This window comes from Mycena indigotica, assembly GCF_014461135.1.
Source record: "Mycena indigotica strain 171206Taipei chromosome Unknown Mind.scaff0003, whole genome shotgun sequence".
Lineage (NCBI taxonomy): Eukaryota > Fungi > Basidiomycota > Agaricomycetes > Agaricales > Mycenaceae > Mycena > Mycena indigotica.
The window spans coordinates 216,477-285,291 of NW_023503002.1; the positions used below are offsets into that span (position 1 = coordinate 216,477).

The window sequence follows — 68,815 nt, forward strand, 5'->3', positions numbered from 1 at the left end:
TGCGCAGCGATGGTGTGCCGGTCTTCATTAGCACCGCAAGTATGAGTTGGGGATGAGCAGCAGTCAGTACTGTTTCACAATAAATTTTATGAAGATTCTTGGAAACTACGCGTCACCGCCGATCTCACATCACAGTAAGTACAGTCTGCGATCAGATCAGCGCCAAACGAGATTTATCAACTGCATAAACAAACTCGAATACGCAAAGGAACATTATATCTTCCCGAGCGCTTGCTGATAGACACTGACACGGGTCCGAGGCCCGCCGGACCGTCCCGGTGGGCCAGTCAGTTGACGAATGATGCATCGTTGTGATCGAGGGAACCGCCGGCTACCGACGATAAGGATTAGCCGCCGACCCGCCGAGCCGCGCATCGGCGCATCAAAGAAACCTGTCACCGATCGACTCGGGATTGTCGCTTTCACCGACTCGGCTGTCAAGCATAATCATGAGCCTCAGGCAAGGCACCTCTTTAACGCCGCCATGTACAGATAGTCAGATTCGGTCCGCTTTGCTTAATCTTTGATGTACCTCGCAGTGGTCGATGATCATTGATAAGTACATTGGAGCGCGTCGCCTTGTTTTCTCTAGGTACGCATAGTAAACAAACAGTGCTAGATAGCAAGTACAAGTACACTGGACTACGGCACCATGCGCACTGGGCGTCAAGGCTCGTTCCAAGTTTTCGAAAAATGTCCCAGTTCTATCGTGGCTTTAAATACCGCTCTACCCGGGCCCCGTCCCAACCAAAGTAAGATCGCACACACTAAGCATTACCGAGTGTGCTTCGTGCGTGGCTTGATTTTATTTCTCCTCAGGCTCAATGGACGCTCCTTGCCCCGCAGCCGTTGGTAGACCCCGCATGCATTGCAGACCTGCTGGCCGGCCTTATTCCTCCGCCAAACACTTGTCTGCCGCGTTAAGCAGTGGCTGCATTTGGGCCCAGTATACTCGCTGTCGGGGATCCGATTGATCTCGTCGTCCGAATCGTCCCGGTCAGCGTCGATGAGCTCTTGGGGACGGAGTTTGTTGCGTTGTTGGAGGTAAAGCCCACATGCGTTGCATAGTGGGCGCTGCGTTTGAGGCTCCCGTCGCCACAGCGGAGTGGTGGTAACATGGCAGTGGAAACACTCCTTCTTGGCGGGAGTGCCGTCAGGGTTTAGTGCTGGCCCACGCGAGCGAGAAGGAGCAACGGGAGGAAGGGTTGGGGCGGTGTTTGTTGATGGGGAGAGGAAGTAACTGGAGGGGGATGTTGAGCCAGACGAAGTCGTGGCGTCAGAGGCGCTGTACGGCGAAGATGGGGTTGTGTATGGGTTGTAACCGCCGAAGTCCGCCCAGTGGAGCGGTGGAAGGGTACGATGGTCATGACTCTGAAAGCCGTAAGATGTCCAGTCATCGGACACGCCGCCAAACGATGTCAACGGCTCCGCAACGCCGAACGAGTCCAGCGGAATCAAACTGCTGAGGTCTATCGAAGGCCCACTAGCATTCGATGAGGGATAGCTCAGGCCTGGTAGTGTCGAGGATGATGTATGGGGCGAGAGGGATAAGACCAATGGTGAAGCACTAGCGCTGCTGGTCGGGCTATGGTGGTATACCGAAGGGGCATACGACGACGGAGAAGAATCTCGGGTGCTTGTAGTGGTGCTCGATTCTGCGTGGGAGGAAGAAAGAAAGAAGTGGGCGTCAGTCTTCTGTGGTGGCGTCCGTCAGCTAATAGCACTCACCATGATCGTAGAAGCGCATTGAGAGAGGAAGGGGTGCGGGTGGTAGGGCGTGGAGTTGCAAGCTAAGATTGCTGGGCGCTGTCGATGTTGGCCGTGCGTCGTCACGGTCGACGAGCGCCGGCAACGGAGCAAAGAGTGGGGATTGGAGGGACATCGTTTTTCTGGGCCAATAGGTCGACACTGGCAGCGAAGAATGGGTTGAGAGCAGCACCAGACGAGAATGCGAATGGGAACTCCGCCCATTTATACCTGGCCCTACTTTTATAGCATGAAACTGGTGTAGCGCAAGCCTTCAAAATGGTGACTACATGGTCGTGGAAAAAATAGAGGACGTAAGGGGACGTGAGTGACAGTTCGTGATGCTGCCATGAGGCCCCGATCTAAGATTTTATCGGGCCAACACCGAGCCGCTTAGCCGCGGATATGGTTAACCCCAAAAGGAGACAATGCTACTTGTGGTACCGAAGGTGTCGGGAGTCTTGGCGGATTTCGAGTTTCGCCGTGTTTCTTCAGTTTGACCACTCAGGTAACCTGGAGCAAGTTGAAGGGCACACTTTATTCTCGACAACTTGTCCAATTTGAGGAAACACCAATTTGAAGCACGATCTCACTTGTCCTGATAAGCTTTACTTTTGCTTGTCCTTACGGAGAAATTCCAGCGCTCAATAGTTGAAACCTGACAGCGAAGGACTCCACCGAGAATGAGGAAATAGGAACAGAAATAAAAAAGATTGACGCTCGGCGTCGTGAAACAGAAGTAATCTCATGCTTGATTGTTGCGATGCGCTGGACGTTGCGCTGAGGTGCGCTCCCGACCAGCGACGGTCGTCGGAGGAATTCGGAGTCTTGATCACAAAAAAGGCAACCGAAAGGATCGTCGCATCGGAGGCAACGGCGTCGTTCGTTGTCCGGTGTCGCTGGGTATTTTCACTGATGCGCTGACGCCGGCGACATAGCCGAAGCAGCAAAATTAAAAGAAATTCCAATTCGCATGATTTGAATGGCTGGCTCGAAGTACCTTGGCCGCCGACCGACCGACCAACGACATCTCGCGTCCCGACTCCGTGACACCGCTTAGACATCGAGTATTGATGGCCACGGCCGTCCAAGTTCGTCTCTCCTTTGGCGCGGGAGTTAATCTTGCAGGTGACTCGCTATTGTTGATAGTTCCTGCCCAGTGCGCACTCATCCTTGTGGATCGTTGCTCCTACAGGTGGAGTTCTCCTGGACCAGTGAATCGGAAAACTTAGCTTCCATTGTTATTGTTCGACAGATTGCAGTGTGCAGCCGCGCGACAACCTGTGTAAATATTTTTCCCTTTTGAACTTCATGACTTCGTCCAAGAGTTGAGCAACTCGGTCACACTGGCAGACAGTCAAAAACTGACCAACACTGACGATGCGGTATACGTATAGCGACGATGAATGGCCGATGGAGAACGTCAACGAATGGACGAGGTAAAGCAAAACTGTCGATCTATCGATCTCTATCCGTCCACTTGTTTTTCGAATCTCGAAAAGAGACATTGACATTACGTGGGTGTGTGCATATATCCCGGGGCGGGAACTGCCTTCTGTTGTCAGTCGTGTGTCGCTGCGCACTGCCAGCTCAAGTGGTTCTCTGTCTCATCCAGCGGTCTGTGAAATGTGGAGGTGGGACACCACAGAGCGTCCGGTCGTTCGCAAATCAGTCCATTTCGTATGGTTTGCCTGAAACGCGTTGAACGGAGAAACATTCAAGTCGAGTGAATGCCATGATCCACGAGAACCATTGACGATGTGGAGTCTAGATCGAAAAGGCAGCGCAATAATAATACCACAACGTGAGCGAGTAGCGGAGCGATGGCGACGGATTCGGGTGCACTTGACGCATGAAATGGGCATTCAAAATAAGAAGGACCACAGAGATATATCGGTAGCGCAACGTGTGTGGACGTCGCGCAGGCTGCCCAATCGCTCTTCGGGTCCGGAGTTGTAGTTCGGCATAACAGCAGAAGGAAAGCACGATCGTAAGAAATAGCAACTTCAAGCAACGACAGTGCAATGTTTCTCACGTTTCTCGAACGCCTCTTCTTTGATACCTTCAATGTATGTCCAATGTCGAATGCCGTTCTCTGTACGATGAGCCGGCAAGATAGCTAGAGGCCGAAGACATTGATTAGTTCCGAGGAATAGTGCAAGGGCCATGACCGAATCAGCTTACCTCATCGAGGGTCGTAAGGCCCGCCATAGTCCCCGATATCGAGTAGATAGGGCAAGATAGGCGGCAACCGAGGGCGGCAGCAGATACGTCCCAGAGACGCTAGCAGGGGCTCGCTTATTGAATTACTGCAGTTTTTGTTCTCTCGTTTCCCAAGGCCCACACTCGGACTCGGTCTTGAAGAGGCCATGACTCCAAATCTTCAGAATTGTCCGCTCGCCGCAATTGAGTTATATGAGCTGATATCACCGCCGTCCAGCCAGCGACCCATTCGCGCCAGTCATCAACGAGAAGAGCTGTTGCGCCGTGTCTGGGAAAAAGGTTGACTGTATAGAAACGACGGCCTGAGATCAGCGTGATTCATCGCAGCGTTCGACGGTTTTCCGTGGTCAAGTTCCAGTTCAAGTTGCGGTTGAAAGTTGTTGCCCGCAACGATGTCGAAGTTCATATCCCGTCGGGCGAGGTGAACGGGTGTCAATGGGCCACAGCTTCGCTGTCGAGTGTCGCGGGATTCGGGAGACAAGGGCGGAGCACCATGAGAAAGTCGCGCCGTGATTGTTGAGGCTACAATCATGAACCTCAACTCTCACTTTCACGGTTGAACAGTTCTCCCCTCTGCCGAAGACGCGCGTTTCCGAGACCGCCGACTCCCTCGAGTTGGGGCTAGACTTTCGAGTCTACTTGGGTGTTGCGTTATTTCGTGAAGGGGATAGTATGGATTCATGGGGTGGAGGAACCCGACGCAGATGCGGCAACGCGACCACATTGCTCCAGAGCTGCCTGATCACCTCAAGCTAACGCGGATGGAGCCAGTCTTCCGGAGGAGATGATAGCTGAAGAGGCTCAGAGGAGACCCTTCGCACATCTGGAACGCAAACATATCTGATCGGTCCGTTACTCGCCGGACTAGTCGCAACACCGCTTTGAATGGCCATTACGACTGGACGAGTCGCGCAATCGGAGACTGTCCCCGCCCTCAGCCTGAGAATCATCATCCAGCGTTCCCTTGGCGGAAGCGCGAGGCTGACCGGAATTGACTGAGAAATATCCTATCTGGGGCAAGGCGTACCATATCAACGTTCGTAGAAGTATCAACCGGCAGATTTGTGATTGCCTCCGTTGAAACTTGACCAGGGGTGCGTGTAAGCAGGCATATGTCAATTGCATGCATGCACAAGAAGATAAGAAGCCCGAAAGGCACAGACTCCACCCGCGTCGTTTGACCTTTGTTCCAAGAATGGCAATTGTCTTTGGTGTGGGTGGTGTGCGTACTACGCTGGTATCAATCAAGCTGTCTGTTATGCTTGGCGTTTGCGTTGAGTACAGTCGGCGTTGGGATAATGGCAGAGGCACTGGCAGGGGCTTTGTGAGGCGGCGCGTACGCTGGTCCGTCCTGCACCCGTGAATGTCGGTGAGTTCGGTGCCTGCCCATGAGGCGAACCAGTCGGGGTAGGAGAAGTTGCAAGAGATAGAAGGCCGACAGAGTAGGTGATGATGGGTGTTTTTCGGGGAGAACATACAATCAGAGTAGGGAAAGGCCTTCCAGAGGCAAATCGGGGAGGGGACAGTTCAGAATTGAAGACCCAAGATAGAAAGGGTTGCTTGTGTCTTTCTAGTAGGTGTCCGATTCGGAGCGAAATGGAAAGCTGCGGCGTAGCCCGGTTCGCCGCCGATAAGGAAAAGCTTAAGACCGAGCGTGTGTTTGTTTCTGGTTGTTGCGTTGGCTTGTTGCGTTGCTCGTTTTCTGAAGAGAGAGGCGGCGCCGGGAGTTGTCAGGCGGGTGAGCGGCAACAAAACGCCGATCCATCGCGACCTGCGCGGGAAATTATGACCAAGCAACGAATCCGGGGTTGATTTCCTGTGAAGGGGCACAGCGGCGATCAATTGCGCAATTGATTGTTGGATGACCTCACAGCCCGACCTCCATGGACCAAGCATAAAATACTTGCGTGCACCGCCTTGATCCAAAAATTAGCGAATAAAACTTCAGGCATTGATGTAGCCAAGATGTAGCACCATGTTTTTCGCGGAACACCCGCTGTGGTGGCAAATACTAGGCTGTCCAATAATCGATATGAAGTTGAAATGAACGTCGGTAAGGATGGTCACAGACATAGCTAGGCAGTGCACAATGATTTGTGGGCACAATGTGGGCATTTAGCTCCATAGCAGCAAGTAGTGCTAGCAGTACCAGTTCGTTTTTTGTCGATGGCGTTTTCTTCCTTCAAGTCTTTGTCAGTGAACGATGTGAACAATGCAATTCACATACAAAGCCCGGTGCTAAAAGCTGTCGAGCTCCTCCTTTGCATATCGTCGGAGTAGCGCTCCCCGCAAGTCAGCGTTGTGCGCCGACATACGACCGCCCCAATTGAAGCGGGTCAACTGGAATATGGGCGCCCATCCGCAAGGACAATAATCAGAAAGTCAAGATCGGCACGATAGAGTATGGAGACTCAATGTCCGCTTGACTGGGTAAGCATCTCATGGCGTGGTGTGAGAGTGTGCGATCGACGTCGAAGGAGGAAGGGGCAAGGAAGGAAGAGCACGTGCGATTTCCCATGTGACTGATTGACAGATGTCACGCCTGACACACCTCCTTCTCCTCCACTCACTCCGCCGAAAATGGCCGAAAAAGGGTGCGTCAGAAACGGTGGACAGACTTTCGGTGTTTTGACATGAACAAAATAGCTATCTGGGCGTCACTCCTCCTATTTCCGTGGCGCAGTCGACCGACCGTGAGCGCGAAATTACTGGGTCCCTTATGGAGGAACTCCGTCGGCAGAATTCGTTTGAGAGTGAGGAAGAGTCGCGCAGAAGGTACGGAGGCTTTACCAGTCCTTTGCTTGACCCATCTGACATGTCACTATCGCTTACAGGGAGCTCGTGTTGGGTCGTGTCGCCGCTCTAGTCAAGAAGTTCGTGCGCGACATTTCTATCGCTAAAGGTCTTTCGGAAACCGCTGCTAATGCTGCAGGGGGGAAAATATTCACTTTTGGGTCCTACCGACTCGGCGTCCATAGTCCTGGCTCCGACATTGACACGTGTTGCGTCGTCCCCAAGCATGTTACGCGGGAGGACTTTTTCAACGTTTTCGAACCAATGGTGAAGGCATTAGAAGGTGCCACAGAGGTTTCGGCGCGTCCTGTTTTCTCCATCTCCTCTACTTTCTGAACTGCTTCCAGGGTGTACCAGACGCCTTTGTACCAGTCATTGGCGCCAACATCTCAGGAATTTCGATGGATTTGCTTATTGCACCACTAGGCATGTCATCCATACCGGAGGACCTGTCGCTCAAGGACAATAATCTTCTGAGGAACTTAGACGAGAGCGTAGTTCGAAGCGTCAATGGTGCGTTTCCAAGTACCCTTGGCTGGAACATATGCTCACTGAATATAGGCACACGTCTCACCGATGAACTTCTCCGTCTAGTCCCCAATGTTCAAGTTTTCCGCGATGCTCTACGCTGTATCAAGCTCTGGGCTCAACGTGTGTTACTCAAATTACCTTTCACATCCGGAATCTAAGACCCTCTCTAGGAAAGGCCATCTATTCCAACAAGATAGGTTACCTTGGTGGTGTTGCGTGGGCCATGCTTGTTGCCCGTATATGCCAGCTTTACCCAAATGCTGTCGCTGGTGCCATTGTTTCACGGTTTTTCACTGTCATGTCCAAATGGTATTTTCCTCCTCTTAACATCTCTGGCATCTCAATTACAACTCAGGCAATGGCCGCAGCCTGTGCTCTTAAAGCAGATCGAAGAAGGTCCATTACAAGTGAGGGTCTGGAACCCCAAAGTATGTCATCATACTTCTCTCCCTGCGAGTCGTTGACTAAGACCAGGCTTCGAGCTCTATCCCAGCGACCGAGCCCATCTCATGCCTATCATAACCCCAAACTATCCCTCTATGTGTGCGACACACAATGTCTCCCGTTCGACACACGCTATCATGGTCGAAGCCATTGAGCAAGGTGAGTGTCGCGCCGTTTCTATTACTGTCGATGCCATCCGGCGCTCATGCCGTCAACACAAACGCCTCGGTGCCTTCATTTTCCCCCACTTCATAACAACATTGGACACCTGTCTTTCTCCCAGTTTCTATTCCCATCTTCTGCTCCTGCTAACGCACGTTTTACGCACAGGCGCCCAATTACTTGACAAAGTTCTTGCCGGTGATGCGAACTGGGCCGAACTCTTCACAAAGCACGACTTTTTCCACCGATATAAGCACTACATTCAAATTGTCGCAATGACGCGAGATAAGCAAGCGCAAGTAAAGTGGTATGTCGCTCGCTTCTGATGACCGAAGACTACCCCCCATTCAAATCTACGCGCTGTCTTCCTCTGTCTTCGGCCCTCCCATATTGACTCCTGTCTTGTCCATATGCTGACTCGCTCTCTGTTTAGGTCCGGTACTGTCGAATCAAAAATGCGGCACCTCGTCGGCCGACTGGAGTTTGTGGATAATCTCCGCCTCCCGCACCCATTCGCCAAGGGCTTCGACCGAGTTGTTCGGTGTGTCGACGAAGCACAAGTCAACGCGGTCCTTCGTGGTGAAGAAGCTGCTGGCCCTGATGCAGAAGGAGATGTCAACGATGAGGCATACTCTGGTGCAGACCATAAGGTGTTCTTGAGCTCATTCTTTATCGGGTTACGCATAAGACCATTAGAAGGTATTCTCTTTCTTGTTCTAGATTATTGGCTAACCTTGTTGTCCAGAGAAAGAAACCATTGCTCGCCGACTTGACATGGGCGTTCCGATTGCTGACTTTACCAAGATGGTCAAGGGCGACGCTTTCGACGAAGCCAACATGGGTATAACCTTGCGGCATCTCAGACGGTGTGTTGCTTCGATACCGCAACCTTCCTCCTAACGCTTGGCTTGCCTTCAGTACGGCTTTGCCGGGGTACGTGTTCGATGCCGGTGAAAAGGAAGCGCAACAGGCGCTCAAGGTTCTCGGCAAGCGCACCAGGGTAGGCTTGCTATGTCTCGCGGTGGAGTTGCTGCTGATCACCTTTACAGCTTTCGTCAGCGGGTGAGACACCAGTAGTGAAAAGATCACGGTAAGCACATTTATTGATCTGTGCATATAGCATTACTTATATATTCCAGCCTTGTCGCTGCGACTGCATGAACAACACAACTCCGATTATAATGTACTCAGACATCGTTGTCAGACTACATAGAGTGATGCATTTTTTGTCTCGTTCAACCCAAGCTTTCGATGATCTTATGTCAGTTACTCCAAAGGAGCGCGGGAGTGTTAAAGCAACCACTGCTTTTCCTATATCGTGCTGGGGCCTCGAGATCAAATTTACTCGGCTCTTGCGCGTTGCATTCAGGAAGCATTTGTCGGTGTTACAGCGCAAATCCGCTAGTACATGCACACTTTCCGAGTCCTCGGCGGTGTCTTGCCATGGCGAGGTACCGAATCGGTACCATTGCTCCTTCTTTGCCTTTGCACCAGTCTGTGGTATCGGTGCTAGGTTGTCGGGCTCATATGTCCGACTCAATCGCAAGCGTCTACTCGGCCCTGGTCGGCGACCCTCGTATTTCAAGCTATCTATCTTGCCCATGGCTTTCATTTTTATCGAGGATATTTGAGAGCAAACGCTCGGAGCCCGCTGCGGTATGAGTGCTGTGGGTCTAGGCTCATCCGAGCCATTACGAAATCGGGTCAGACTCGGCCTCCGACAAACGCCGGTCACCCAAAGCTCTCAGGCGAAGATTGACGCCTGCGGGACGCCAATAACTGCAGATAGCTTAATGCGACCTCTATCGTCCACAACAGCCTCAGCATTTTCCGTCCTTCCGTCCCTGCAGATCTCCAATGTTAATAGTGCTTCGAGAAACGGAAATTGCCTTCCTGGGGATAGACTTGCGGGAGAAGCCGACTCTTTTTTGTGTCTGCCCGCGAAATCGGCCATCAGATGGGAGTACGACTATCTTATCGGCGTTTCCCCGGATTTTGAACGGACCCGGGTTGAGACTTTCCGCGCTCTTTCCAGCCATGAATGTCGGTGCACTGGCACGAGCCATGTTACCACGACAGGAACGCCACTACTCGACGTAACTCAACGCTCACGGATGTCCCCGAGACCGGGTGCCAAGAAAGGCACGGAAATTCTCGACTCCTCAGATGCCATGCTACCTATCTTCCAAATCTGGCTGCGGTTGATCCCGGCGGAAGCTTTTTGTCGTGCGGTCATCTATGTTTCATTATCCACCCTGACATTAGTGCCCCGACCCGACGACGGAGTGTTGGAATCCATTAAATCCGTTTCCCCGCTAGGCTATATCGGGAGTAGCTCGTGGACCTCAAGGGTTATCTACCCACCTGGACACCGAATAACTCGAAATTGGCGTCTTCACGATGGAACTTATGCTCCCAACCACTTGGGGCCAAGTGTTCCGTCGGTCGGGGACACGGGTTTATGCGGCGATTAACTTGGATCCGTCACCATCTTTTTTAAATTTGAGCCATCGGAACAAAAAAAAAAAGTGCTATTGAAGGCAAGTGGAGATGTCGCTGGAAACTTGCTGTGACCCTGCTACTAATAGGATTGGTGGAGAAATTCAGAGAGGAGCATTTACGCGGTAATAGTACTTATGTATGCCAGTGCCAATGTAAAATCTATCACTGGCAGCGCGTTCAAGTTGACTGACAAGTGCGACGAGCTACAAGACTCAAGCACCACTAGTAGGATTGGCTCCAAGTTGCTCAATGCGCATCGTACTACCTCATCAATAAAGCAATTGATTCATGCTAGTGCCTCCCGGGCAGCGTTAAAACCGGTTCTGAGACTCCGTCTGGCAGCCCAACCCAAGTGGATAATACACTGGATATTATACCTTGCCAGTGAGCCCGCGGCGGGCCCGGCCGACAACCATTCAAGACTCCGCTTGGGGTCCGGGGTCCTAGTCCAAAGCTGCGAAGGCGTAGTCAAGATCTTCCCTATACGATGAGGTTATTCCTCAGACGTATGTTCAACTGAGCTCATGAGGCGACGGATCGTGGGCTCAACAGTAGACCGTCTGTCTCCGACTGAGATAGAAGATGGAAACTTGATTGATGCAAAGTGTATGCACTTATTTCCAATGGTAACACGGGTACAGCCATCAGGAAACGCGGAGCAGAAGTAGTCGCCAGGGCGTAGACGGCGCCAGTAATAGTTGACCTGATAGGGTTTGAAAACAGCGTACTAGTAACCAGAGACTCGGAGAGAAATCAAGGCGCCAGTGCCAATAGACCATGACAGACTCGGACTCAGACCACCGAAGCTTCATAAATGACGGGAGCTAGATTTACCACTCCACTGATAGCTCAGTCACGGTAGCATACCGCTTTTGAATGCCTATAACATTGTTAATAGTTAACACACATTTATTAATGTGCGTGTGATCCGGCTGATAGCGTACCTGTTGGCCGTTGCGGGTCCTAGGAGGGTTCAAGGCGGACGAGCAAAGGTTTTTGCGGTGTAAGCTCACCCCGTGGGTGGTTCGTTGAAGCTCGACCAGCCCTTTATACGTCGTGGAACTGTTGACATGCACCTCGGGCATCGATGGCTGCCCTCCGAGCCCGAATCAACGCCGAGATGCGCATACTTGGTATTGTTCGTACCCATTCCGCTCGCCTTTATGGATCCTATCCAACTCGTATATAACATCGAATAATTGACGCTGCCGGTTCAAATTTTTGGCAATTAGACTTAACACCATCCTCGCAATCATTGATCGGCGATCAGCACCGGCGATCATATCGGACCTTGAAATCAAATTTGAATCAGATAATCATGCATCATTGCTGCAGGGCGAAAATGACATCATGACGGCTCCCACGATCCTTTGGGCAAATCGGTCTTCCAGGTTGTGCCTTGTTGTGCCAAGATTCGGAGGCTTGTAGCCATTGAAGTTCGAGCTCAGACTCAGGGCAGCATCACGTCGACTCAGAAAAAAATAACAGTCTTCGACGCCATGCGCTCCAGATGAGAAATGTGATTCCACGGGTGAAATACACTGCCGATCGCAACTGTTTGAGATGAAGTCGGCTAGGCGGCAAAATCCGCACGGCGAACACATTCAGCGCCATCGCCAAGGCCACTGCGTCAGATAATTCCGAGCCCCGTAGACATCGGTGACAGCGACAAGTGACAGACTCCCCTCTTTCAAAATGCTGGGAAAAATCTGGGGAAACCGACGATCTATCATGGCGGTCTAGCAAATGAGGGACTTGGAGCTTCGACTGAGCTTCGGTGTCGCCCCTGTTCCTGATACTCCCCTTTCGATCTCGGAATCAAAATAAATCTCAGGCTCCGAAATGTTTGCAGGGTCACGGTAGAAACAAAAGGGTCACGGTGACGGGGACAATCTCATAACCGAGGGCAAATCTTTGTTGTGCAGTCAACATGCAGCTGATCCTCGCGACTTTTTGTCGTCTGTCTACGGCGGAGCAGAATATTTTTAATCCCGGTTGGATGGGCCTCTCCAAGTTGTATCGATATCTGACTCCCAGCCCCGCAAGGCTGTGGCCTCTGCGCTGCCCATCTCTGGACCAGCCAGAGGCTTAACGACAGCATTCGGCACAAAAGTGATGCCATCATGATCTTCGATGATAACTCGGAGCCTCACGACTGCCGGTGAATGATCATTGATCACCATGTTCGTCAAGCTGAGGGACTTCGACGATGGTTGTCTCCCGCCCCAATATCTGTGCAGAGTATCCAAAGGGGATCCGCTCGTGTGGGCGCCGCCATACAATCGGCGGAGGAAACCGAGGTACATATGATGAGAATAGTGGGCCGGCGTCGGATGACATCGGACGTGATCCTACTTTTACACCCTTTTGAATATTGGAGTTCTAAGTTGATGGCAAAAAGTTCAATATGGTACACTCTGTAGCTATTTAACTCATCAGTAGTACACTAGGAGGTAAGTATAGTACTAATAACCGTGCAGTAGGTAGCATAAATAACACTGACGAGTCCACGATCCCCGATACGATGAATGGTAACTGTAAGGGCACTGAAACGAACAATGAGGCTAGCTGTATTGCATCGTCGGCAAACTTGAATAAGACGGCTTCAAAGCAGACTGCGTACCTTCTCAAGCCACATTCAAGCATCGCTAGAAACAAGCTGGTTGGTGTCCGAGCCTTCTTCTTCCTCCTCATCTGCTTCAGACTCGTCCGAGGGTGGTGGTGCAGCACTCTTGGGTTTCTTGACGGACGACGACATGGGTTTGGTCTTCGAATCGGATTTCGTAGACTTTGGCTTGTCCTTAGCTAGTGTCTGCTCCTTCTTGGCTTGTCGCTTCTTCGGCGATTTACCGCGGTTGGGGTTTTCCGGCGCGTCGCGCCACATACCAGCAACCTAGAAAAAAGCACGATCAGCGGAGGGGTACAGACTGAGAGAGAGGGGGGAGGATCTGCGTACCGCTGCCATCGCGTCCTTTGCCGTCTTATCGGGATTCGCCTCGCGCCATGGCTTCATGTTCTCCTTCACGAACTTGTTGTACGCCGAGGGCTCGCGCTTGGGCTTCTCTGCTGCATCAGGCGCCTTCTTGTCGCTCTTCGTGGTCTTCTTCGTCTTGTTCGTCGCGTCTTTGGTAGCTGTCTTCGTCGACTTCGTCGCTAGAATGCGGTATGGTAAGTGGCACCGTTGGAGATGACATGGTAGACGTATAAGACCACTTACTGGACGTGTCTTTAGCCATGGATATGAGACTTGGATGCTCCTCGAAAGGCTAATACGAAGGGTGGTGGAGGAAAAGAAACAAGACGCGAGTGTCACGGACTGTTACTACGATCGCCCATGTCGGAGCACGTGATATGCAATCCTTTCAAGTACTAGTACTTGGCCTGCCCGGGAACGCTGTGTGGAGGAAATGCCCTGCTCTGAGTGGTGAGGGCCATCGGCATTCCACGCAGACCTCTTCTTGTCTTGATCTGCACCAGTGCGGTACCCGTGACCTTCATCACCTCACCTTAACGCGTCACGTAGATGAGTCATCAACAACCATCTTCGTCTTTCCGATATGAGTCCAGAGGACGCTTTCCAGGAAATACCCATCATGTATGTTTTCCTTTTCCTCGCTTCCGCACCGATGCCGCTAACATCTTCCCGCATTCACAGCGACCTGACAGATCTCGGCAGCCCCGACCCTGGCGCACGCCAGGAGCTGGTAGAGAGGGTCAAAGACGCCTGCACACGTGTCGGGTTCTTCTACGGTGCCTCCTTTCCGTGTCATCCTGCCGTCCATTAACTCTACACGCGCAATTTAGTTAAGAAACATGGTATACCGCCCGCCGTATTCGCCCGCACCATCGCTGCCATGCGGGCCTTTTTCGACCTCCCGCTGGATGAAAAGCTCGAGGTACGTTTGCACTGCATGCCACCAAATGCTATTAACACAGCTGTCTAGATAGAGAACAAGAAATCGCCTAACTTCAAGGGCTATAGCCCCGTCCTCTCGGGGAACAACGACCCGAACGGTGGGGGTGATCTGCAGGAGGGATTCGAGTTTGGGTACGAACTGCCAGATGTCGTCGACGATGGAGGGGCATCATCGCAAGCCTCGCGACCTCTACAACCCACGCCTCAGGACGTGATGTCCGCACCGAATGTCTGGCCCGCTTCCCTTCCCGAATTTCGTCTTGCTGCATTGGAGTACTAGTGGGCCGCTCCTTGCTCCTTATTCCTAGGAGAAACTAAATAATTCACCCTAGCCACCATGCATTACAGCTCGGCCGCCAACTCTTTCCGCTCTTCGCATTGGCTTTGAATTTACCCGCAGATTTTTTCGCTGATAAGGTCAGGCTCCGTCGTATCGCCGAAGAGACAAAAAATGAACAGCGTTAGACAAAGCACTCTGCGGCGCTCATGAGGCTGCTTCATTACCCCCCTCAGATCGGTGAGGTCGACGGCAGGGTCATTGGCATCGGCGCACATACTGAGTACGTGGCTTGACTAATGTCCTCCCCGATCCCTCCTCCCCCAAATGAGCACCGACGGCCTGTCAGCTGGGAGGTAAGTACGCTTTTCACCCGCCGCGGCCAACTATAACAAGCGCAATAGTGTTTCACCATCCTCTATCAACAACCGGGCATCCAAGCGCTCCAAGTCCTCAACTCGCGCAAGCAGTGGATCGACGCGCCGCCGATCGAGGGTACTCTCGTTATCAAGTGCGTCCCTCGCCGTGCTACTGTCTGACCCTTTAAACTAATCAGTTTATCCGCAGCCTCGGAGATGAGCTCGCCAGATGGACCAGTGAGCATTTTCCCACTTCTGGTCCCCTTGCGCGACTCGAATGCGGTTTATAGACGACGTGTTCACCTCCACGGTCCACCGCGCCATCAACCGCAGTGGCGTCGAGCGCTTCTCGATCCCGCTGTTCTTCGGTACGGACTACGATGTCCGGCTAGAGGTGCTTCCCCGGCCCTCGTCACCTTTAATCTCAGTTCATTAACGCCTTCTCTATCAGCCGATCCCCAGCTGCGTCAGTCCAGATCGCCCGGCAAAGTACGAAACGATTACCGCGGGAGAGTACATCCAAGGCCGATTGAAGGCGACGTATGGTCACTGAGATGATGTCGGCGAGCGTGGTGGAGCGATGTGGAGAGATGCGGAAAAAGGCTTTCACAACTGCCCGCTTAGGGTTCGATTCGGACACTTTTGATACCTGCGTTCGCTATGAGAGCTTAGTGTTCCTACTATTCTGGTGTAGACGAGTTAGCTATAGCTTCAATACTGGCCTTCGGTATCATCAGCATATGTAGTATTATAGTAGAGCTAGTACATGTGGTCTACGAGCCATTATCGCAAGATATAAGTAACACAAAAAACAAGCAGGAAGCCCAAATTAGTCAACAGTCCAAATCCAGTCAATGCATGTATTGTGACTGCTGGTGATATGGAAGCGCTATCTCTCAGTCCTGAGCGCTTGCGTCGTAGATAGGGCAAAGCTGGTCCCAGGCGTCTAGAAACATAGAATCAGTCTTGCGCGACAACCTAGCAACAATTGGACACACAAGGTGGGTTCTCTTTCTGGATTCCCGGAATATTTTCCGCGAAGACGACAGCCAAACCACTGACATTGTAAATTTATGTTAGTATCGATCATGGTTAAGTTGACTAAAGAACGCACACGTCCAAGTGCCAGTCGATATGACAGTGCAAGAACCCTGCGTTGGTGGTGTCCCCGATCAGCGCGACGAATTGAAAAGGAGGAGAAAGGTCGCACAAGGCCCGCTGTTGTCGGTGACGAACCGGAAGGTGGTCAGGTCCGAGATCGATGCGCCGGTCGAGACAACGTCCCGGATCGGTGGGTCGATGTAGTTGTACGACGAATTCCCGGCGCTGCGGACCACAAAGAAGTTGTGCTGGACCGACAATTTTGAGTGTCATGTCCCAAAACCAGCGTAATCGCAGACTTACCCCGTGAAGATGAAAGGGATGCTGTGTCAGGATATATGAATGAAAGGGACAGGAAGATATACAGAGAAACGCACTGGAGCGCCGATGGAGCCTCCAGGAATGCTGACTTCGACGACCTGGTTGGGCTTCAACTCGATGATGCTGTCCTTCGGCATAAGTTCCTGCGCTTTCTTTGCTCCTGAGAGTATCTGCAGCAAAACAGGAATCTTCGGCGGTACGAAGCTCTGCAGCGCTCAATTACAATTGCGCCATACAAGGACAGGACTGTCTTACTGCGTTGTTAATCTGGAATGTCCCATTCGGTCCGAGCGAGATCACCAAATTGAGATTTCTGTCCGCCTTCCCCGGAGCATGGACACCCGGCACGGGCGTCTTCACGAGAGGCTTCAGGTTGTTTTCAATCAACGGGAGCTTGGACGTGGTGTTCTGTGTCGTAGGGTCCCGAATTGGCGCACCGACGTAGCGCAGAATGGCCGAATTTGTGCCGTTGGCGAATCCGTGGTTGACCCCAGGGAGGGCAAGTGTAGGCTCTGCACGAATCCAATAGTTGTCAACGGGCTTGTTGGCATTGAGGACAAAGGAGTAGCGCTGGCCCGCGACTGGATTAAAACACTCAATGACACAAAATTAAAAAACGAGAGAGGAAGACTTGCATATTTGGATCGAATCTACTTCGAGAGGTTTGTGGTTAACGCCATCGACCTCGATGATGGTCATTGTATGCCCATCGATACTGAAAATCCAGTTGGGATCACATGAAATTGAAACCAAACGGAACCTGAGGAGGACGTTGAGCTTAGGCTGAAAGGCACCACCGTGGTAAGTAAGACCACTAACCGATATCGCTTATGGGGAGAGACACTGATGACAGCAAGCTTCGAAAGAGGGCCACCTAGATAGCGTCCAAGACCGTTGATCAGGGTCGAATTAAGTGCGGGGATAGCCGGATGGGATGGCGCTGGGTAGTGGTACCAATCAGCAAGAGTGATAATCGTGGTTTCTGTGAATTTCTTGAGCATTCTGCGTGGCCATATAAGGCATTGACTGACCATCGTCGATATCTAATCGAAAGGTTATACTAAGGGTATATAAGACTTGAATGTACATACCGTATAAGTGTTTTTGCGGGTCATTGGGGTCATAAATCACAAGTGGACCACGGAGACCATCGCAATATCTGGTAAGGACACGATTAAATGTGTGCCAATGCGAATGTGATGGACCTACTGGGTCGACAAATGGCTATGATACCAGAAGGTTCCTAGTTTGGTATGTCAATGAACGGGTATTGAAAGTGAATCAAGATCGGGACCTGCTTGTCCACTATTGACATTTGGCGCGTCAGAGAAAGTTCAGTGTGATGTGAACGTAGCACTTACGGGGCCTTGAAATTATACAAAAAGGAATGTTTTGGTGTGATCGGGCATTCTGTCGTAGACTCGTCGTCAACACCCAAAGTGTGTCCGGACAATATGTACTCACGAGTAACAAAGGCTGGCCCATCTTCCCAAGGAGTTCCCGACTGGAAAATGCCATGCCTACAGGGGTATCTTAGCGATTAAAGTGATAGCCAGTAAATATGTCATACCAGTGAATACTTGTGCTCTTGAGCATGGTGCTATCTGTCAGATCGTCGACGACATTGAGCTCGAAGTTGCTGCCTTTATTGCCACGAATGAGAGGGCCAGGAAAAGTCCCCCCAGCCAATACTGCCCTGATTACATGTCAGTCAATAAACGATTTCAAAACATAAGGGAATAACAACTCACGAACGGCTGAAGCCATCTGGCGCAATAATTTTGTTGACGATTTCAAGCTCAGCAACAGGCCCAATTGCAGCGTAAGCCACAGAGACGGAGAAGAGAAAGCTCCAAGCAGCGTTGGCGAAGCAGACCATCGCACTGCAAAGAAAAAAAAAAGGCGGTAAATGACTGGCAATGGGTGGACCTGGAGAAAGTGCTCACTAGGAACGCATTTTATGTACCAGTCCGTGCATTCAATGGAGCATAAATAGCGCTATGTCGGACGCAAATTTGTCCGCGAGCACTGAAAAGAGCACATGGGGTGAACTTCATTCTGGTGGGCGTCTGTTTCAACATTTGCCACAAGGAAAGCGGGGTTGACCGGTCATGGTACACATCTACCGTGAATGGACAGTAACAAATGAGTTCACAATGAAACAAAACAACGACGCGCGGATAGATGCTTACTCACGAGACAAATCCTTTGGATGTACCAACGACGCAGCCTTTGTTGATGAGGATGGGTATGTGGTGAAGGGATATTGACAGAGTTGACCTGCGTTTTTTGAGAAAGATTTCAGCTGCGGTGGCGATCTAAATTGGACAGACAGACCGTGGCAAGGATGGGTTTGCACTCAAAGGATTTGACAGCATTGAGCGTATAAATAGCTGCGGCCGTGTGCTATGTTTGAGCGTGAAACTGAAAAGGCACCATCAGCTTTACAATCGGGATGGCAAAGAAAATATTCAAGTTGAAAGCTCACCGGACACCTACAGACTTCAATGGCGCTACCCGTGGTAGCACTAGTGCGACAGCGGCGTCGTTTCCAATCTTGGGTTGAGACATCTGAGTCGGTAAAGCCAGCTTTAAGTTGAATGCGCTGTCCACTGCGATATGATGTCCTACGATTCTAAGTTGTATCGGAATGGTATGCTAGGAGATAGTTCTAAAGCGGTGTTGGTGAGCTGTTCCTAGCGGTATGGAGAAATAAATACCTACATGGCCACGAGCGGCGACGGGAACGAGAGAATGAATGTCGAGAGCAGAGTGAAGGTATGGTTGAGGAGGATGACTCAGCCGGCGTTGATCGGTCGGTGCCATTGATCGGCCATCCAGGCCCATCCTTCATTATTTTCTGCGCCAGATTATGTTCTGCGGTAGCAAAGACGGAGTTATATGGTATGGATAAAGGAACTCGCTCTTTTCGTTTCACGATACTCTCGATGGGCGAAATCTCAGGCTGTATTAGAGTATTGTAAAAGTACCGTTACTTAGTACTACTAGTAACTACAGTACTAGTAGTACAGTTCACTGACAGCAAATAAGTAATCGGAATGGTTTGTCTATCGTCCTGTTTGAGTGTCTACCAGAAACGTGTATTTTGAGGGTCCAGCTTTCTATTATGCATTCTGAGTAGGACGATATTCGAGGTTAGACTCGAAAACTAGTCGATTCGTCAGTGGAAAAGTCACTCTTTGAGGCAAAAAACGTACTCCGTTCCCGACGAAGACCTCCGCTCTCTGACCAACAGACATATCCACCGCCTGAGCGACGTGCCTGCCGTCCCACGAGAGGGAGAGTTCGCGGCTCGTCCCAACACCATCTTTCCAAATCCCGATTGTGAGTAGGGCCTCAACGAGTGACGCGAGCCAGTCAGCATGGGCGTTAGTCATGACATATACCCGCGTCAGTGGTGACAGTTCGGAGACCCTGCGAGCGTCAACAATACTGCGCACTTTGTCCACGATATCTTGCACAGATGGTAAGCAGTGTCGAACTCCGTTTTCGTCTTTGGGGGAGGGTGTTTTATCGGGGAGCTCTGGAAAGCGGTTGAAGCCCGTGAATACGTGACCGTTACCGACAGCCTCGGGACACCATGTCTCATAGTCACCGCGGCTGACGTGGAGAGCCAGGAGGCCCGGTATTGGAGCTTGCGTGTCGAGCATGACTCCCGGTCCAGAAAACTGGAACGCCGCCGGCATAAAGTGGGCCAAATTCGCGAGCAATTCTCCGAGAACCAGTGAAGACCAGCCAAAGTTGGCCAGGATGGGAGAGGCGGACATGGAGGGGAAAACATCCAGCACGCGTTCCGTGTTGGTCAGCCTGTGCCGTTGGATGGGTCAGTATTGTAGATCAGGAAAGCATAAATGCACTCGCTCGTAGGTAAAGAGCCCCGGACTGTCCCTCCTAAGCTCGACACAGCGCGCATCGATCTGGTGCAACTCCGCAACCCAGCGGTCGACAATCTGCATTGCAGTCGGGGGTTGGGTAAACGTGTCTTGTATCTTTCGAGTATCAATCACGACGCGTTCGGACTCTGGGCAGACTTGGAGGTACCACTCCCGTGAAATAGAGAGCGGGATGTTTTTCGACGATGCGGGCATTGGGCTGCCTATCATGGGGCCTGAAACAGCTTAGTATGGAGCATCAAGCAACTTGAAAAGGCAATGCAGACCAAATATCAGGGCGGACAAAGGGATTCGTGACGGAATAAGATGGCCATTCCAGGTAGTAATTTCTGGTCCTTCGCGATGCCAGGTGTAGTTGTCGAAGACGTATCTGTCGACGTCGCGGGCAGCGTTAACCCCGTGAGAAAGAAGAAAGTGGCTGGACATACGCTCTGTTTGCCGCGTAAGCCAAGTATGCGTTGAGGACCATCTCCTGCATATAGTTGCCCCAGCCAAACCCTAAATTACAGTGATGTAAGGCGCATGAGAAAGCTTATCGTCGACCACATACCCGACCCATGGTTTGCGAACCAAAGATATTTTGCGCTCTTCCCATCTGGGGAGGGGGCGGCGAGGTCGTGCTGGGGAAGTAGCCTCTCGTGTGCATGGTAGAGTTCGTAGAGGGGAGGTTGTCTGGGAGGCGGAGGCGAAGGAGGTGCAGGGCAATCGTCCGACTCGGGTTCAGCGGGAGACGGCGATGGCCGCGCTGGCGGTAGGGATGGGGAACTCGAGGTTTCTGAGATTATAGGAGGAGAGTGCCGGGGGAAGAAAAGTAAGAGTACGACGATAAGCCAAGGGAGGCTCAAGACAAAAATTCCGCGCCAGCGCAGGCTCCATCCTGCTATTTCACGGCCCTCCGTACGACCTCTCACTCCGACGGGGCCAATAGCTGACTGAGAGGGCGTGTTGGTGCCGAGAAGGAGCTCGTAGTCATGGGGGGATGGCCGACGAAATCGTTTCGAGCGGAGAAGTTTCTGAACGAATTCCATTCAGAGTGGAATTTCTGGGGAGGTGGAAGAGTCGGATTGTCATCCATCTCTGTGATGATGGCACAACTGGTATGCAAACAATATTTTTAGGCCGAACGGGCGGCTCGATAAGCTTCTCCGCCAGAAGTACCCACACTCTCGACTGCCAATGCTTCCCTGCTTCAGTGCATGACCCAGATGCTCGGGAAAATTCATGCCCCAAGTTCCTAAACCCATGCGATGCTGCAAGCGAACTGAACGCCGAGCACTAAGTCGACATTTGATTTGTGCTGTCAGTGACGACCAGTAGGGCGACCCGCAGAAATTCTCTTATTTGGATTGCAAGCCGTGAGGTTTGCGCATGTTTTTTTATCCCGGGCCGCAGGCTGCGCGGCTGTTGTACATGTTTCGACATTGATTTCGTCCTATTCGAGGTCACGATGCAGTGCCAATGTCATGAGAATCAGCTCTGAAAGCGAAGGTACATATCAACCCTGGAATTCTTCGGATAATACGGCTGGTGCACATAGGTTTGCTTGCTTGCAGTTCCCGCCAGTTGGTCTACGTCTGGGAGTACATCGGATTTGAAGCACTGTCGGACGTGAATTAAGCGGATCCTTTGTTATCGTCCCGCATTTTCGGGAGTCCATCCGCTTTCTCGTCAAATCTCGGCCAGAACTTCGGGTTGTCCTTGAACCGAACTTGGAACTTGGAGGCTTGGAGTGCGTAAACAGGTGAGCCCACAGGTCATAAATGGCTTGATTCAAGACCAAAACGTCGCAAAGAGCTCGTCAGGAAGGATACATGACGTGAAGCTGCTGGAGCCAGGACGTCGGGCCGGCCGTCAGAAACTTGAATGGAACAGGTTAAGTACTGTTGACGGTGTCGGACTCGGAGTCATGGTGCTGCATAACCTGACGCTGGCTGGCGGCATGCGCATTGTATGATGGCCAGCCATGACCATCCAAGCGCCATTGAGCCAAGAGCTTGCCGCTTTTCAGTGAGGGATTGGTTGATGATGGACGCCTTAGACAAGCTTGGTCAGCATCACAAGTCACGTGGTGTCACTTCAAAAAGATAAAAAAAGAAGAATAACTACCAGTGAAACCCCAAGAGAGAGCAACCTAGCACTTAAGCAAAGCATTAGTATACAGTAGATTCTACTACGATAACATTTCCCTGAGTTTGTAAATGAAGCGGCGTCCTAAATTCTACTCCACATCCCCACCCAAGCTTAAAGTAGCACTATTAATACTAGTACCGTTTTGCCCTCCAGGCGGACCCAGACCCAACCCAAAGCCGCTCGGACGCCTTCCACGAGCAGCCCTTTCTCCTGCTGAGCCCAGGCCGAGCATAAACACACCCGACACAGTCCGTTGCCTAACCGGCTCTTTCGCCAACCCTAACCCTGACGGCGATGCAACATGGTTACCCCCAACGAAAGCGGGCATGGGCACTCGTAGCCCTAGCCCCTCAAACGGACTGCGCGCTTCTGTTTTCGGTCGGGTTCTTGCAGGAGTCGAAAGTGCAGAGAGCGACACCCTAGTCGAGCTTGGACTGCCATTCGCTTCCCGCCGTAGAGAGCCAACACTGGCCTCCCGCCGTAACGAGTTGGGACTCGTCATTAAACTTCCGAAAGTTTGTGCCTCGCCTGGACCAGGAGGAGTATAGTTATAGCTATACGTGTATGGTGAAGAAGGTCGCTTTATATTCGAAAACGTCGGTGTCGATGACGAGGGTGAAATCGACGGTGTTGGGGACACAGGCGAATGCATTTCTCCCTCCAAATCCACTTGATCCAACTCCCCATCCATCAACCGCTTCAAAATTTCCACGTCGTGCTCTACATCCACCACCTTCCGCCTAAAACCCGCTTGCACGCGTGTCTCCCGTTCCACAAACGCATTTATCTCGTTGTGCCCCTTTTCGTTGGAAACATCCTCTTGTCGATGCTGGATATCACCAACCGCAATTGCTTCCCAACCTCTCCGCACAACTTCTCCATCCGCAACACATATTTCCAGTTCGACACGCGCGTCTTCGGTGTAGTCGTGTAATCGCTCGAGGGCCGCATTCAGAACAAGGTCTTTTTGCGTTTGAGTTTGTGGAGCCTGGGCTTGCAGACGGCCTTTCAGTTCTTGTAACACCAAATGACATTTTTTGAACGCATTTTGGAGTTCCGCATATCGTTCTCCCGCAATGAACAACGGGACAAGGAGAGGATTCTCTATTTTCGGCTGTGATACTTGGGTTGGCGAATATAGAGTCTCTAAAGGAGGTGAAGATGAAGAATGACGTCTGGGAAGAGACGACGAGGATGATGCTGAAGCAAAAGCGATGGATATATTTGCGTTGGAAGGCGAATCTGGAGTCGGATGCGGTGTCAATTCCGATGCATTTGTTGTGTTTGGTGGTATTGTGGTTGCGATTGGCCCGACCGAAAGGGCTTCCGGCATTGTGGACTCCGTTGGGAATATACTCGAGCTGTCTGTAAAACGAGGTGGTGTCGGAGGCAAAGATGAAAGTTTGGCGTCTATGTTTTCAAGGGGGCCCATGGGTGAGAGTGAATCCTCCGTGTTGTCGAGTTCCTCTCTGCTGACCACAACCTCGAGGTCGTTATCATCGGGCTCTGTTAGCGGCATTTCCGTGCCCTTTTCGGATTCTTTCATCGCTTGGCGAGCCTCTGAAACGTCCTCGAAATCCATCGTTTCGTTCTGCTTTTGACTCTTGCCGTCGCGATCCAACACCGCCTTATTTTTGGTCTCCTCTTCTAGCTCGCCCACCAGCATCTGGACAGCATTTTCGAGAAGTTGCATTCGACCCTCTTTTCCTTCATTCCCCTGTCCATCGAGCATGACCAAGATTTGGGCAAGGGCCGGCTCCATTGCATCAGCATTGTTATGACTTGATGATAATGCTTCCTTCAGCGAGTCCACGACCCGCTCTTCCCTCGCGACAAGTTTCATGCGCAATGCAACTTCCCTTCGTCGTCCCACAGTTTCTCGCACCAAAGCGCCACCAGATTCGTCTAGTGCCGCTCGCAATCGTTCAATGTCGGCTTTGGCAATCGATAATTGAGATGCAAGGGCCGATAACTGAGCAGTGAGTGTAGAAGTAGTGGCAGTATGTCTTTCTCGAAGAGCGTTGAGGGAGGAATGTAACGATTGTGTGGTTTGCTGGGTGAATTTCCTAAGCAATGTTCATTAGGATTTATCCATGTTATGAAAATGGGGGGAAGAGAAACTAGGAAAACGCACATGTAGCGCTCGACCATGCCCGCTGCACTTTTATCGTCTACTTTCGCTTGCTCTGCCTCGAATTTGGCCTTGGCCAATTCTTCTCCGAGTTCCACCGTGAGGGCATTGGCGGCGCCGAATCTAGCATTTGTCTCATCCCGTTCTTTTTCGAGAGCGTTGATTTGAGCAAAATATTCAGCAGCTTGCGTTGTTAAAGCGGACTTCAACTCTGCTAACTGGGTCTTTTGCGACTCGATGGTCTCCTTGGGCTCGACCAGGGTGGTAGTGCTGTCTTGAAAAGTCTTGATGACCGGGCTTGTGGTAAGCGATGTTGTGCTTTTGCGGCCCTCGAGCGTCCTGACGAGGCCCGCGTACTCTCGCACCACCAGATCGCTCAACCGTGCCTCCTCTTTGGCGCTGTCCAGTTCCCGTTCCCGTGTGTTTGCCACCACCCGCCATTCTTCTTCTCTGGCCCGAGCACGGGCAGCAAGCGCGTACGCTTCGCTCGCGGCATGACCCGCCTCGCGAGCGGAGTTGGTTTGGGCAACAAGGGTTTGGGTGGCCTCTGCCAAGGACGATTCCGTCAGCGTCAATTTGGCAGAAAGGCGGCGAAGTGAGAGGGTTAATTCTGCGACCGTCTCTTGACCGTTTGGCGAGGTTTCTGCAGTAGAAGGACTGGGATTGGCACGCAGAACCTCGACCTCCGTGCTAAGAAGTGCATTGTCTGCCTCAAGCTGGGCGACGCGTTCATTGAGGGCAGACGTGGAGAGTACGTGATGCTGGAGGTTGAGTGCGGAAGCGTGGGCCTCTGTCTACTTCGCGAACGCTCGTAAGCTTAAGCCGGACCGACGAGTGTAAGGCAAAAGGCTTTAAGGCAAACTTACCTGGAACCGGAGAACGGCAGCGCGCAGACTAGTAAGTTCTTCGCTGAGAGGATGCCCCGCTGGCAATGAGTGGCCCGACATCACCCGCTAAGATTTGCAGAGGATGCAATCGGTTTTGCCTTTGCTTTGCTGCGGAAGGAGGAAGGAATGATACCCGTGACCCACGCTGAGGTAAGCCGACCTCCTTTAGTCAACCACTCTTGTCAAGCTTCCCCTTGAATGCTGCCGACCGCGTCATCCTCAGCCGTTGTGAAGACTAAGTATATGGCGCTGGCATCTTCTTTGGCGGCGCCAAACGAGCGTATTACGCAGCGACTAAGCAGCGATTTGTGAAAGCTTTCGTCGAGAACATAAAACTGAAGCAGCTGCAGAATCTTCTTCGGCTTCCCTTCAATGGACTCCTTTCCCCATCCTGCTCGACTATCTCAAGGCCTTGTTAACATCCCCGGCTCAACACCTCAGGGTGCCACACTAGTCGCCAAACTGCTGTACAAAGACTTTCATGAACACCATTGCTTCTTCAATGACGCCTTTTTCCACGACCATCTGGCGCACCAGTACGTCCGTCTAGCATATATTCACCTAATTCTCACCTGTCTTGGCAGTCTGTTATCGATGTACGACCTTGGTGCATCCGAAGAGGCCATCCAACACATGAATGATTTCGAAGTCAAAATGCAGCGGAACCTTCTACACGGCAAAACGGAGACAGAACGGATAGAACGAAAGGCTGGGGCCATTAATGAGGAAAACTGGAAAGATACCTTGGGCGAGAAAAAGTCCGTTGTCTTGTCTTGTTGAAACTGCTGCTAACTACATACAGCGCTCGTCTTTACGCTGACTACCTCGAGTTTTTCGCTCAACGCATTGCGATTAACGGTGTCCCCAGAACCCTGACGAAATATCTGTTCTCGCCCGAAGCAAACGGCAATGGTGTCATGATGCTTGCACGTTTCTTTGGCGGGATTGTGCACCCAATCATCCAGGCTGCAGTATGTGCTGCTTCCTTGTACTCCAGTGCACAACTGAGCATATTTTAGTTTGGAATTGAGTTTGGTCAGAACCACATGGTCGCACAAGCCCTTGCTCTGACTGCCCTCACCTCGCCCGAGGGAGCTGTTGTCATGGAACCGTCTGGCTTGCCCGAAATTATAACTACAGCCTCTGGGGTAACTTCCACATCCCTACTTTCTCTGCTCCGTGAATTTTACGACCACCCAAACATAACAAACATGCCGTTTCCCGGCCTGCCTGGCCCTGGCGTAACTTTCGCCAAGCTCGTCGACTGGGTCAATGGGAATCCTTCAAATGGAAGTACGATTCGCGACATCATCTCTAAATGGACATTCGACCTTGCCTCATCCACAGACATTGAGTCAAAGCTGGACGAAGCGCTCTGGCAATGTGCGCTCTTGGTCGGGGGCATTACGCCTGCTGGAAAGCAGCCTCGAATGGACTTTCTCGTTATGCACCTGCTCACGTCCGCCCTTGGGCTTCGTCCCATCATTTCCCTCCTTGAAACGCCGCTTCAGAAGGCCCAGCTCTTGGTGACGCATGCTCGCTCGTCGTTGCTGGTGCTTCTCCTTCGAGGAACGCCCAAACTAGACTGCTCTGTCGTCATGAAGCTCCCATCAGTCCCAAAACACGTCATCCCGGGCGCCAGCGTCTGGTTCCCGCTCATCGCGAACGCCAATCTCCACACCGAGGTCCACGTCGTCAAGGCCATCCGCGCACTCGTGTACGCCGCTCAACGCCTCGGAAATACAGAGGCAGGTGGCATGCCCGGTGCGGTCGATGCTGCAGGAAAGGAAACACATCCAGGTGCAAAGAACGTCGACGGGACAGTCTTCATCCGCATCGCGGCTGTGTTGACAAATCAATTGGGCTGGGTCTCGCATGGGGATGCAGAAAAGCCCTGGGACTTTCGAGGATTCTGGGCGGAATCAGGCTGAGGGTTGAAGGTTCCGCTAGACGGCGCTAGTATTTGTCTCGATTTTCACGTTTGAAAGTCCATACTTGGCGTTGAATGAGTCAATATGTCCGAATCGATTAAACTCGTGCAAAAACGAATATTTGTTTTGCGCCATTTGGCCTGAACGAACTTGGAAGGCTGCATCAGCGCGAGGGATTTAGTCACACGTGACCGGTCACTCTTTCTGCTTCAAGTTTCCCTGCCAGTGTATGACGCATCTCACATGCAACATTGCACGCGATCTACTAGTAACACTTCTCAGTCGAGCCCGAGCCGGCAGCTTCGCCGAGGGTTGGGCGCGACTCAAATACGAGAGTAACACTGGCCTGTCTTACTCCCAAGTCCCCAGTTTACCTGATTCAGATTTGAGAAGTTGAGCTCACCTCATGATCCTTACCTCTCACGAGCAGACGAGCTAGTTAAGCCGCAGATGATATGATACCTTCCCGCTCTCCACAAGCTCCACACTACCAAAGAAAGGACAATACATTCGACAGCCTTTTCACTGCCAGATAACCCGACACCGAACTGCTCACTAGTCTTCAATTTCCTCTCCCCCCCACACCAATCATGCCCTTGTCGTCACGACTAGCAAACTGGGTTTCTCCCCAACGGCGTTCGGAGAATACACAGAATCCTAACTCCACTGCCAGTGACTTCCTACCCACGGACATTTTATTCATCATTGTGTCCTTAATCCACGACGACGCAACCTTGCATTATCTAGCAGCCGTCTCAAAACTTTTCTACAAGTTGGCGACGGAAGAGCTATTGCGTCGTTACAATCTCGTTCTGCCGACGCAGTCGCCGGACGGTACTACTAGTACGAGCGAGAGCAAAGTGCGATGCACATCTGTTGATGACCTTTCCATCCTGAATCTTGCGGCAGCACTTCCCAACTCTGCTCACTTCAGCTCTGGACTGGACTTCGAATACCACTCGTCTACCCAAGCTACCCACAAAGACCTGAAACGACTTATCTCTACCATTCCCTCCCTTCCCATCCACTCCGCCTCTCTTGACCTTGGCCACGACCTCCTCCACCCCCCGCTGGGCTGGCATTTAGCAAATTCCCTGCCCAAGCTGCTTCACGCAGTCTGTCTTGGTGCCGAAAACGCCGTGGTTGTCGCACGCGATGGGCTCGTCACGACCCGGGTAAATGACCTCCGACATTGGAATCCACACAGCGGCAGAACAAAAGCCATAATCCGACACAACATGCATGATGGCTCAGAGCAAATGGGCCCCACCATCCAGGCCCTCACAACGATTCTGACCAGCACGATGACCCTCGGGAACCCGGCGACCGTGACGTGGGCAGTAGTCTTGGTCAACGCAGAATACATCACACACCTGGTTCTAACACTTGACCTTCCCGAAATTGTTTGGACCGCGATATTCGGTGTGGACACACTGCTGTTGCCCAACCTGAAGCAAATTCAAGTCGGTCGAGATGCGAGGAACATACCTCTTGAATCATTCCTGGGGTTCTGCAACAGGCATGCCCGGACGCTGAGGGATATTGTTTCGCTCGGACAGTCCTCAACCGACGCGAATCCAGTGGCAAATGTGCTTATGAAACCGATGCCCGCCCTGGAACTGGTTGGCGGACACGGACTCTTTGTGAACTTTCTTATCGCTTCCACCTCCGAGGTTCCCGAGACCTTCCCTGTTCTAAAGCAAGTCGCTCTCTATCCGGACCAAGCGCTCCCCCGCTCGCTAGCCCTCCTCGCCCGCACCGATCTTCCTCCCCATCTCGAGCTTGTTCTCTGCAACTTCACCGCCAAGCAGCTGTCTGCCTGGCCCATCTTCCCAACTATCTCATCTCTGGCTCTTCAACAGTTTCGCTTGCCCATGACTGCAACGACGGCCGCTCTTCTGAGCTCCTTTCTTGCACACGCGTTCCCCGCCCTGCACAAATTTGCTATGACCGCCATGCCCAAGCAGGAGCAGCCTACTACTAATAATTTCCTCGATGCATGGGCCATCAACAGCGGGAGTGCATGGCGCGCGGACATCGGCGATGGCAAGGGGGCGCCGATCCCAGAGAAGCGACTGGGGGAGAGGAAGTTTGTGCAAGCGCTTACCGCAGGTGGAAGGAATACCGCCGTATGGGAGTGGATTATCGATGGGGTCTGCATCCAAGTTTGAATGACGAAAAGAACGAAGGAGTGGTCTATGTCCCTCATTGTTGTGTACCAGTAAATAAATATCTATGTACACTCTTGTGATGTTTCTTCGACCGGAATCGTAGGTTGCTGGGTCCAAACGCTGCATTGCGGGAACCGAGAATCGTAACATTCGAAGTCGGGCTTCACAGAGAAACATTAGTTCTGCAGATGCAGAAAGTCAAGACATACCCTGTTTCTAACAAGGACCCCGTTATCTGTGCCACACACATCTTGTCCCTCCCAGAGCTTGCGGCTATGTGAAGCAATCCAACCTTTCGCCTGGGTCGTGAGACTTGCACATATTGCAGGGACTATGGGTGGCAAATATGATGGAGTTCAAGAAGAAAAACTAGGCGTGTCGTTGGTCAAACACTTTAAATAGAGATGTCAGCAACAGTATGCACAGGACAGCATAGAACAACGTACTTGACCAACATGCCACGATTCCTCGTAGGGTGCCTCCTGCCTGAGAGCGAGACTGTCGACGATATGAAACGGTCCTGAGTAGGGCAAGAAGTGAGTTTTGTCACTTTGGTGCAAAAGAACGGCGATAAACCAATGGTCCTCGTCATTCTAGCAGAACTACGTGATGAAGGTGAGATTTCGAGCAAGAAACTAAAAAGAAGCCGCCTCGTACCTCTTTTGTCAACACCGATACCGCAAAGATTTTACTGTTCAGGCGACCCCGCAGTGACCAGCCAGGAGCGGGAATGCGGCCGGTTGCGAGAGAGGGTGCAGGCAATCTTCGGAACAATGTATGATTTGAGAGTTTACTCCCTCACGACGAATGCACAACACCGGGAGCCCATAGGGCATGCAAACGGGAGAGACTGGGTTTGAAATAGCGAGGGCTGGAGCAAAAATGTGGTCATTGCTCAGCCTCGTGGGTCGATGTCGGGGATGAAGAAGCGCACCTGTGGACGACCTCGACCTCATGGTCCATCCGCGTCAGCCTGTTTACTTGACCTTGGATCTCGCGAAGCGTCGGGGAAGGGTATCAGGCAGCTTTGGGTTTGTCGCTTGCTGTCGGCCATGCGACGTGGTGAGGGAATGTTTGTAGTTTGTTGACGATGTTGAGACTCGACTCCGGCTGTGCGCGGAGCAAGTAATCCCGGCGCTGCGTAAGCAAGATCACGTCATCACGCCGCGGCATCACGCGCATCAAACGCGTTCACGCGCTCGACGGCGACGCGTCGCCGGCCCACTGACTCATCGGGCGCCGCCCCGGAACTCGTCTGACTCGCCCTCGGAGTCATTTGATTTTATTACGGTATATAAAAGGCCTGTATTCCATAGTTCTATAAGTTCTTAGCTCCCCGAGTTTATGATTTAAGTTCCGTCGCTATCTCCGATATGTCCGTCCGACCCGGAGCCCTCGCCGTCGCTCTCGCCTTGTCCCTCGCTGCCGTAGCCCTTGCGCCCCATACACCCAACATCACACATACCACCACCACCTGCCCTCCAAGTCCTGGGTATGGATTGACCCTCGCACACTTACTTAGCTTATGGCTGCTGGGAGTGGTGTTGCTGACCTATTTTGGGTTAGCTCGCGCTCACGAGCACGTTCTCTGCGCATCATATTGGAGCCCACCGCGAGGGGCCCAGTCCAGTGCTCCAGGCACTCATTCATTTACTCACAAACCTATCGACATCAAGCTTGCTTTGCATTCGCGTCGCTTGGCCTCTACAGATTCACATTCTGCTCTACCCTCACCACCATCATACTCGAATATTGCACCCGCTCACGCTCCCGCGCTCAGTTCTGTTCCCGTTCCCATCGCCCAGCCTAGCCCTTCGTCTAGCCCTTCGTCTGGAGTTCCGCGCGAAGCCGCATTACCGCCCGGCCTGAATCCACCGCATGCCGCACATGGCTCATCTATTCCCCCAGCGCCTCCTGTTCCCGTTCCCGCTCCCGTCGCCCTCGAAGCACCTGTTGGTCCAATCCCGCTTCCGATGCCCGCTCGCCGAGACCGTATCGCGCCGGTTTTCGATTCAGCACGCCCCCGAGACCTGCCCAAATTCTTCGCCGACCTCGAATTCCTTCTCGTCCGCGCCAGCGTCGTTGATGACCAGCAGAAAAAGTACCATGCTACGCGATACCTCGAGCTCATTGACCAAGAGCTGTGGGAGTTTCTGCCTGAGTTCCGCGACCCCGCCGCCTCATTTGCCCATTTCGCCAGCGCTGTCTTTGCGTTGTATCCCGAAGCCGACCTAGACCGCCGTTACTCCGCCGCTGGCCTCGAAGCTCTTGTTGCTGCCTTCGCCGCTTCTAAACGTCCCTCCCGAACCGATTTCTGCGTGTTCTATCGCGATTTCTGGCGCGCTTCGTCCTTTCTGCGCTCCAAACATCGTCTCGCCAGTTTTGAGCAGAGCCAAGCCCTTGTCAGAGCCATACCGCCCACACTTCGCCCCGCGGTCGACCAGGAACTCGAACTGCGCTTTCCGGACGTCCACGTCGACGACACATACCCACTTGAAGCCGTTCGTGCCGCCATTGACCGTGTATTGCTGCAAAACAAGTCGTCCTCGTCGTCAGCTGTAGAATCAGAGTCAGGATCGCTTATAACCGGGAATATGCCACGCACCACCGTTCCCCGCTCGCCCAGTGACCCTCCCGCTTCACGTCTCGACTCGCCGCCTTCGCCTCCGCGCTTTCGTTCGAACTGCTCGTACTGCAGTGATCCCACACATTGGATCCGCGATTGCCCCCGTCTCACGTTCGATCTCGCGTCCGGCTTTTGCAAGCGCAACGCGGAAGGCAAGGTTGTCTTGCCCAACGGCCGTTTCGTCCCGCACAGTATTGTCGGCCCGGATTTACGCTCTCGAATCGAATTGTGCCGCCCAATGACACCCCCGCCGTTTGCCGCCCCAGTCGCCGCTTCAGCGCCGAGTACTTCGCGTGTAGAGCCAACTAAACGCCCAATCGAGTTGCCTAGCGTGCTGTTACCGCTGACAGATGTCCAGAGAATGGCGGAAATCGAGTCCGAGCTTGCGGTTTTGCGTGCTCATCGTTCCAAGCTCCAACGAGTTCACGCGATAGACATTCCGGCGCCGTCACCGTCGTTGTTGCTGCCCAACCAGCGGCAGCACATCGAGCGGTCGTTCCTCATTCCGCCTCGTATTCCGCAGGAGTCGTTTGCGCTCGAGAGTCGTCGTTTGTGAAGAGGCCCATTGTCGATTGTTTCGTTCTACGGTGATTTTGCCCCGGTTTTTGGCCTTCATTCTCGGTATCCCGCTCGTTCCTGTCACCCTCCGCAGTTTCGTCATTGTCCACACGCGTCGCACTATCGGACCGCGTCAGTATTTCAGTTGGGAGGATCCCACTGCGACACACCTTTTGCCCCGCTTCTCCCTCCAGCGCCTGCTCAATGCATCTCCGCCTGTGTCTCCACTATCCCGCCATCCTCGTCTTCGCTCTCGAGTCCCGGTTCACGCACCCGTCGCCCTCGCTGGCAGCTTTGCGCTGCCGCCGTCGCCTCGTCGTCGTGGTCAAGAATCAGAAGGTACACAGCCACGTCATCACGGTCACGCAGCTTCCTGGTCCGGTCGGGTTCATGCCGTGTCGCGTTTCCTCGGTCGCGGATGACTGGGGACAGTCATTTTTTCAGTTGGGAGGAGATGTTGAGACTCGACTCCGGCTGTGCGCGGAGCAAGTAATCCCGGCGCTGCGTAAGCAAGATCACGTCATCACGCCGCGGCATCACGCGCATCAAACGCGTTCACGCGCTCGACGGCGACGCGTCGCCGGCCCACTGACTCATCGGGCGCCGCCCCGGAACTCGTCTGACTCGCCCTCGGAGTCATTTGATTTTATTACGGTATATAAAAGGCCTGTATTCCATAGTTCTATAAGTTCTTAGCTCCCCGAGTTTATGATTTAAGTTCCGTCGCTATCTCCGATATGTCCGTCCGACCCGGAGCCCTCGCCGTCGCTCTCGCCTTGTCCCTCGCTGCCGTAGCCCTTGCGCCCCATACACCCAACATCACACATACCACCACCACCTGCCCTCCAAGTCCTGGGTATGGATTGACCCTCGCACACTTACTTAGCTTATGGCTGCTGGGAGTGGTGTTGCTGACCTATTTTGGGTTAGCTCGCGCTCACGAGCACGTTCTCTGCGCATCAACGATGTGGTCAAGGACAAGGAAAATTGATTTGGAGGCACGTGCTGGTATGTCACCTTGAATTTCGCCGCCGTTGTGTTGTCGCTCTTCTCAATGAGTGCAGTCAGGACTAGGTGGTCCGACCAGTCTATAAGACTACGAGCACGACTTCTTAGACGCTCTATCGCTGCGATGGTTCAAGGTTTCCCGCTCTTGGCGCATTAACGGCGCGAAGAACAATACATTCAACAGCTTCAAGTTTTCAACCGCCAGAACCTTGAATCCCCAACTGCAGCATTCCTTCCTCTCAGTTTATGCAAAGGTCATGCATTTGTCGTCACGACTAGCAAACTGGGTTGGACGACGTTCCGTCTTCAAGTTGTAATAATATGATCCTACAATTACTTATTCTTAGGTCTTGCCTCTATAAGCATCCTTTACCAGAAGCGTATATTTCTTGGATCCAACTTCGGATTGTGCATCCTAAGCATTACAATGTTTGAAGTCAGGCTTGAAAACTGGGGGAAATACTGATCAGTACCAAATGCGACAAGGCAAACAGCCTGAGAAACATCGTACCCCATTCCCAACGAAGACCTCCGCGCGCTGCGCCACGACCATGTCCACCGTCTGCGACACATGCCGGCCCTCCCACGAGAGCGAGAGCTCGCGGCTTGTCCCAATGCCATCCTTCCAAATCTGGATGGCGCGCAGCGCCTCAGCGAGCGAGGCAAGCCAGTCGTTCTTTGCATTGGTCATGACATACACCCGCGTCAGCGGCGGGAGCCCGGCGGCGTGTTGGTCGGAGACGACATCACGCACTTTATTAGCGATATCTTGGATGGACGGTAGACAGCGCGAGAGTGCGTTTGGGGCAGGAGACTTGTCGGAGAGCTGGGGGAAGCGGTTGAAGCCTGTGAAGGCAAGCCCGTTTGCGACAGCTTCTGGACACCATATTTCGTAGTCCCCACGGCGGACATGGAGCACCAGCAGTCCGGGGATTGGCAGCTCGGTGTCGAGAATAGCCGCGAGGAGTGTATGGCTCGTAAAGTTGAAGCTTGAGGGCAAAAAGTGGTGTGAGTTGGCGAGGAACTCGCCGAAGATTAATGGCGACCAGCTGAAATTCTGCAGGATCGGGGACGCAGAAAGGGAGGGGAATATATCGAGAACGCGGTCAGTGCCGATCAGTCTTGAGTGGTAGTTAATATTCAGACTGCCCCTAAATCATATACCTACTTACTCGTCGTGAAAAAGCCGGGGACTGGTCTTCGACAATTCCACACAGCGCGAGGTGAGATTGTGTAGTTCCATCGTCCAGCGTTCAATGATCTGTTTGGCGGTTGGCGGGGCGGCGAATGTATCCTGAATTGTGCGGGTATCGAGCACAACCCGCTCCGACTCGGGACATACTTGATGGTACCACTCTTGCGAGATGGCTGCTGCGCGAGGAGAGGATGAAGGCATACGATCACCGACCAATGGGCCTAAAACTGTTGGTCTTCATGGGGAGGGTTGAGCAGAAAGACACACCAGATATAAAAGCGGAAAGCGGTATACGAGCGGGGATGAGCCGGCCATTCACGGGCCATGGGACAACCTCCGGGCCATCCCGCATCCATGTGTAGTTGTCGAAGACGTATCTGTCCACACGGGTGTTAAGTGTAGGAATGAATCCGTCAAGGACGGAGCGGGGGAAATAGCATACGCTCTGTCGGCTGCGTATGCCAAGTATGCATTGAGGAGCATTTCCTGCATGTAGTTTCCCCAGCCAAAACCTGGCAGGCACCGAGTTAGCGTCGGAAAGCTGGAAATTAAAGCGGACATGACACACTGAATCCGTGATTGTCCACCCAGAGATACTTGGCATGGTTTCCGTCAGGGAATGGAGCGGCAAGGTTGTGCTGCGGCAGCTGTCTTTCGCGCGCATGGTAGAGCTCAAAGAGCGGAGGCTGTTGGGGAGGAGGCAGAGATGGGGGTGGTGGAGGAGGACACTCCTGGACCAGCGGTTGGACGGAGGGGCATGGATGGGTATTAGTAAGTCCTGGTAGCGGCGAAGGCACGAGCGACACCGGGCCTGATATGCGGGAAAGAAGTGGCGAAGAGATAAGCAGTAGGACCACAATAGCCCAGGGAAGACTCAAGACGAGAATCCCCCTCCAACGCACTGGTCCGGTGCGGTTTTCGCCACGCCCCATCGTCTTCCCTCCGAGCGGAACCTGGTAGTTGGGAAGGGAAATAATACAGACAGCCTTGGACGTGTCAAGTATACAGCTTAGTTCTCGTTTGCGTAACTGTTGGCGACACCTTGCGACACCCGTCCCAATAATAGGGAGCGTGAGAGACGACGGTGAGTGAGTGAAAGCCGGAGTTTATCCATGACTGCAAAACACACGCCCGAGGGCAGAATATTCGTGCAGTAAGGGCCTTGGACCTGTTCCCCAAGGCCCTTACACTTTTCCAGCTGAAAAAAAGCGTTCCTTGGTGACTAGTAGTCTGTGCCGATGACTGGCACCGCAAGTTCATCGATTGTTGTTTGCTAGACTCCAGATGTCGACCAATATCATGGTTTGTCGAATCTCGAGCTCATTTCGTGACCAGCAGGAGATGTTTGTTGATGAAGGAACCTGGCAAAATGCACGTGATGACATGTCAGCACTCTCATGACGCGTCGTCAGCGATGGAACAAGATGGTCAACGATGGTCAGCTAGCTCTTCCAAACTCTGAATATATGGGAAATATGCTCTGAGATAGAGGGCGGAACACTATTGGTGCAAGCCAAGGCGTTGACACCAACGACTCGGATTGCGTGAATGCTTTGAGCAATGAGCATGCAGAGGCAGGCATTTTCCTTTTCCTCGTGGCATGGACGATAATCTACAGTGGGACTCTTTCTCTTCAAGCCAGTCGTTGGCTAACACGACCCCGAACCGAAAAGCACTAGGCGTTGATTGCGACCCGAATCCATGTCTATGGTGCGCAAATTTCTATTCAGGTTCTCGCATATCGTCGGCGAAAGTGATATATTACTTACTCGCCACTTCAGGATATCGCTTTGCAAATCCTGAAGACTAGAACTAGAACCATGCCGAAACGCCCACAGCTCTCGGCATAATTCGCACTCCACGCTACTCCACGTCGTACTAGCAGCCTGAGGTCGGCCTGCACACAACCTACGCCGAACCCGAAGATCTATTGGACCACTTTGCGATGCCAGCTTGCGAAGCAGTTGGTCGTTATCGGAATATTGGACTTGTCAGCGTCGCCGCGGCCCTCTATTCTCCGGCGGTGGTCGCGCTCAACTCATTCTGGCTTCTACTCGCTTGAGAGGGATTTGGAGGGTCGATGCTTCACACTTTCCACTGCCACCTCGTCGTGGTAGAGTCTCTAAGAGGTGCCCTAGGAACATCTATGTCGCCCAATGCATATCTCCACTGCATTCCGTTATCAGCTTGAAGCTAGTAAGTCAATCTCGTGAACTGGTCTCCTGCTGATGGCCATACGACTAGTAGGATGCCCACAAAATCTTACATACACCTTCCCGGCTTCCCCGCACACGCGAGCTCGGATCAGCGCGAGTCTCACGCTAATCAGACTTCACTCTGGGCTGACAGCCAGCACAGAACACGTCAGAACTCGGGCACTCCCAGAACTCCCGCTTGGCTTGAACCTCTGCTAGTTGCTGGCAATGCTTCAGTCAAGACGGCTTCGAGACGTACGAGGTATAACTAGCATCAAAGCGCAACCCATCATGATCATTCGAGAGTATATAAGCAACGCTCGGCGGTTGCTAGACGCCCTACTAATTTAACATTTTCCAAGTATGCTCACAAGATGTGCGATGTGATCGCGGCGGCAAGCCCTGTCGGCGGAGGAATTGAAGACTCTGGAACAGGGTTGCCTGCGTTGCGTCCACATACGCTTATGAGCTATTCAAGTGTGGCATCGGTTCATGGTAACTTCATGCAAGACTGAGCAGAGAAGCCATTACGGAAAGACTCGGAAGCTCACCGGCGGGGATTGTCAGGGATTATCGATGACGCCGTATCATGCCGCAGTGGGTCCATTGTGAACTGCTCTGTCGTTCATCAGCACGAAATATGCGAGCATCAGCATCGAAGTACAGCCATGCCAGGTGCAAGTCAAGAGCCATACGAATGACTGCCATTGACTCTTGGTGCCAGTACATTCACATTATTCGCACTACTACTTACTAGTATTCATCACGATCCACCGTCGACTTTGATGTCAAGGTCTAGAGCTTAGAACAAACCGCGTCGTTGCCGTCCGGAACCGTTTGCATCCTTGCACTCCACTTGATCAGGTAAGACGGGCCGGGTCCGCTTGTCGACTATCTTATCCGCATCCGGCAATCCTGGACCGAAGAATCAGGGGGAACATAAGCGACGCCTCGGCTGATCGAATAGATGTTGATGGATGTGCGATGCTGTAAGGTCCTTTTCTGAAACCGCTTCTTCGACGCTAGTTTCTTTTCAGGTAAAATGTCCCTGGCCTCATGTTGCAACAACTTTCGCCCACCCTGCAACGCTCCATTTTCCTTTTAACCGCTCACCATCCTGGGCCAGCCTCCCCCACCGCCCCCCATCCTTCCCTTCTCATCCTCTTCCCGTCCAAGTCCCTGGCTGTCCCTTTCTTAACGAGTCGACGACGACGACGATGAAGCACTCTCTGGCCACCACTTTGTATCACGCTTTCCCCTCATCGTCGCCCGACTGGTTGGACGCCTCGACTCCTCTATTCCGCCGCTTGATGTCGATCGTGCGTGTCTTCTTTGCTTCCTTCTTCATTATCGCTAAATTGTTCATGACGACGATCCCTCTAGACTCCGGCGTCAGTGGCGTATCACGCCAATACCCTCTGGCTCTTCACTGAGTCCGACTTCATGACGACTATGGTCCCCATCGTGCGCAGCATTCTCTGACCAGGGATGGGCTTTAAGCTGACTCAATTACGCTTACAGTCTCTCTTCGCAATGGTGGCCGCGCCGCTGACTTCCCCCTCCAACATCCCACATCTCGTCTTTTGGCTCTGGTTCCACCTCCTCGCTTTCAACACTTCTAACCAAACGACTTCCTTCGAAGACGCGACGAACAAACCTGACCGGCCGATTCCTGCAGGTCGCATCACTGTGGAGCATGCGTTGATCCTCCGTTGGGTCTTGATGCCGATGTGTTGGGCATTGAGCTTGGCATACAGCAAGGAGACAATGTTTGCTAGCATGGCGTTGGCGTTGTTCACGTGGATGTATAACGAACTCAAGGGCAACGGAAGGAGCGCTATTACCCGGTATCTTCTCAACGGGCTTGGCTTCGCGGCATTTGAGGCGGGAACGACGCTCGTTGCACGTATGTCGTGTTCCTTCTTTTATCATCCCGTTTCCCTGTCTCACGTTGGTCCAGGGGACGACAAGACCAACCTCGATGGCGCGGGCTGGCTGGCCATCCTACTCAGCGGGCTCATTTTTGCCACAACAATCTACGCACAAGACTTCAGAGATGTTGTTGGTGATGCTGAGATCAACCGCGACACGATCCCCCTCCGATTCGGCGCGCCATCGCGACCTGTTTTGATGGCGGGTGTGATGGCTTGGTCGGTTGGGCTATCCTTCATCTGGCAGGTCGACATCTTCACAACCGTTGCTTTTGTGGCACTCGCTGCTTTTGCTGGCGGGAGATTCGTCCTCAAGACCACTGTCGATGACGACCGCCGCAACTACTTCTGGTACAATGTGGGCTGATTTTATCTCTCCGTCACCTTCGATTAACCAAGGACACAGATTTGGGTCACCGCCGCTCATGTTCTACCCGGGTACTGGCGTTTCTTTCACTCGGCTTGAGCGCCGGGATGTCTGAGGACAAGGACGACAACCGCGCAATGCCACGGCAACTCCCTATGCTATCAGTTTCCTCCCACTCATCTTTGCACTTTCTTTGGAACCCTTGTTGTACTCTACGGTTATCTTCCCCTTTGTTGTTGTACAAACATTGCTATCGGGAATCGGTACTCTTATCGCATGTAAACTGACGGCTTAATTCAATTTCTTCGATTGTCCAAGAACGCACCCTGGAGTTGCACCTGATCTGCGTGTACCTGCTGCGCCGCCTTGTTCACAGGCCACGGCCTACCTCAATAGTCTATCTAATTTTAGGCTAGGTCGGACCGGGCGGCTCGGGATCGACACTCCGGATTGCCGGGCGGCGCACTAAACATCGGACGGACTGTAGGACCGAGATCGCGATGATAGGCTGATTGATTCGTTTTGACCCGCCTCCGAGCCCACCAAGCTGGCCTCCGACTCGAGGAGCTCCTTTGGAGGCTTATTTGTAAATCAGGGTTGCTGGAGAAGCCCGAGAACAAGAGCGAAGGAATCTGTCAGAGCGGAATGCCTCGAGGCAGATGAGGGTGTGCGGGCTGCTTCGCTTGATGCAACGAGGCACGGAGATCGCGGGGCACGTGCACAACGCCAATAAGCACTTTGCCTTTTCCGGCGTCACGGAAATATTACGAGTGATGCGCCTGCCACTCGGCGGAGTGATCCGAGCTTCATTGATCAAGGGCACATGCAACCCTGGTCAGATTAGGCAGTGGTGTCAACTTTGGGGGAGAGAATGCAGTGGCATCTCCCATACCGGGCTATATTGTTACCGTTTGGTGTTACCGTTTGGAGGTCGCAGATTCCCTGTTCCGAATCCAGGCGGGTTTTTGGCAATTCGACAAGAACAGATCTTGGCTTGACACACGAGGCAGGCTAGATACCCGGCAATTCCTGAGGGTGCGATGTCTTGTCGAGCAGGAGCGACGCTCTGGCGCGGGGAGTGGAAGCCGGTGACGAAACCCGCACCGGATTGGTTAAAGAGCTTCCGCTCCGAGGTTATCATCAGAAGTATCATCGTATCACACTGATTCGCCGCAGAATGTCCGACGAGAAAGACCTCGGTCTCAACATCGTACAAACCAGCAATTTGTTGGAAGGGACCAGGTCCAATCGAGATTTGACTGCTAATCGAACGGGCAATGCTTGAATACCAAATTACTAGCCAGTTGAAACAACACGTTGCAAAGTTTTGAATTGTTAGAGATGAAGATCCTTCGCATTTAATATTCGTCCAAGTTTTTACCAATCGTTAAAGCCCACTCGCCATAGGGTTTTGTTGCCTTTCCGTCCAGCACTTCCCGCAGGTAATCTCTGAAGGTGATGGGCTTCCACTCCGGATACAACGTGCCGGCGTCCAGATAGCCAAGGTAGGCCGCATTTTCAGGGGTGTTGTCAGACCTGACGTGCATACTGAAGTGATAGTCCGGCCCATAAGACATTTGTTGGGTGTGAAGGTCATCCGGATTGCTAGCGATTGCAGCCGCAAACTTGGCCCTCGTCGTAGCGATGTGCTCAGCAGAAATCTGCCAGGAGGTTTTAGTCACTATACTTGAAGAAAATGAGGTTACACACATGACGGCGGTCGATCTTCTCCCCAGACAACTCTTCCATCATCGCAAAAGTTTCGTTCTCGCTGAGAACATCGCCATAGACATGGACACTCTTATTAATCGTGCGGTCATCCTTCACTATCCGGACAACCGTGCTCGCGATGTCTCGCAGGTCCACCAGCGCATTTCTCGCTGCACCTCCAACATGAATCTGCGTCCGATTGCGAATCATCGCAGCATACTCCGCGCGGCCTGAGGGAATGGCGGGAATGTAGAGCTGGTACCAATAGCCGACATCGATGACGGTATAGGGCAGGTATATCGAGCGTATGTGGGTGTAGACCTGTTCTTTGATGTCCCGCATTCGCATTATTGTACCATCAACAGGCGAGGAAACCGGTGCGACCGTTATGAACGCAGATGGGATGAACCGTTTGACACCGGCGGTTTTGGCAGCAGTAGCAAGAGGGATTTGCTGGAGAGTGTGCATGCCATCGATCGCGCTGATGAGGATATCCACGCCCGACAGGACTTCTACGAGAGTGGGAATGGGGGCATCGAGAGAGGCGGCACGGATTGGGACACCCAGCGCTTGAACCTGGGGTTTCTTGGCAGAGGATGGGCGCACAAGAGCTTCAACGTCCTGTTTTTAGCTCAATGTCGGGGGTAACAGCCTGAGCGTAAGAAAGACCCACGAATCCTCCATCGACGAGGAAGGCGTCCAGAATCGCCTTACCGGTTTCGCCCGTTGCGCCCAGAACGAGGACTGTCGGTTTGGCCATGTCTTGTGTCAAACTCGCGCATGCACAAACTTTATATGCTGCTGACTCCCGAGGCATTCGGAAACAAACCGGGTTGGAGAGCTCAGCGATACGATTGCCGGTATCTGCGGGATATATAAGCCCGAGGGTCTATTCGAATATTGCAGCCAGGTGTACTTGAAGGAGCTGTATAGTCAAGTCACTATACATGGTACACCGGCATATCACTGGCTTACTGACTGCATACAACTGAGGGTGACACGGGCAAAGAGTTGTTCCTTCAAACACTGTGAGGTTGGGAGAGAGAAGTAGTAGATGAGAGCTCACACACTGATGGCAGTGGCGGACATTCGGATATACCGGAGGCGTTAAGCGCTAAGCACTCGCCCACAGCTCTAGTGCGACATGCATGGTGACCGAAAGACGAAAACATTACATTAGTCAGCTCCGGAAAGTAACGTCACGGGACCGGGCACAGCTTGCTTTAAACCTCACTTCGCGGCTTCATGGTAGTGGTAGTGCTCGACAACGGCGGCTCCTCGATCAAGGCCGGCGTCATTGGGACGGGCGCTACCAGGTACTCATCCTCATATTACGGACCAGCGAAGCAGCTGAAAAGTGCTCCTTGTTGGCAGAATCATCCCCAACGCGATCGTACGTTCGAAAGGCGACAAGGAGACTTACGTCGGGCACGAATGGGCCGAGCGGTGCACAGACTACTCTTCTTTGGCGTATCGGCTCCCCGTAGAGAAGGTATGCTCGTTCTTTTTTCACTCGCTTTCGATGACAGCACCCAAGGGTTATATTGTCGATTGGGACGCGCAGAAGGCGATATGGGACGGCATTCTATCGGACCAAGTCCTGAACGTACCTCCCCCACAGAAGCCGCGGGCCGCCACTCACAAATACCTCAGGTCAACCCCACAACGTCGACCCTTGTGATCACCGAGCCCTACTTCAATCTGCCAAAGATCCAGGACACGACGGACGAGTTTATCTTCGAAGAGTACGAGTTCAAATCGTGTCTCAGGGCCACGCGTAAGCCCACACTCTTCACCCCGTACTCAATTCACGCCCGTAGCGGCGTCGTTTATGCCTTATGGCTCGCTCTTCGCTTCTCCTTTACCCGAGTGCATGCTTATCGTGGACTCCGGCTTCAGCTTCACACACGTTGTTCCTGTTATGCAGGGCCGTATTGTCTGGAATGCTGTCAAGCGGTAAGCCGCTTTTCCTTACTTTTTTCCACAACTCACGCTACGAAACAGGCTCGACGTCGGCGGGAAGCTCCTCACAAACCACCTCAAGGAACTCGTCTCCTTCCGGCAATGGAACATGATGGACGAGACATATATTATGAGCCACGTCAAGGAGACGTGCTGCTTCGTCAGTGCGGACTTCAAGGCGGATCTGGAGACTTGTCGGTGCGTTTTTCATGCTTTTATTTAGCTAATTTTGACACTGAAGATTAGACATGGCGGAAAAAACAACTCCATTATACGGGAATACGTCCTTCCTGACTTGACCAAACTGAAGACCGGTCGACTACGCGCGCCGGACGACATACCGCTGGAGTCTGACCAGGTTCTCACCATGGGAAATGAGCGCTTTGCCGTCCCGGAAGTGCTATTCAGGCCAGACGACATCGGTCGGTCGGTCTCCTGTCCTTCCTACCAATTAATTATGAGCATCCCCAGGTATGGACCAAGTCGGCCTTCCTGAAACTATCGCCGCATCCATCGCGCTTCTTCCGGACGATCTGCGAGGCTTGTTTTGGGCGAATATCGGCCTGGTTGGCGGCAGTACGAAGTTTCCTGGTCTGTGCGAGCGCTTGTGCATTTTTTCTTGTTCCCGTGGTTATTGTTCCAATCGCTCATTTTATTCGCAGGTCCAGAGAACTTCGGTCTTTCGCACCATTTGAGGCTGAAATTGCTATTTATCAGCCAGAGGAGTAAGCAATGGCCTTTCGGTAGTATCGTGCTAATCGTAGAGGACAGTGCAATCCTCGAAGCGTATACGGCTGCGGTGTCGTTGGCATCTTCCCGGGCGTTTACTACCTCAAAGATGGCTGTCACGAGGGCAGAATACCTGGAGAGCGGGAGTAGCGCTATGAGGAGAAAAATGGCGGGCCTCGGCAATGACTGGCAAGCTCCACCAGCGGGTGGGGACACAAATGTCGGCGAAGCGGAACCTTCGATTCCACAAGACATTTCCACAACTGGGAGGAGAAGGACACGAATTAGAATTGGTGCTGGGGAGTAGATGTCCAGTAAGGGTATCCAAAATCTAATTGTCGCCTTCTAACGAAAGTCCACAGAATGTATTACAGTCGTTCCTGTAAATAATGCATGTCACGTCTTTTTTTGCGCGAATTCTCAAGAAGGAAATCACGCTCATCTCCCTTCGTCCGCCACGTCAGAATGCAGCAGGACGAGCTGGATGCGAGTCTCTTCAACCCAGCAGGCAGTACAGAACAGGAAATGATCGACAATACTAGTACTGTCGAAGATCTTTTTGCAAGTGCGTGGCTGTTCATCGTGATGCTCTATTTACTTCTGCTCAGCTGGCCGTTCTTTCCGCTTTCTTCCCACTCAAACCGGCACACAGCCGCCAACCAAACGCAAAGCTACCAAGCCAGCTTCCAAGTCCAAGTCCCAAAACTCCATAATCAGCATTGACGACGATAGCGAATCAGAACCACTCTCAAAGAAGAAGAAGACAGACGTTGTAGCCTCAGATGACGAAGACGTTTCGCCTCCCATCAAAATCTCAAGTTCTGCGATGGTTGAGAAAGCTTTGGCCCACCAAAAGGCAGAGCAAAGCTGAAGGCGCGCAAAGAGACTGCCGATTCCGATGACTGCATTTCCACAGGCCCAGTCCATTTCACTTCCCATAACTCATACGACGAATTCTGCACTGCTATGGCTGCTGTTCTCCCCTGCCCCGTTGCTGACCTTGCTCTCGAGAGTGCAAAGTGGAAACCATCAAAGCCCATGAATACTGCCGCTCTTCCAATGACAAACAAGGCTGGCTATGAAGAGATGGTCAGCAACACGTACAACAAGAAGCAAGGAGTTCGTACTGTGTATATTTTTATGGCTGTTCCTTGTCAACCGGCGGAGGAAGCCTTGGTGTGTCAACTCACATGTGTTTCCTTGTCTATTCTCGCTCATTGGCAGCCGTAGCGTACCAGAAACGACAAGTGTGATAATGTGGCCAAGTTTGACTACTCACAGGTGGAGACTTTCGTCACGGTTTGGCTCGAAGGGAGGGTTCAGTAACCAAAACCTGTTCGTGATAGTGTCCCTAGAAGACATATGTCGCGGTCCAGTCCTGGTTGATGTTGTCTCCAGCCCCAGAGAATATGTTACCAAACCAGACCTGGAGCTGGTTCCCCGTCGTCACGGCAAAGTGGAACCTCCGATCCACAAGACATTTCCACGACTGGGAGGAGAAGGACACGAATTAGAATTGCTGCTGGAGAGTAGGGTATTCAAAATGTAATTGTCGCCTTCTAACGAAAGTCCAAATTAATGATAGTGTCCCTAGAAGACATACGTCGCGGTCCAGTCCTGGTTGATGTTGTCTCCAGCCCCAGAGAAGATATTCCCAAACCAGATCTGGAGCTGGTTCCCCGTCGTCAGGTTTCCGTCCGTCAGATCCATAACCTAGTTCCGATAAATACTTACATGTCGAAACCAGGGACTGTAAAAATACGCACGTTCTTACCGAACCCTCCGTTGCTCATGACACCTCCCTGTGGGTTCGGGTTACTCCAGAACTGGTCAGCCTTGCCGCCGCTCAGGTCGCATTCGGCCAAGACGAGCTTCGTGCCGTCGGCGAGGAAGTTGTCGTCTTTGGGCGTGACACAGAGGGGCGTGGCGGATGCGCTCGCACCGGCCACTGCGAGCTGGCCGCCGACAGGCGCGGACCACGCCTGTTCAGCTGTCTTGCTGGTGGCGCAGGGTGCAATAACGACGGCGGCGCCGACAGTGTGGGCCGCTGCAGTGACGCATTTAGATGCGTCTGCCTTGGGGTGGATGGCTCGGCTGTGGACTGTTTAGTGTCTAATCTATGAGGCTGTGGACGAAACCAACGTTTTGGGCTCGGTGACATCAAGGTTGTTGAAGCGCTGATTCGGGTTCTGCGACTGTGGGTCGCAAGTCCACACTTGGAACTGGTTGCCGGCGGTCGTGTCGCCATTCGTGAGGTCGATGCACTGTTTTATGGTGGGTCAATTCTGGGGCATAAACAGTGGAGAAACTCGCACCTTTCCCTTCCCAGACCATGCAATGGGGATTTCCTGTCCGCCAGGTACCCACATCTGGTCTGCCAATCGCAAATATTAAGCAAGAGTCTTCACATGTTGTGCAAAGAGGCGACATACTGGTATTTCCAGCGGCACACGTCCAGATCTGGAGTTTTGTCCCATCTGCATTGGCGCCGTCTTTCACGTCGAGGCACTAGTACACAGCTGGTCAGCATTTCCACAGAAACATCAGCGAAAAAAGATTGGCCTTGTCGCCGAAGATCTTGAGCGGGCCGGGGACACCAACGCCGTTGGGGACAAGCCACGAGTTGAGCTGCGTCGCGTTGTTGCCGCAAGGCTGAATGACAACGGGCGCGCCATCCGCGTTTTGTGTAGCGGTTATGCAGGAGCCCGTGGCTGATGATTTGTGTTAGTCTCTTGAAGTCACAACGGAGGGAGACGTACTGCCGTCGATGCCTCCGGTGAGGACGGAGCTGAAGCGGACGGTCTGTCCCGGGCTGCAGTCAACGGGTCAGCAAGTAATGCTCACAATAAGACGATTGCGAGACGGACAACTGGGCAGCGGCGGGGAGGGCGATTAAAGAGAGAGCGCCCAGCAGCAGCGCGGTCGTACTACGAAACATGTCCAAGTTGAGCGATTAAGGAAAGGAACGAAGTCGAAACTTGAAAGGTGTGGGCGTATAGTAACGCCTTTATACCAGCTGCAGCTCCAGTTTATAATTGGCAGCGGGGGGAGATCCCCGCTGACAGCGGTTTTCCCTTGAGACGATCACGAACGTCGGGTAACGGGCAGGTGGAAAATCTCGGGATGCAGTGCACGGAAGAACGAAGGGTGAGGCGACGTAATCATCCTCACGGACTCCAGGCGTTGTAGCTAAATGCTAGACGCGCAGGTCGTCGTCGACTTTGTCCAACTTGCAGCTTTACGCATCAGATAGAGCTCTGGGAGTACTAGTCTGGATCGGATCCGAGTTGTGTGACTTGTGTCCTTGGGGAGCGGTAGATGTTTAGCGTGTCGCGGCGGAACGTGAAACCAGCGAGCACATAAATCGTCGATATCAATTTCCACCACGCTCGGGTTGTCCAGGCCGCAGACGACGGTCATGAGAGCCCGTGTGGAGGAACTTGAAATCGCCGGCGGGAGATCTAGAATGTAAGTATCTGAGTAGTAAGTACAGTGCTTATGGATGATTGAGAAGGCAGGAACGGGATTGTATGATTGGTGGTCATGGAAAGTGTCCAAAATTAAATAAAGGAATGTTAACGGAGATGGTGAAGAACAATATTCGACTAAGTATGCTTGCTGAAGTCCTATGTAAGTGCGGTTGGCCGTATGAGTACCTATGCGATCGAGACCTGGGAGTATTCAACTTAGTGTTGGGAGGCCAATTTGCCCACGCCAATAGAGAGCGAGACTGGTTAAACACGATTGGTCAGGTGATTGCCTGCAGGAAAAAGAGTATGACATACTGAGTCTCAGAAAAAAGCTCCAAACAGCGAACTTGGACTTGAATCTGACTCTGAAAAGCACAGTGTGAAAGCAGACAGAGCAAGAGCCGCATACACATACCGTCAAGTCAAACTGCAGACTTGAAAGGCCACCTGAGCAAGCAAGAACGACGATAATGACAGAAATTAGTTGTGCACAGCCACACATGAAGGTCGGTTTGAAGGACACGAAGTGGGTCGCGAGGGAAGTCTTCTCCTGTTCCAAAATGCAGGTGCTGACAAAGGAATCGACTTCAACGATCCGCAATCGGTAGTCAGCGGGAAAAGCAGTATTTCGCTTCTGAACCACCCCTCTGCCCTTTAGGACCCAGTAAAGCCCATATATCCCCACAATTTCGCCGTCCCTCGAGCTTTAGAAGAGCCGCATAGGCTGGGTAGAGCTCCAGACAGACACGGATGTTCCGAATCGGGCGATGTCCGGCGACTTCGCGCATACATAAGTAGGATTAAGTGGACGAAAAAGCGTGATGAGAAAGCGGCAGGGTGCGAGGGAACTGGTTTCGATGCGACGGAAGATGTGATGAGTCGATGTAGTGATATGGGTGAAGCGACAATTCGAAAGTCGGCTGGGAGGGGAACCCGGGAATCAACAAGCACAGAGAGCGGGATGATGTAGGTATGAGTCGTCGCAAGTTCATAGCGTGGTTGGTATATTGTTCCCATTTCCCCAACTGTCGCAGCCGGTAAACCGACTGGCATACTGGAGGATACTGCTGCTGAGCCGCAAGACATAGGTTTACGGGTGCTCCAACGACGGAAAGCCGGCTGCTCCACGGGAACATGCGAGTATAAGATGGCGCGGAACGAGTACATTTCCCCAGATGTGGAGGACAAGAAGATTGCTGCAGGATGATATGATGAAATGCAGTCGACGAGTAATGGCCGTCATGATATTGCAAAGAAAAAAGCGTTCGGATGCGAGGAAAGAGGCGGTAGGTCACCGTAACGCCAGGAGTGGCAGCAGTAAAAATATAAAGGTGGGCGCCTTTTTGTTAACGCTTCTAGGTCAATCTTCGATTTGTTTCGCGGGTGCAGAGGCCAACTGTCATGGGCGCGGGCGTGATTCGTGTATCAATAGGATAGTGGCCACGAAATGGAGCTGGCGGCAACAAAACGCGATAATAAGCGGTCGGCGGGGTCCGGTTCATCAGCTTGGGTGTAGCACAAAGACCATCTTGTGGAGATGTAGGTCCGGTCGACAATGGAGGATGTCGAGAGGGTATACAGCGGTGCAGTTTGAGGGAAGGTTGATTTGGAGCGGAGTAGTTCTTGTCCAAGAGTGAGCCAAAACGAAAGAGATCAGGCATCTTTTTCACGCACCTTTCTTCCAGATACAGAAAGCGTTTTGAATTCCCAGCGCTTCAGGCGACCAGAAAAGCCAGGACCATCTTCCGAGGGCCGTTCTAACAGCGACAATGTGGGTTGACCGGGGTGATTTCGTGTAGGTGTGTGGCAGGACATAGACAGACCTTCGCTACTCATCCTTTACAATCAAATGCCACTGGGTATTGGTGCTGCCGACTATGAGGACGAGAAAGGAGTGTTTCAAGACATCGTTTTCGTGGATATCGTCGAGGTCAACGACAATACGAGGAACATCACACGTTTAAACCCTACGTGAATGGAATCAATGGCGATATCGAAACAACAGAGACGAGTCAACGCACGTCGCACCGTTTGCTAGCCGCTCCGTTCCCGTGTCGACCTGCGTTTCCAGTCGACACATTCACTCCTCATGCTCACGCAACATTTTTCTCTCAACCCAAAACATCGGTGGAGAAATGAACAAGGCAGATATGGAGTGACCTAGTTTGAAGGAAAGCAAGAAGGGTCTGCGCACATTGGAAGGTTATAACAATATCCAAGCCTAGAAGCAAGTGAAACACACCTTTTCCAACCCATCCCTGCTCACTCGCGCACACTCTCCTCTTCGGCTCTGGATACCAAGGACCACGATGACAGAAGCGGAGCCTCAGCATTCTCCCTTGTCCAGATATTCCACCACCTCTCTGCCCCACACTCCCAGCCGGTCCCGACGAGTACATCGAAAGGCGCGAGGGTGGAAAAGAAGCTATTTGTTGTCTGCCATGGCGCAAGGTCTCGAGAGTCTGGCCAAATACATGCTGGGCGGCGCCAGCGAAGATGGGGGCGACGATGTGACGAGCAGTGGATAGAGCAAGAGTGATCTGCAGTGATGTCACTCACTCTCGAATCAGCTCGAATCTTGACTACGACCATGACCGTGACATGGAAAGTAATTGAAAGTTCACCGCGTTTATGAAGAATTTAGCTTGCAGTCACACTGCAGGCTCATACCCAGCCCTCGTTGCAGAGCTAATCCGAGAGGCGGTATTTCAATCTAAAATAGTATCAGTTTTAGGGTAAAATCAAAAGTTGTGACAAATGTGACGGTTTTGGGGGTGTGCCACACTGCAGGAGTTCGGGAATAAACGGTGCCCCTTTCGATCCATTATACACCTAAAATCAGTGTACCAAAAAAAGAAAATTTTTTATACCTCTATTTGCACCCAAAAAAGATTGTTCCAAATTTGCCTGCTTATATGAGAAATAGATGCTATAAACAGACTCAGTTTTGTCCCCCGGTTTAGGGGCAGATTAAATAGACTAGCTTTTGCATCAAAATAGGGACCAAAAAATATGGTCCAGGGCCCTGATATATATCATATAAGTGAATATATGTGAATATTTTTGGTTCATGTTTTGATACAAAAACTGGTCTAGAAAAGGCTGTTTGATCTGCCCCAAAACCAGTTGACAAAACTGAGTCTGTTTATAGTATCTATTTCTCATATAAGCAGGCATATTTGGAACAATTTCTTTTGGGTGCAAATAGAGGTATAAAAAAAATTCTTTTGTTGGTACATTGATTTTAGGTGTATAATGGATCGAAAGGGGCACTGTTTATTCCCAAACTCCCGCAGTGCCAAGAGGTGCGCGATCTGCTGATCCGAACCACCATCACTGTCAACCGCTTTGGGAACCGATTTGATACGACCGCTGGACCCTCGCAATTCAGCAAAGAGAAGGAAAAGCAGAGTCGATAAACTTCAATTAATTGCACTATTACAACGTTACAAGTGTGGTTGTAACTAAATAGAGTTCAATAGACACTTATGGCTCGGAGCCATGGAAGAATTACAGTATTTATAAAAACCTCGGTAACCTGAATTACATCGTTGTCCTTACTTAGCTGCATGCATTGATGTCCACGCGCGTATGGCACAATGTTGGCAGCAGAAAAGCTGAAAGGTATATCGCTCTGCCATGTCTCGGCAGAAGGTGATTTGACGTGAAACAGGAGAGGGGGTCTGACATGATGGTGGTCTCCGATGCCGGATCGCGCACCTCTTGGGGTGTGCACTCTGCAAGAGGGCTGGCACAAGTAACCCGGACCGAGCACCAAAGCGGTGTACTTATCCCTGGATGCGCCTGTGACGCAGATGAGTTTGGCGTGGCCGACCGCCATGGCCCATGACACCTGGGCTGCTCTCTGTGTCCTCGACGCGGTCCCCTTGCCCGTGCCAACCTCTCCCTTGCCCAATCTACGGGCTTCATCCTTGACAATGCCCCGCGCTTGTCATCGAGTCGGTGTGGGGGGCAGTGGGGATGGAGTCCGATGGACTGGGGCTCCGGGACGTGGGCTCGGACGGTACAGAGACCGGAGGGTTGGACGCGTCGACGGACGCGGGAGACTCGGTGAATGGGTGGGTAGACGCAGTACTCGATGCGTGACAATTTGGTTGAGCGAGACCAACGGGGGATAGGTGCACAGCCTCGGGCGTCGGTCCGGGTTACTTGCGCCAGCCGTCTCACACACAGCTGTGATTCAAAAATGTTTAGGTGAGAAACATTAGTGGGAATATATAAAAGTTTTCTTGGCCCAAAAACTCATTGCAAAAGATTAAATATTTTAGTCCTAAAAATCTGTTCACCCCAGCCAAGTAAAGCAGAAAAACTCAAAGTTTTTTACACAATAAAAATTAAATGCAAACTTTATATATTCCCACTAATGTTTCTCACCTAAAAACACTGCGGGAGTTTGGGATTTCCTCCTTACAACAAATGCTGGCAATTTTGAGCCATGTGCTGTGGAAGGCGGAGCTCTATCTTTACTATCACCGATGCAAACTATCAAGGTGACGCGCCACGCGGCTTGCTGGCCGCTGCTGGGCGCGACATTTATGCGGCTGCGCGAATTCCTAACCCCGCCAGAGCCTTCAAAGTCACGCAGACCAGTGATGCTGCCACGGTCCGCGCCTGTGCCTACGGGCTTATCGTAGGGTTTGCGGCCATCGCATTGCCGTTCGAACAAGAAATCCGCTTGAGACTCGAGTTACTCAACAAGCCCGACCAGTCGCCCACTGAGCGCCGTCTCTTGGCGCGGCTGGGCACACTTTCATTGCAAGCCAGAGGGATCACGCACTCTGCCACGAGGGCGTTGGCATGAGGCATCCACCTATTGCCCGCCGTGCACTACATCCCGGCCCGGTTCAACATCATCAAGGAATACGCAAAATTTGCGCTGGAGGATGTGTGTATGGAGACCTTCGCCATGTGGGACCCCCGCTTGCGCGACCTCGAAATGTACGCCCCTCCCCCCCGTTACTTGCCTTTTCTATGTTTGACCGCCGGATGTAGATTCCTCTCAGAGTTGACGATGGCGCGGTACTCGCTCGATCTCAGTCACCAACCGGCAACAGAGACATTGATCGGGCAGATTGATGCATACCTGGTACACGCTTCGATGTTCTGCAACCCTGACAATGCCGGTGCTCCTGACCGTGGATTGGGAGCAGTCGATCTGGATTTGGCAGCTTCTCTGGATCCTGACGCCGCGCGCCACGGACGTATTGGCCTCGAGGTAGCGGTCACTGATGCACATGCATTTGCTGCTGCGTATGGTAGTTTAGGTATATAAAACTATATAGATTGCTGGTGGTGTGGACGTGGAAGTATTGACTGGCACTCCAGAGTCCAAAGTTTACTCTGAAATTTGAATCCGGCTCCCAAAAGTTCATTTGAAAAGTATGAGTTTCTCAATGAATTTTTTTTTTCCACATTGCACTGAACAGCGCCCATGCGTGAGGCTACCAGATGGGTTCACATCCACTACTTACCTAAACCAGCTGCTTAGGGCTGTAGGCCGTAATACAGCGTCATAACCGTACCGTATGCAGCACGAGCACGGTGCACGGACGGCCCCTCAGGGCTGGCTGCGTAGGGCGACAAGCCGACTGGTTGTGGCATGATTCAAACCGGGCACCTGTTATTTTGTAATTGATTTTCTGGCTGGGATCCCGGATGGCGGCCGGTGTGGATGCGGATAGGCGCTCCCACCCGTAGCTGTAAGTTTTAGGCTAAAGCCCTATGTACAGCTAAACAGGTGCTTGCCTACACGGTTATTTCCACCTAGGGCTAGCTGTACCTAGTGATTTAGGCTATTGATTCAATAATATCAATGATGGAATAAATTATTATATAATATATATAAGTTAATAATTATGTAATATAATACTTTAAACTCCTTTTCTTCAGGCTGATGACCCGGTATATAGTTGGGAAGGCCTGTATCAACAACTTTCCTAATTAGGACAAAATGATGTATCATGAGATAGCCATCAAAAGTACTGATGGCAATCAAAAATGGTTCCACAATAAAATCATTATCTAGATAGGTGCATTGCCACAGGTGCTAGGATACCAGATAAGGAATAATAATATTCTTTTAAATAAGTGTCACACATGTCACACATGTTACAAAGCGTCACATTTGGCTTTAACAGAGGCCAGTAAAGGGCTGCCTAGGTAGGGCTAATCCTCTAGGCAAAGGGTTCCCTAGCCGTACCTACTGGTTTTAGCCTAAATCTTACCACTATGGCTCTGCAGAGGCAATGGAGCAGTTTGTGCAACTTGTAAGGGAGCTCGAGCGGATGTACTTACTAGTGGTGAAGGACTTTCAAAATAGTTCTGGTCTGTGATATTGCGATGAGTAGTAAGGGTATCACAAACGACACTTGCCGCTTGAGACGTTGATAGACAGCAGAAATACATGTACAGCAAAGCAGATTCCAGAAGCATTAAGGCTTATCTATTATTGCCCAAAAATAGACATTCATTATGATCATGATATCCGCCACCGCACATGGTACTGCCTGATATCGCTGGCACAGTGATGCACCGCCTCCCACAACTCTATCTCATACTACCATGACTCCCGCCCCCAGCCTCTGCGCGTGCTGCTGATGCCATTGGACTGGCTGCCGAGCTTACAACAAGCATTCCCATCGCTGGCGGAGCCGTTTACGGCTGCCTCAAAGCAACCAAGGGACTTCTGGAAATGGTTTCTGTAAGTTGTTGGATCTTGTTCCCGTTTGATCAATTCCGAGCGTATTTGCATGCAGGCTGCCAAGGATAATAAGAAGGAGCTCCCCAGTCTGATCGGCCAGTTGAAAGAAATCTGCGACATGGATATTAAAAAATTAGCTGATCTCCCCGATGTGCTGGATCTAGTCTCAAAATTGAAAAGGTATGTTCGTGTATCTTTTCATTTAGTTATTACTTGATCTGTTGGTGATATTTGCAGCAAACTAGACTCATTCATATCCGAGTGTGAGAACCTTCTCCAGAGCTCAAATAAGAAGAGAATGTTGGAAGAACAAACCTTGGACGCGTCAATACGCGTCTGACGCGTCATGTGGACGCGTTATCACTGGGACTTGTTCCAAGTCCGCTATTCCCTTTCTACTTACTTACAGTTTGTACTCATTTAGATACTGCCTTTCTATCGATGCCTTTGGTTATTCTTATACTCTGTTTGTATTAAAGTAGCTACAACTACGAATACTATAGTCTTCTCGCTCCTCTTTGCTCATATTATTCATCAGAGAAATTTCTGGAAAAGTCCATCTGTCAAGGCAGATATCAATGATATTAAGGCAAAAGTCCATGCCCATCTTCAGAAATTTATGGTTGGTTGTATTAGCATTTTGGACAATATTATGGGCTGAGTTACCTTGTAGACTGATATGCAAATAGCATTGTTTGTTCTCATACAGAAGTATCACACTCAGGGTGAGAGAAATGTTATAATTTCAGGTCATGCTCCAGACTGATTATTAAAAGACGAAGTGAATCAAGCTCTCAGCAGGCTAGAGGCAAAATATGTTACAGCTCAGTATAATGCTGAGAACACCCCTAACTCTTGTTTGGAAGACACCCGAGTTGATGTCATTCGGGAGATTATTGATCGACTAACCCTAGCTCAATATTCAGAACAAATTGTCCTGCTTACTGGATCAGCAGGATCTGGCAAATCTACTATTGCCAAGACAGTTGTGTAAGGGCAACCTCGCGAGGCTCGAAATCAGAGTCCTGAGCAGAGGGGGAATCCTTAGAGAACAAGCCAAGGAGCCCTCTGCTCAGGTGCACTACTATATACTAGTGACCGGAGTAATGATAGAGTGACTGCATAGCGACGAACGACGCATGGGAGAAGTCAGGTGTCGCTAATGGACCCTAGGTGAGTGTCGAGTAGCCCTCGAAGCTCCGGAGAGGCAGGTTTGGGACCATGATGCCAAGGGAAGAGCCCAGGCATCCTTAGAAGGCCCAGGAAGGGCTTCGGGGGGTCCAGACTGCCTCTGGGCGTCTCCGCTTGTGACCGTGACCGTGACAACCGGAATCGGAATCGATTCCGGGTGTGTGACCGTGACGTGACGGCCGGAAACGGAGAGGGGGCATGGAGCGGAGAGGGAAGGAGTCGGTCTAGCCCAAGGGCCAGGGAGTGTTGGAAAGGACCAATGGGAATGGCGGCCAGCCATGACCACTGGAGGGTAGCGACAGGAGGGTCACTCGGAGACGTCCCCGGACGTCTCCAGAGAGGTGGAGGTGTGAGGGCGTGCAGCCTGGGGCGCTGCAGTAGGCACGAGCCTTAACGGCAGTAGGCCTCACCCAAAGGAAGACCCGATGACGGGGGCCGTGGTGGCGGAGTGGGGGGCGGAGCCATGGCGGGGCTCAGCCATCCGAACGTAAGCCCGAACGCTGACATAGGTTGGGGACACCCAAGAGGTCCAACGGGTAGAGGTTGCAGGGAGACCTTGATGAGCGACAGCCCAGAGAGGCTATAAGGCCATAGGCTCAAGGTCTCAGAGGAAAGTGGTGCGGCCACATCCGGAGAGGTCTCCGATGGCATTAGTGATCCTTGATGGTGACTCCGGAGAGACTCCCAGAAAGGGGTGGCCATGGGAGTTGGAGGTTGGGGACCACTGGATGCGGGATGTGGTGGGAGAAGTGGAGGAGGAGCGTCAGGGTGCAGGAATACAGAGACTCGGGTGGAGACACGGAGACGCGAGTGGAGACGCGGAGACGTGAGCGGAGACGCGGCACTTGATGGGATCAAGTGACGGCATCGGGGTTTCCCCTGACAAGTTGCCACAAAAATTAGCCAAGAAAGACTCTGTACTTGCTGCTTCTTTTTTCTTCTCATATAGATTTCCTGGGCGTAGTGATTATAGAGGCTTACCTGTTACTCTGGCCTATCAACTTGCAAAATACAATTCAGAGTTCAGGAATGTACTAGGAAATTTTCTTGAGGATACCCAATATCAGGTTCTAGATGAAGATCCTAAGAACCAGTTCAATAAACTGGTCATAGAACCTTTGAATAAGTTGCAATTGGCTTTACCTCAGCCCTTCTGGATCATTTGTCTAGATGCTCTTGATGAGTGTGGACAGGATCAGGGCCAGGTAATTGTATCTTGGCTGACTGCTGCAAGAGACAACATTCCTAGAGGCCTTCCACTTAAAGGACATACTCATGACATCTTGTCTGTTGCCTTCTCACCAGATGGTCAGTATATTGTTTCTGGCTCTTATGACCAAACAGCACGGATATGGGCTATATTCACAAGTTATGCTCATCATACAGTGTCTTCAATTGCTTCAGATGAAAATATAATTACCAGAACCAATCAAAGATTATATTCAATTGGCAAACTCACTGCTAGATACCCTCTCCCCCTAGAAGGACATTCTGACTGGGTCAACTCAGTTACATTTTCACCAGATGGTCAATATATTGCTTCTGCATCAAATGATAAGACTATATATATATGGAACTCACTTACTGGGACCTCCATTGGCAATCCCATTCAAGGGCATACTAGTGACGTGCATTCAGTTGCATTCTCACCTGATGGCAAGTTTATTGTCTCTGGCTCCCTTGACAAAACTCTGCGAATATGGAATGCATTGACTGGCAAGCATATTGGAAATCCTCTCAAGCATAGTGATAGAGTATTCTCAGTAGCATTTTCACCTGATGGCCAGTATATTGCCTCTGGATGCAAAGATATCATACATGTTTGGAATTCAGTCACTCAGGACCTTGTTTGGTATTCACATTCTTTAAGCCTTCATATTTCTTTTCTCTCTGTAGCATTCACACCAAATAGCAATCAAATTATTTCTGGTGCTGATGCTGGTACAGTTCATATATGGAATATCCAGGATGGGGCTCCTATTGCACCTGGTTCTCTTAAAGGACATACTGATTATGTTCGTTCTGTTTCATTCACATCAAATGGTCAATATATTGTCTCTGGTTCTGAGGACACAACTGTGAGAATATGGAATGCTTTTACAGAGCTTGCAGCAGATCCCCTTGTAGTACATACTGATAAGGTTAATTCTGTTACAATTTCTTCAGATGGCCAGTATGTTGCCTCTGGTTCTGAGGATTGTAAAATAAATATATGGGATATGCTTACTGGAAATCCTGTTGGGCAGCCTCTTGAAGGTCACTCTGATGCAGTTCTCTCTGTTTCCTTTTCTCCCCAGGGCAATTGCATTGTATCTGGCTCCAAAGACAGCATGATAAGAATCTGGAATATACTATCTCAACACACTATTCAACAAAGCATCCTTCTCTCTACTATTTCTTCTCATGCATATACTTCTCATGTCAGTTTATTTTATTGCTCAGTATTCATACTATAATTGATTATAAGCACAGCACTCTGCAATCTCTACTGTCTCACCATTTTGGAAGCTAGCTCCTGATGGCTGGGTCCTTTCTAAGGAAGATGAACTTCTTTTTTGGCTTCCACCAGATTTTCAACCAGGCTTTCCAATGCCACTTAATACAAAGGTCATTGGCCATCATCCAGTCAGATTCTCCTTTGAAAATTTTGTATATGGGGATGACTGGATACAATGTTATAAGAAGCCAGGTCACTGATGAACCTTGGCTATCTATCTACTACCCCTAGCTAAATCCATCAATCATGATAAGCAAATATTACATATAGCAATCCAATTTCAAAGCTATCTCCCAGAGAGGAATGTTAACAGTTTAATAGTAGAATCATCAGAGAATGTTATATATTATCACAAATCAAAGCTGTATATTTTGACTATATAAACAACTTTCATTAAGTAACCTAGAGGGACAGCTCAATAAATTTGTTAGCCCTTACGTATTACTAGCGTAAGCAAAACTGATGGGCCGCTATCTTTATAGCCCCACAAGCCTACACTATCTGGAAGGGTCACAGTGTTACCATGCCGGGTCAACACTGTGAAGCAACGCAAATTTGTACGGTTCTCATAGAAATGAATAATCTATGGATAAAGGAATGAATAATTGCAAGTTTTTCAAGTTCTTCAGCTGATTTTTGACTAAGTCCAATACATTGTAGGCTTGTCTATATGGTATGAATAATTTGAATAATATCCTTGAAGTCTATATACTAATGAGATAATTAGCAGGGAATGAATAATGATGAAGAATTAAAGACCTGAGAGACTTGGCCTGAGTTCAGCGCTATTACACCGTGTTACAGGCGTGACAAACTTCCAGAAAAGGAAAATTTCGCCATTTAACAGTACAATCATCAGGGAATGTCACAGATCGTCACAAAATCAAAGTTGTATATTTTGTGTATACGAACAATTTTCATTAAGTCACCTACACCGCCAGTTGAATAGTTATGCCAGCACTAGTCAATTACTAGCTAAGCTACAACTGATGAGCCTCTATCTTCATAACTACTTGAGGTAAACACATGATTCAGGTACTACCAGCAAGTTTTTGACCAGTACCATTAATTGACCAGGTCTTTGATCACTATCATATCATATGATGACTGTATTTAGTTCTCAGTCATAACAATAGGAATATCTGGTACTTAAACTAATATGTGGTAGGTGACTCATAGGTTTACATATTCCACACCAGGGCTCTGGTATTTCAGCTTCAGATCCTGAGTGAATATGATACTAGGAATGCAATGTATCCACACATCAGTAGTATTTGATCTTCATCAACCCTGCAAGATAACCATGGATCTCTAGCTAGTTAGGCAGATAAAGTTGGGAGAGTGCTCATTTGAAGGGTATAGCACCCTAACATTATCTTTTCCATCTAGTCATCTCATCTGGTACCATGACATCAACCTATTGACTGCCAAGCATGATTCAATACTGAGCTAGGGAGTATTTTGCTGATATCTTGGGACTACATCCATGGAATCCCATGATCTAAGTTGATATAGTGACATATGATGATCCCCTATAATCTCACCCATTTGTGATCATACCACAAGTGTCAGGGCAAGTCAATTCTTGGAGGCCTTAGGTGTCATATAACACAGGATGAAGATGGGCTACAGAGGCAGGGGCACCACTTTCTGGGACCTGGATCATGTCCCTACCCGTAGATATACTTAGACTTCTCAGACTCATAAAGGCCATGTCAGGGTCAACCCATCATCTTTGGAATAGATAACACTGATAATGGTACTGTGAGAGATCCACAATAGCCATGAGGTTGATTCAAGTGCTGGACAGGTTCATTTGGAGGTCTATACCATCCTACATTCATGTCTTGGATTATACTTGAAATTAATTTCTGACCAGTTGTAATATGCGAAGACACACTCTTTTGCTCTATGGGTACCTACCCCCTCTTTAGCTACCTCTGGTGACACATACCTGAACCACAAGTAATTACAGTAGAGGGTCTTAGGACACATTCAAATACCCCCATACATACATCTCAATGTCCAGTACTCAGTCTATAGACCCTACTATTCGTGTAAACTAGTTCTGTACTCAACCTGTCTTGGAATGTTCACCTTAATTCATCCTCTAAGAATATATAGAGACCAATCAGAGTATATGGGTATCTTTATATAGCTCATTGACTAAACTTGATACATTTTGATCCATAATCAACTAACAGATCATGGTTGTATTGTGAATATCTTGTGTAATAGGAGCAATGTGTATAACACCAAATAACAAGAGATTCCATGGATGATACATTATGAGAGGCATGTCATATTTCAGAGGGACCCCTCTGTATGCTTCCTACCTTCATCTTATTGGGAATCCCTTACGTCTGAGTGAGTTATTGGGAGATTAGAATAACAGGATATATGCCTTATATGCAGGTATGTAGGTTGCCTAAATATAGGTTTGTCTTCCAGGGCTATGATGGACATCCATCTGCCTAGAAGACAACTTAGATCATGATTATCCATATATTCCTTACCCAAATATCAGGCCATCACTGTGCTTGATCAAATTTAAAGCAGAAAAACTACAGAAAAGTGGTATAACAGTATGGTACAAAGGTAGGAGACTATACTCATATCAGAACACATCAAGACAATATAACTACCTATGTACTAGTAAAAAAATCATTTGAATTTAGAAAGAATTGGGGGATATATTGCTGAATCAATGACTCTGATGCATAATCATTTGATTGTTTGATATACAGATAACATTAGATTGATGTTAATATTGACCCAACCATTCAGGTATCCTTAGTAGTACTTCAATTAGCTTTGTAACCTATCTAGTTATTGAGATATCATCTCATCAGTTATAGATCAGCTAGTGGTTGGCTCGTGCTGGCACAACTATTGAGCTGTTACTACAGATCACTTAATGAAAGTTGTTTATACAGCCAAGATATACCACTTTTATTTTGTGACAATCTGTGACATTTTCTAATAATTATAGTGTCAAATGGCAAAAATGTCCTTTTTCGGAAATTTGTCACGCCTGTGACATGGTGTGACAGCGCTGAACTCAGGCCCAGGTCTCAGGTCTTGAATTATTCATTATTATTCTTTCTCTGCTGACTATCTCATTAGCATATAGACTTTATCAATATTATTCAAATTATTCATACCTTATAGACAAGTGATAAGCATATAATATATTGGACTTGGTCAAAAATCACCTTAAGAACTTGAGAACCTTGCAAATTTCTGTTGCTACACAGTGTTACCCCGCCGGGTCAACAGTGTGAATTGACAGTCATTTTTGGGACAAACAGGTGGAGTGGCTTGCCAAGACATCTTGGCATCGTGGAAGGCAACGATCAAAGATCTTGGATCAATGGAAATTACAGTTGACAGGCACATTCAGACGATGGAGTGCTTTCAAACAGACATCAAGCTATGGTAATAGTTTACTTGTTGCCAACAGTAAGGCGCTAATGGTGTCCCACGCCCACCCATGCCATCACAGGCGTGCATGCCTGTTGGCGCAGGCTCACGCCCATGTGCGATCTCTCTCAGTTACAATACATCCTATTTATAGGTTGTTTCGCAAGGCAGTATTTCAACCTAAGAGGAGGGTGGGAAAGATGACAAGTATGGGATTTGAACAGGCAGCCTTAGCACTTACACCACAATAAGTAGTTAGCCACTGAACTAAGAGAGATTAGAAATAATTCAAATCATAAAAGTTATATTGCTGGTACTATTTGACTTATGGTATAACTTCAAGTGTGAGAAGATTTGTACTAAAAACTACATACATACTGACCCATTTAGTTCAATTCAGCGGGCCTGTGACCCATGACCATTTGGCCAAAATGTCCAATTCAGCCGGAGGGCCAATTTTGTGTAACCTCTTACTTAAATAGGAAATTCAGGTGCAAAATTTTTGAGATTCTTCCAAATCAGGACACTTTGGGACCAAAAGAATGAGCTGTGACCTGTGACCGGCTGAAATATTTCGGCCAAAAAATCCGATGTGACTGTGACCGTAATTGAAGGAAATGGGTCAGTATGTTAATTCCCAATATTCAACCTCACCCTTAGCTTGAAAATCTAACTCCATATCTACCTAAATTCAGGACTTTTTTTTCTGCTTGTGGGCTATGATCTGTAGCCTATAGGTTGATTCTTGACTTCCTTTAGGTTAAATGACATTAAGTGACATCAATTAGTGATAGATAGAGATATATATAGATGTTTCATGAACTACTGAATAGATCTGTATGTATCAATCATTCAACCTAAGCAGGTAGTCTTTCAACCTAATTAGGTTGTTGATTGATGTTGTGTTAGGTTGAAAAAATGAATTATAAAATCTTCACAGAAATGAGGAGTATACAATCGACCTATATACAATCTAAATTAGGTGGAAATCAATAATATGTCCTAAGAGGGGTGGAATTCCCGCCTAAATCAGCCCTATAGTGGAGATATCTCCATAATCTCCTCCAATTAGGACACCCATGCATGCTGTCCATTCTCAAGAGAAGAGATCATTAGGATTAAGTTTTAACAGGTGCCTTGGGCCATTAATTAAACTTAAACCCTCAGGCTCTGTGTGTTTCCAGCCTAATTCCGGCCAGAGGATTACCCAATGTAGAGCAGGCTGTGGGGCGGAGGGCCCCCGGCCACCGAGTCCCATTGTCTCTTGACAATCTACGTAGTCAATAGGCTGAATGCCCAGGCCAGCTTAGGGTGCAGGATTGAAATACCAGGACATTCACATCCTGTTTTTAATACCTGGGGCATTTAAAAACCAGTTTCAAAACCGGGATGTATTAAATTGCCGAAAAGGCAATTTTGAGCCCTCGAACTAGTCTTTAACCCCAAAGTCCCTGATATCACCAATTACTGATATTGTATACCCCTCATTAGTACCTCTAAATATTTAAATTTGCATATTGAGTGAGTTTTCACTCATATTATCCTATCATGGATGACATATTTCCCCCTTTTGAAAGTCTGCACACTAACTTTTCTATAAGGGTACTATCTGTCAAACGTCAGACCTGTTAGGTACTATAATGTGTATGTAAAGAATGGACCTAAATGGAATGGAACACCTGAGTTCGCCACTGATGATGTCATTGACGGCGTTAACACTCCCGGATGCTGTGACAGCTTCCGCCTTCCGTCCCGACCGCCATGGTAGAGAATCGCGCTCAATCAAACCGCCGCGCCTCTAATCGGCATGAACGGCCAAGCACCCATGGGGCTGGGATTTACTATCTCAGCCCACTCAAGGCTCGAGATGGACGCATGAAGCGGGTCAGTCAACCAACCAGGGCTCAAAGCTTGCGCAAAGCTGCCCTTCAGGCGGAGCTCGATCGACTTCTTGTGGGCGGCAGCACATCAGTGTCCTCCCAGGCACCCGTCGACACAAACATGGGCCCTATGGACGATGAGTGGGTGGATGAAATGGCCGACGATAGCCCTCTTTTGGCAGAACCCAAACCAGTACAGGTGCCGCTACCTCCGCGCAGGGTGGCCGTTTCGCGCCTCAATCTTGCGGAAGCTTGGGAGGATCTACTTCCTCATTTAGAGGTCTCTTGGGCCCACTTCAAGCAAGCTACCTATGCCTCTGCGCTGATGCATATCCCCCTATCCCTCCACTATCAATGCCAGAATGCATGTGATACCGACATCAACAAGACGATTGACTGTCTCTATCCTACGCGTATGTGTTCTCTCCAATTTGACGATCTGCCAATGCCTTCATCTACCTTCTGATAGATTTACAAAAGGTCACCATCTCCACCTGCCGCTGCAAGCCACTGGCGGTTCTCCTCGTAGAGCATGGGGTGTTTCCTGCCTCACCCCGAAGGCTGCAGATCGCCGTCTCAATCGATCTCTTGGAGCTCTACCGAGCGTTATTTGAGCGCTCCTGTGATGCTATTACTGCGCTTGCGCATGGACTTCAAACAGTGGCTTCAGTGTACTATCAACACAGGTGGGTTGTCTTGTACTTGTTTTCAATATACTCATCATCTAAACAGCGTCTCGGTGCAAAGGCATCAAACCCCTTTTGCCGGAGCCTGACCCAGGCTGTCCTCTGGTCCAGCAACTTGCGGGACAGCGTGGAGACGAAGCTGAGTGTGGCTCTTGCTGCCGTTGGCTTCCCCTCTGCTGTCTCTGCATCAACTCCTATAATTACCTCCACTTCCACTGCTGCTCCTTCTGCCAACGTCGCCTCTGGCTCCAGCGGCTCCACCTCCATTCCTACGAACGCCTCCGCTTCCAGCGCCTCTATTCCCGCTCGAGCCCATCGAAGTCTGCGAGAGCGATGCCCTCTATTTTTTGGTGGTACCAGCTGGGGACGACCACTTGCTCGGTACGTGATTCCGGGTCTTCCGAATCCGCACTTGGTCTTAATACGTTCTAGCGGTGGTGATGTTCAACTTGGCGGTGACGCATGCTTTAGTTATTGGCATCTTCGTTCTGCTGGCGATGGCCCGATTGGCTATAGTCCCAAGTACTTCATCTCCAAGGCACCTGTGCAGCCCAGTACCCACCGTGAATTGTCGGGTCCACCCCGGCGGGTTGGAGCAGACAATTCACGGCCGTTTTTTTCTCCACCATAGTAATGAATAATTATTGAAAAGCGAAATGAATAATTTCAACTTTCAAAGTTTTTTCACTCTAAGTCCATAGAGGTATGAAGAATTATGAATAATTTTGACATGGTAAGACTCGGATAATAAGCTGTGACACTGGTATGTGATGTCACGAAGAGGCTATCATCTAAGTATACAATGTTATGAATAATAATGAATAATTCAAGCCTCTAGAGACTTGGGTTGGACTCAGCGCCCGAGTCACGCTGTTACAGGTGTCACATAGGGTGACAGATGTCCCAAAAAGGAAATTTTCGCCGTTTGACTATACAATCATCAGGGAATGTCACAGATCGTCACAAAACAAAGTTGTGTATTTTGACTATACAAACAACTTTCATTAAGTGACCTATAGTTGCAGCTGAATAATTGTGCTGGTATTAACCAATGATTGGCTGATCTACACTTATTACAGTGATATATCACTGAGTAAACAACCTATAAAGGTGATTGAAGTACTAGCAAGGGTGCCTAAGTAATAAGATCAATATCCTAGACAATCAAATGCCATTAGTGTAGCTATATCATCTGATGATGTTTCATCACCTACATTGATGCTGCAGTATCTCTACCAATCCTGCATCAAGTCAGATGATTCTTGTACTGGTAGGTAGATCATAACCTAGTGTTCATATGATCTGATGTGATCATGGTCTTATATCTTGAGACTCTGATATTACACCATTTTTCTCTAGTTTTTATGTGTCAAATTTGATCAAACTCAATGATCACTTGATATCTCACTGGGAAATCCATGGATAAGCATAATCTAAGTTGTGCTATGTTATAATGGATGTCCATCATAGATATAGGAGTTCCCCATAATTTTAGGTGTTGTATCTACCTCTATATATGACATATATCTTATCACACTAATATCCCAATAACTCACTTAGAAGTGAGGGATCCCCAATGGTATAAGGGTAGGAAACAAACCAAGGGGTCCCCCTATGAGATTCAATTTCCCACACCATATTATATGAATGGAGAATCTTGTTATTCACCATTATAATAATGAATAGTACTGCACATCATATCAGTAATACAGATGTAATCTGCTAGTTGATTATAGATCAAATATGTAAAACTTGGCAAATGAAGTGTATACATCTACCCACATACTCTGATGGATCTCTATATACTCTTATAGGTTGAATTGGGGTGAATATTCCGAGATAAGTTGAGTGCAGAACTGGTTTACATGAATGGTGGGGTCTATAGACTGAGCATTGGACATTTGGATGCATGTATGGGGGTATTTGGATGTCTACTCAGACTCTGTACTGTAATTAGTTGTGGTTCTGGCAAGTGTCACAGAAGGTGGCTGAAGAGACGGTAGGTACCCATAGAGCAAAAGAGAGTGTCTTCGCTATTACAACTGGTCAGAAATTAATTTCAAGTATGATCTAAGATATGAATGTAGGATTGTATGGACCCCCAAATGAACCTGTCCAGCACTTGAATCAACCTTATAGCTAATGTGGATCTCTTACAGTCCCATTATCAGTGTTATCTAACCCAAAAATGATGAGTTCACTATAGTATGGCCTTGGCAAATCTCATTGATTTGAGTACATCTACAGGTAGGGGTCCCATGCACCTCCTAGAAAATGGTGTCCTCACCCTTGTAGCTGATCTCCATCATAGAATATATAGCACCCAAGGTCTCAGGGAATTGACTGATCCTCACAGTTGCTGTGTGGTTACAAATGGATAGAGATGTGGTAGACCATACTATGGTTCCATATCAACTTGGATCATGAGATTCCATGCATGTAGTCCCAAGATATCAGCAAAATACTGCTCCACTTAGTATTTAGGTATTCTTGGGAGTGAATAAACAAAGATAATGATAAAGAAAACATAGCTGAGGAAGCTCAGAAGATAGTAGGATAGTATATCTTCCCAATGAACTCTCTCCCAGCTTTATCCACCAAGGCTAGCTGGTGATATATGCTTATCTTCCAGAGGTGATGGAGATCAAAGGCCACTGATAAATGAATGCATTACATTCTTGGTGCCATATTCACTAGGACTTCGGAGCATACATACCAGAGCTTTATGTTAGAGTAGCCAAACTTGCAAGTTGGTCACCTTACATTTTTAAAGTACTAAATATTTAATTTTTCATAACTGAATAGTCAATATTGCCATCATATCAAATGATAGTAATCCAAATACCTTATGAATCAATAGTGCTTTTGAGACCCTTTCTGCTAGTACTTGATTCATGCTTTTAGCTCAAGCAGGTATGGATATAGAGGCCTGTCAGTTATACATGAGCTAGTGATGGGTCAGTGCTAACATACTTATTGAGCTGCTCCCATAGGTTACTTAATGAAAGTTGTTTATATAGTCAAAACACACAACTTTGATTTTGTGACGATGTGTGACACTTTCTGATGATCATACAGTCAAACGGCGGAAATTTCCTTTTTGGGAGATGTGTCATGCCTGTGACCTCATATAACAGTGTGTAACAGCATGTCCGGAAGCTGAAACTAGTGTTTGATTATCAATATATATAGTATCTTCCTTCTCTAAAGCATACTACGTGAAAACGTCACAAGTGACACATCACAATGACCTCACCGCTGACCTCACCGCTGTCATGACTCATCTGCCAGCTGGCTTGCCCCCACCACCTCCATTGCTTTTGCGCCACAATTTTGCCCCAACAGCATTCTCAAGATAGGCTATGCAACAGCTTATAGTAAAAACACCACAATCCCAATCATTCAACAGCTTATTTCCCTCAGATATAGTGGGTACTCAGGAATCCGACTCGGACCACTCACCCACCATGTCATCCTTCCTCTCCATCGGATACTTTGCGCTCGCTAACGGTCGGAAAGTCGAAACCAAGAATGTTAACACCGGCCACTCTACCTGGCATGCACACTACGCAACAAACCTCAAGACTGTCGACGGCCAATTTCTGCAGGCTAGCCTGCGCGTCTATGTAGGAGCAGCGGAGAATGTTCTTCCTGATGGAACACTTGCCTTCGCGCTTGCGGAAGACTTTCGCCGCCCCCGGAATCAACGCCACTGTCGAACTGGACGCCATCGTATCGTACGCGATCCAGGGCGATGTGAATGCCGAAGGCTATGATGTGCGTCAATTCCTGGCCAAATTACACCGCTAATACCCGCTCAGTTCAGCGTTCCCGACGCTCCCACATTCCTCCTTGGTTGTGGGCATGTTCCGAGCGGTATTAACTCCCCACCTCGCCGGATATTCGACTTTTTTTCCTCTCAATGGCCGAGTATGTGAATGGTATGAAGCAATTCGTCATCCAGTGAGTTCCTGGACGTTCACTGGCCTTCATAATGCTTGATTTGCTCGCAGATGCGTCTATTTCAACAAGAACCGCTGGCGTAACACCCCAGTGCCTCAGCCTTCGCAATGCACGCAGATTCTCGGTCTGTGCGCTGGCAGATCTGAGGAAGGCTATCTGCGCGTTCATATCGAGCACGTCGCGCTCAACCTTGCCCCCGCATTCGCTCCACTCTGCTCCTGACGCTCCTGCGCAGCCAAACGCACCCGGTACACCTCAGCGTCGGCGAAAATATCAGCCAGCAAGCACGACCACGACTCCAGTCGGAGCAGGCCACGCGAACGCGAGTACGGCTGTGGTGTATGTACTTCACTCCTGTCCGATGCCCCTATAACTGTCGCGTTAGGCCCGTTCCGTCTATTCTGCCAGTGACACAGGTGGTGACACCGTCAGTGCCGGCCACGGCAACAAACGCTTCGGGATCCAAGGGCAAAAAGTAAGTGTCGTCAGACCATTATTGTATTCGCCGTGATTTATACATCGTACAGACGCAAAGCCCCAAGCCCTTCGCCTTCAGCCAGTACCTCAGATGAGGAGGGCGAGGAGGATAAGAATGAAGTCGAAGTGGAACTGGGCCGCGGGAAGCGCAAGGGAAAGAAGAAAGTGCGCATGTAGAGTACGAAACACTAGCCGATAATGAAATTCTGATCTGTCAAGGTTGTCTGCTGAAATCCAACTTGAATGCTGTTCACCGTAACACCGTCGACCAACCCAGAAATTGGGGGGCTTCCTATGATGGCTCATCGGAATGTACCACTGGTATGCCTGCCAAGGTGGCGCTCCATTTGACAACATTCAATAACTGCTGTTGAGCAGATTACCTTTGTAAAACCATACACGACAAGCGACACTTCGCTTTCAAGCACCCTATGAATCACACCGGATCGATATGCTGTATTCAGCCCGTTGTATAAGACAGAGAGCGCAACACTGTCAGATCTCAAGCCATGGCCAACGTCGCAGTAACTCACTATCTGTTCTTCCGTCCTTTGGCTCGACGACGTACATTCAAAGGCATTCATCTCCATGTGCCAGAGCTGATCCTGTAAACCAGAACAACGTGCCCTCGGCATCTCTTACGAAGCTCCGGAGGTTGCCTGTGGGGCAAATTGGCAACGCGAGGCC

At 50.3% G+C, this 68,815-nt stretch overlaps 14 protein-coding genes across 14 annotated transcripts; 6 read left to right on the plus strand and 8 right to left on the minus strand.

The window, feature by feature from the left end:
* Positions 1-774: 774 nt before the first annotated feature.
* On the minus strand, positions 775-1,882 carry MIND_00294600 (GATA zinc finger domain-containing protein; the record flags this gene model as incomplete). The annotated part of the gene is made up of 2 exons (XM_037359808.1): positions 775-1,655; positions 1,729-1,882. The coding sequence occupies 2 exons, from the start codon at positions 1,880-1,882 to the stop codon at positions 775-777; spliced, it is 1,035 nt and encodes a 344-aa protein (XP_037222693.1).
* A 4,667-nt stretch (positions 1,883-6,549) lies between these two features.
* Positions 6,550-9,060, plus strand: MIND_00294700 (uncharacterized protein; the record flags this gene model as incomplete). Its single annotated transcript, XM_037359809.1, has 12 exons — positions 6,550-6,563; positions 6,616-6,744; positions 6,804-7,071; positions 7,110-7,275; positions 7,324-7,413; positions 7,464-7,721; positions 7,768-8,206; positions 8,333-8,598; positions 8,645-8,765; positions 8,818-8,899; positions 8,949-8,989; positions 9,039-9,060. The coding sequence occupies 12 exons, from the start codon at positions 6,550-6,552 to the stop codon at positions 9,058-9,060; spliced, it is 1,896 nt and encodes a 631-aa protein (XP_037222694.1).
* A 3,979-nt stretch (positions 9,061-13,039) lies between these two features.
* MIND_00294800 (uncharacterized protein) lies at positions 13,040-13,637 on the minus strand (the record flags this gene model as incomplete). Its single annotated transcript, XM_037359810.1, has 3 exons — positions 13,040-13,294; positions 13,358-13,554; positions 13,619-13,637. The coding sequence occupies 3 exons, from the start codon at positions 13,635-13,637 to the stop codon at positions 13,040-13,042; spliced, it is 471 nt and encodes a 156-aa protein (XP_037222695.1).
* A 321-nt stretch (positions 13,638-13,958) lies between these two features.
* Positions 13,959-15,506, plus strand: MIND_00294900 (Fe2OG dioxygenase domain-containing protein; the record flags this gene model as incomplete). Its single annotated transcript, XM_037359811.1, has 10 exons — positions 13,959-14,151; positions 14,206-14,297; positions 14,346-14,596; positions 14,650-14,734; positions 14,783-14,877; positions 14,944-14,950; positions 14,999-15,105; positions 15,162-15,190; positions 15,244-15,347; positions 15,405-15,506. 10 exons carry the CDS (start codon positions 13,959-13,961, stop codon positions 15,504-15,506), a joined length of 1,065 nt encoding a protein of 354 aa, XP_037222696.1.
* A 343-nt stretch (positions 15,507-15,849) lies between these two features.
* Positions 15,850-18,353, minus strand: MIND_00295000 (Laccase I; the record flags this gene model as incomplete). Its single annotated transcript, XM_037359812.1, has 17 exons — positions 15,850-15,899; positions 15,952-16,010; positions 16,068-16,104; positions 16,164-16,302; positions 16,358-16,378; positions 16,432-16,581; positions 16,631-16,969; positions 17,030-17,135; positions 17,195-17,357; positions 17,407-17,418; positions 17,467-17,534; positions 17,585-17,618; positions 17,670-17,680; positions 17,737-17,895; positions 17,946-18,071; positions 18,127-18,258; positions 18,322-18,353. 17 exons carry the CDS (start codon positions 18,351-18,353, stop codon positions 15,850-15,852), a joined length of 1,638 nt encoding a protein of 545 aa, XP_037222697.1.
* A 1,110-nt stretch (positions 18,354-19,463) lies between these two features.
* MIND_00295100 (uncharacterized protein) lies at positions 19,464-21,317 on the minus strand (the record flags this gene model as incomplete). Its single annotated transcript, XM_037359813.1, has 6 exons — positions 19,464-19,544; positions 19,594-20,203; positions 20,258-20,504; positions 20,556-20,659; positions 20,718-20,787; positions 20,840-21,317. The coding sequence occupies 6 exons, from the start codon at positions 21,315-21,317 to the stop codon at positions 19,464-19,466; spliced, it is 1,590 nt and encodes a 529-aa protein (XP_037222698.1).
* A 1,190-nt stretch (positions 21,318-22,507) lies between these two features.
* On the minus strand, positions 22,508-25,497 carry MIND_00295200 (uncharacterized protein; the record flags this gene model as incomplete). The annotated part of the gene is made up of 3 exons (XM_037359814.1): positions 22,508-24,485; positions 24,554-25,344; positions 25,417-25,497. 3 exons carry the CDS (start codon positions 25,495-25,497, stop codon positions 22,508-22,510), a joined length of 2,850 nt encoding a protein of 949 aa, XP_037222699.1.
* Positions 25,498-25,809: 312 nt separating this feature from the next.
* MIND_00295300 (uncharacterized protein) lies at positions 25,810-27,368 on the plus strand (the record flags this gene model as incomplete). Its single annotated transcript, XM_037359815.1, has 4 exons — positions 25,810-25,973; positions 26,022-26,195; positions 26,240-26,408; positions 26,457-27,368. The coding sequence occupies 4 exons, from the start codon at positions 25,810-25,812 to the stop codon at positions 27,366-27,368; spliced, it is 1,419 nt and encodes a 472-aa protein (XP_037222700.1).
* A 3,544-nt stretch (positions 27,369-30,912) lies between these two features.
* On the plus strand, positions 30,913-32,721 carry MIND_00295400 (uncharacterized protein; the record flags this gene model as incomplete). The annotated part of the gene is made up of 1 exon (XM_037359816.1): positions 30,913-32,721. One exon carries the CDS (start codon positions 30,913-30,915, stop codon positions 32,719-32,721), a length of 1,809 nt encoding a protein of 602 aa, XP_037222701.1.
* A 1,379-nt stretch (positions 32,722-34,100) lies between these two features.
* On the minus strand, positions 34,101-35,858 carry MIND_00295500 (uncharacterized protein; the record flags this gene model as incomplete). Its single annotated transcript, XM_037359817.1, has 6 exons — positions 34,101-34,181; positions 34,243-34,852; positions 34,904-35,147; positions 35,194-35,303; positions 35,369-35,438; positions 35,495-35,858. The coding sequence occupies 6 exons, from the start codon at positions 35,856-35,858 to the stop codon at positions 34,101-34,103; spliced, it is 1,479 nt and encodes a 492-aa protein (XP_037222702.1).
* A 2,270-nt stretch (positions 35,859-38,128) lies between these two features.
* MIND_00295600 (S-adenosyl-L-methionine-dependent methyltransferase) lies at positions 38,129-39,518 on the plus strand (the record flags this gene model as incomplete). Its single annotated transcript, XM_037359818.1, has 5 exons — positions 38,129-38,440; positions 38,505-38,585; positions 38,643-39,027; positions 39,082-39,410; positions 39,459-39,518. The coding sequence occupies exons 1-5, from the start codon at positions 38,339-38,341 to the stop codon at positions 39,516-39,518; spliced, it is 957 nt and encodes a 318-aa protein (XP_037222703.1). The 5' UTR covers positions 38,129-38,338.
* Positions 39,519-40,777: 1,259 nt separating this feature from the next.
* Positions 40,778-41,946, minus strand: MIND_00295700 (Glycoside hydrolase; the record flags this gene model as incomplete). Its single annotated transcript, XM_037359819.1, has 3 exons — positions 40,778-41,080; positions 41,130-41,750; positions 41,803-41,946. The coding sequence occupies 3 exons, from the start codon at positions 41,944-41,946 to the stop codon at positions 40,778-40,780; spliced, it is 1,068 nt and encodes a 355-aa protein (XP_037222704.1).
* Positions 41,947-42,374: 428 nt separating this feature from the next.
* On the plus strand, positions 42,375-44,691 carry MIND_00295800 (uncharacterized protein; the record flags this gene model as incomplete). The annotated part of the gene is made up of 14 exons (XM_037359820.1): positions 42,375-42,445; positions 42,504-42,621; positions 42,667-42,735; positions 42,783-42,906; positions 42,950-43,085; positions 43,134-43,289; positions 43,338-43,513; positions 43,563-43,698; positions 43,754-43,816; positions 43,863-44,040; positions 44,072-44,134; positions 44,183-44,202; positions 44,246-44,385; positions 44,429-44,691. The coding sequence occupies 14 exons, from the start codon at positions 42,375-42,377 to the stop codon at positions 44,689-44,691; spliced, it is 1,713 nt and encodes a 570-aa protein (XP_037222705.1).
* A 719-nt stretch (positions 44,692-45,410) lies between these two features.
* MIND_00295900 (uncharacterized protein) lies at positions 45,411-46,758 on the minus strand (the record flags this gene model as incomplete). Its single annotated transcript, XM_037359821.1, has 8 exons — positions 45,411-45,533; positions 45,587-45,914; positions 45,963-46,084; positions 46,136-46,194; positions 46,253-46,328; positions 46,383-46,531; positions 46,580-46,632; positions 46,688-46,758. 8 exons carry the CDS (start codon positions 46,756-46,758, stop codon positions 45,411-45,413), a joined length of 981 nt encoding a protein of 326 aa, XP_037222706.1.
* Between the last annotated feature and the right edge of the window lie 22,057 nt (positions 46,759-68,815).